The sequence below is a fragment of the Heteronotia binoei genome, chromosome 7, assembly GCF_032191835.1.
Source record: "Heteronotia binoei isolate CCM8104 ecotype False Entrance Well chromosome 7, APGP_CSIRO_Hbin_v1, whole genome shotgun sequence".
In the NCBI taxonomy this organism is placed as follows: domain Eukaryota; kingdom Metazoa; phylum Chordata; class Lepidosauria; order Squamata; family Gekkonidae; genus Heteronotia; species Heteronotia binoei.
In genome coordinates, this window is record NC_083229.1 from 109658596 (window position 1) to 109729199 (window position 70604).

At 43.0% G+C, this 70604-nt stretch overlaps 2 protein-coding genes across 4 annotated transcripts in view; one reads left to right on the forward strand and one right to left on the reverse strand.

Moving 5' to 3' along the window:
• The window catches only part of SSR1 (signal sequence receptor subunit 1), a 22550-nt gene extending 9178 nt beyond the window's left edge, over window positions 1-13372 (reverse strand). For both annotated transcript variants that reach the window (XM_060244194.1, XM_060244193.1), the window contains exons 1-2: window positions 13031-13372; window positions 2642-2769 (exon numbers count right to left, since the gene is read on the reverse strand). In XM_060244194.1, coding sequence (XP_060100177.1) covers window positions 2642-2769; window positions 13031-13118 — 216 coding nt within the window. In that variant the 5' untranslated portion in view covers window positions 13119-13372. The remainder of the gene's footprint in view (window positions 1-2641; window positions 2770-13030) is intronic.
• Window positions 13373-21068: 7696 nt separating this feature from the next.
• On the forward strand, window positions 21069-59410 carry RIOK1 (RIO kinase 1). 2 transcript variants are annotated; one of them, XM_060244196.1, is made up of 18 exons: window positions 21069-21178; window positions 22661-22785; window positions 23953-24145; window positions 26160-26250; window positions 28942-29011; window positions 30204-30246; window positions 32655-32747; window positions 34397-34509; window positions 34653-34733; window positions 37129-37215; window positions 40027-40164; window positions 42376-42479; window positions 43101-43207; window positions 44189-44254; window positions 46599-46718; window positions 47075-47128; window positions 56269-56415; window positions 57529-59410. In XM_060244196.1, the coding sequence occupies exons 1-18, from the start codon at window positions 21134-21136 to the stop codon at window positions 57637-57639; spliced, it is 1788 nt and encodes a 595-aa protein (XP_060100179.1). In that variant the 5' UTR covers window positions 21069-21133; the 3' UTR covers window positions 57640-59410. The 2 variants fall into 2 exon arrangements, with proteins under 2 accessions (XP_060100179.1, XP_060100178.1); XM_060244195.1 differs by having other exon boundaries at window positions 21160-21343.
• The last annotated feature ends 11194 nt before the right edge of the window (window positions 59411-70604 follow it).

Here is a 70604-nt window from a genome sequence, read left to right on the forward strand (position 1 = left end):
ACATGCTTAGGAAGAATGAATCTTTAGGTAGCAGGCAGAAACTGTAAGACAGGTTACAGACAGGCTTCAAGGGCGAAGGCATTTCAGTGACAAGGCACCAAAGAAAAAAGCCTTGTCTCTGGTTGCCACCCACCATCTCTGAAAGCAGAGGCACAGAGGAATCTTAACTGGTAGACTGCACGCAATGGGAAAAGTTGGTCCTTTTAGAAGTCTGGTACAAAGCAATTTAGGGCTTCAAAGTTAAGAACCAGCACTCTGAATTGTGCCCAGAATAGCACGGGGTGATAATGATCCCTGAATAGATAGGATTAAACTTTCCATAGCAGATCAAGTTCTAGAAAAGCTTGGGGGTGCTCCAGAATCTGGCCTTGTTAATGGATGTCAGCGCTGCTGAATACTTTCTTTCAATGACATCCAGCTTGTAAGCTGGTTCCTTATCTAGTCTCTGCTGACCTAGCCTCCAACTGCTCACTGGAATCCACCGGCACCCCCAAGCTACACACCTGCTTCTTCAGGGGGACTACAACAGGTTTAGCCTTGCCTGGACTATGCCCTCAATTTACTGGCCCTCACCATACCATTATCTTCTCCAGACACCTGGTTCAGAACCTTCACAGGCCCACTCAACTCAGCTGTGGAGAAAGAGATGTCAACCAGAAAATTTCCCACCCCACATATGTAAATATAGTAGACAGGCCTGTTGTATTGCAGATTCATCATATTACATGGGCTAAATGTAGGATATGAAGCATGGACAAATCCCACTGCTTGTACATGGTATCTCTGCTTTCATTTGCTATTTAAATTGATTAAATCTAAATTGGAATTTCCCCCCAGAAAACTCACATCATTGTGAGATATCTCCCAGCTGTTTCATGTAGGCGAAAACCAGCAGGGGGTGGGACGCGGCAAGATGGACCTCATAATGTAAGCACCACAGGGCTAAACAATAGTGCTTTTCTCGTTTGCTTTGACTTCTTCTTTCTATGAGACTAGCCTTTAGTAGAAAGTCCTGGAGAAGGGGACTACAGATATCTAGATCCTGCCTCTACGGCAACCAAAGTGGCCCTTTTCGGAGAGATTGGGGTCATCTTGGCAGCTAGACCTGCTGGAACTGAACGGATCAATGGTAGACTAGATCAGGATTCAGTAGTCAGAGCTGGGGGGAGAAGACCCAAGGCAGTCGATTCCGAGGTTGGAACCACTCTGGAAGGAACTGAGGAGGACAAAGCCTTCTCCCACACAGTGCAGCTTTCAATCTAGAGGCCCTGTCTGATTGAGCCTTTGGGGTAAAGTGCTGACATACTGGACAAGCTCCAATATTATGGGCCTCCCCTAAGCGCAAGAGGCAGCACTTGTGCTTGTCATGGTGCATCATTTTTGTTTCATACTTGGAACATTCTTTTGAACAGTGGCTTAGATACCATGACAAGGGACTACAAGCACAACAAGCAGGAGGAGTCCTGTTGGCTATGGGGCTTGCCTCTCACTAAATAGACAAAGACCACAATAACAGTTTCCTGAAGGAGAAAATGAGACTAATCTCTTCATCAAATGACTAAAATCAACAGAGAAAGGCTTCCTATCCTTGTGACGGTGAAAATGAGGAAGCAGGTGCCCACCATCAGAGCAACATTTTGTGGCTGGACATGAATCCCACACATGCGCTGGCTCCAAAAGGGGCAGGGCACCCCTACTTTGGCGTTTCAAAGCTGGATGTAAAATGTCTGTAGCAGGCCTGCATAAGTGCAATCTCAATGTGGAGCTGCACTAGAAGATGGAAGAGGAACATGCTCTTGCCACCACTTTCCTGATGAAGATCATTAGGTTTATCAAAGTAGTGTCTGCCCTAGCCAAGATCAGATTGAAACAGGTCTAAATAATTATTCACAAGCCCTCTGAAGCTGGGTAGCCAGCCACCCTACTGAGCACTCAGCCCAAGAATGGGGTGCTGACTATTGGGAAATAGTAGTTTTTTGTCACTCATTTTATGGATGCCTTTTTCAGGGGAAGTTTCATGTATTTTAAAGCAGAGAGAAACCTTCCAAATCCACTTAACCAACCAACACAGCTTGATACTATTGGCTTCAAAGTTTAGATGTTGTGGTCTAGAAACTTCTAAGCTGCTTTTCTACTACAATCAAGCCTGACAAAGCTATCCACTATAGCTGGGACCAGATTGTGTTCCAACAGCATCCTGAGACTGAACTGAACCAACTACAGCATCTGTCATATAGGGAACTTATTTCATCTGCAAGACACAACACGAAAGTCACCCAGCAGGGATGTAAATGTTCTGGGTCTTCATCATCAGGAGCCTGGAATACGTAGCCTCCCATAACCTAGGAAAGCTTAATCAGACAGCACTGCACAGACACAATGGTGGCAGAGAAGTTGGGCTTGCATAGCACCACAGACATGACAATGAGTTCTCACTTAATATGTAGTTGTACTCACACCAGTCCTTTCTCCACTTATGATTTATTTACTAAGTGAAACAGCCTTGTAAGTTTGTATTTACATCTGTGGTAGTACAAATATTTTGATGTATGGGTGCTAATCATGGCAACTGGAACATTTTGGTAAGAGGCACTTACTTTACACACATTAGTTTCAGAAACATAAATCCTTTGGAACGTACCAGCTCTGTGGGCTCATCCTCCTCAACTTCAGCTTCATCATCTTCATCTTCAACTACTGTATCTTCCATTGTTTCCATTGCTTCCTCATCTTCTGTGGCATCTTGAGCAGCTACTAGCAAGCCAGAGCCTACAGAAAGATTAAATGAAAATTGAACAGATACTTTCTAGTAATATGAATTAATTTACTTGTAAAAGCTTGAATTCAAAGGTACTGTTCTGCTGAAACAATAGGATGGGGGGATTTTGCCCTTATTGTAGAACACCCAAACCACCCACCATGCTGTTCCCAAGAATCCCCCATCAGAGAGTAGCAGCAACATTTCAGGGAGAGAAAGAAAAGGGGAAAAAATGTTCTTTCTCTGGTGGAAATTACTTATTTTGGCAGAAAATGACCTCTGGATTCAAACAAGCTTCCATTGCAATTACTAAGTAGTCAGTTTAGATAAGCATAAGTAACTTTGCAATGGAAAGGCGTAAGTATATGCAACTTAAAAGCATAAACTCAGAGGATCCATTTATTTTATATAAGTTCTTTATTGTGAAGAGCAGAATACAAAGAATCTGCTTTGTCCTTTATAAAAGAAAGTTACTGAGAAGACGTATACAGCACTATTACATGATATATTATATATAAACTGAACAAGAGAATAAGTCCCTGCTGTAGGCTGGCAATCTAAAGGAAGAGGGAGAAAGAAAAAAGATGAAAGGCCTCCCCCCCATCCCCCAATAAAGGATCAGCTGAAGTATCAAATAACCAAGCAGGTTAGCCTAGCTCTCCAGGATCAGGTACCCACAAATCCACTTGCCACTTAAACAGTAAGAAGTGTTCCTGGCCCTCTGGCAACTTACATCCCCTTCCCCAAGCTCTGACCTGTGCAGCTGTATGGAAGAGATATGGAACAACAGAGTACATATTTCTTATCTTCACCCTAAAGGTAAAGGTAGTCCCCTGTGCAAGCACCAGTCGTTTCAGACTCTGGGGTGACACTGCTTTCACAACGTTTTCACGGCAGACTTTTTATGGAGTGGTTTGCCATTGCCTTCCCCAGTCATCTACGCATTCCCTACAGCAAGCTGAGTACTCATTTTACCAATCTTGGAAGGATGGAAGGCTGAGTCAACCTGAGCCAGCTACCTGAAACCAGCTTCTGCCAGGATTGAACTCAGGTTGTGAGCAGAGAACCTCTGACTACAGTATACAGTACTGCAGCTTTACCACTCAGCGCCATGGGGCTCTTTTATCTTTACCCTACATCAGTGCAATAAGAGAAATCCTTGCCTGAATACTGTGCCATGGCAGTGAATGTAAACAGATTTTGGCAAGTATATGAAACTATATTTCTGGATTCCAGAAATAATATGTTTGATACTTAGCCATATTTATGCAGAAATAAGTCCACTGATTTCAGTTGGACTTGACCCTACAAATGCACAAGACTGAAGCCTTAATCTAAGTTGACAACTCTGAAATTGTGATGTAGCCCAATAACACACACCCCAACAGATTGATCAACCAGTTATTTAAGATTACTTCACTCTGTTACCAGATTTACAGTTTAAACATATGAAAGAAAAAAACAGAACATACATAGAAATGTTGTAGTATTTTGGCACAAAATTTCCCACTTAAAAGATACTTCATACCCTTCAGACATTTCAAGGCTCAGCTAGTGGGCATTGTCCCTCCCTGTAATCAATTAATACAAATTAAATATAAAAGGTAATGTAATTGACTGGATTCCCTTGTAATGGACTGGATTCCCTTGGACTGCAAGAAGATCCAGTCAGTCCTAAGAGAAATCAACCCAAACTGTTCCCTGGAAGGTCAGATGCTGAAACTCAAATACTTTGGCCATCAAATGAGAAGGGAGCACTCCCTGGAGAAGATCCTGATGCTGGGAAAGACAGAAGGCAAAAGAAGAAGGGGACGGCAAAAGATGAGATGGCTGGACAGCGTTACTGATGTAACAAACACGAATTTGAGCAGACTTCGGAGGATGGTGGAAGACAGGAGGGCCTGGTGTGACTTTGTCCATGGGGTCACAAAGTTCAGACTTGATTGTGTGACTGAACAACAAAATTGACTGGATACAACAACTACAAATGGCATCTATAATCCTGGAGATGTTATCCTGCAGGCGTGTGCATTCCTTGTCACCTGCCAATCTGCTCATGCCTGTCCTATTGATTTACTTGCAGTGCTATGTGTAAACTATAAGCATGTAGCAACCGGGGAGATGAGGACTTTGCTGCTGAACCTGAGATGATTGCAGTGATGAGCATTAAAAATAGGTTTAATAAAACATTAAATGTTAGGTTGTGAAATGATAGCGTAAAATTTAGAAATAAAACCAAATTTAATGATTGCTGAACTCACAAAGCTAACTTTGTCCTGTAACATTAGATAAAAATAACTGCAATATCAAAATGAGTTTCATCATGCTATGGCTCATTGCAAAGGTAAAAGAATTAGCTAGAGTGTGGCTATCTGGATTAGGTGACATGTCATATGCAACAAACTGAAAAAATGTGTTTTCTGTGTTTATGCCTTGTATTACATAACGGATAGAGAGGCATTACTAGTATTAGGTATTTGAAGGAAAATTTTTAAGCCTTCCAACAGTGTCTTAAAGTTTGAAACTGTTTACTTGGTTCACAAGTTAAAGCCACCCATCAACTTGACGACATTAAATGCTTCCAAATGTAACAGCGATATTACAGTGGGGGTCTGCTACAGACCACCAAGCCAGGCAGGATAAAACACTCCTAGAACAGATGACAAAGTTCTCAAAGAGATGGGGCACTGATTTAAATTACCCTGGTATCTGTTGGAAGTTCAACTCTGCTAAAAAGAAAAGGTGAAAAACAAAACAGAAAATGGAGAGAGAAACGAGGAAATCTGTCATCCTGGATTTGATTCTCACCGACAGGGAAGAACTGGTCAACAAGGTGTAAGTAGTGGGCACCTGGGTAGTAGTGACCATGTGATTTTGGAATTCACTGTCTTGGGGAAGGGACAACTTGTATGTAGCCAGACACAGAAGTTGGACTTCAGGAAAGCAAAGTTTGACAGACTTAAGTTATGCTGGGTAGAACCCCATGGCTGGAAATACTTGAGAAGGGAGTTAAAGAGGGGTGGAAATTTCTTAAAAGCAAAATATTGAAAGTACAATCACAAACACATGATGAGAGAAGGGAGTTGCAGCCTAAGATCGGCATATGGGTAGTACATAAACACCTAGTTTCTTTAAATGAAACTAAGTCCTTGGGGCCTGATGAACTGCATGTGAGATATGCTAGGTTGGACCTGGTACCTTTACAGTCCATGGGGGCTGAAACCCCAGAGTGGCACAGGTATGCCTATTAATTTTGACAGACTCCACAAGCTGGGGAAGGCCATGGGCCCGCTGCTGGCTGACATGGGTGCCAGTGCTTATACAGTCCAAGATAAGCAAGGAGGTGTAAGAAAAAGCACAGCTAACCGGTCACACTGAGCAGAGGGAACAGCAAATCGCAATGAAACACAGCTGACAAATGTAGAGTTCAAGTTGTATAATGACAATTCACTTTGTAAGATAATTGTAAACGGTCAAACAACTAACAAAAGTTTGAGAAAGCAATTGGTGGAATTACACCTATTGCTATTATATATACTTACAACACATTGCACAATCAAAGCACAGTACTGTGGATAGGAGCTATGTGCCAACATTAAATAGGGCAGTACATGAAAAAGTCACAAGAAAAGATCTCAAGACTCTTCCTTGAAACAAAAGGCAAGAACAAACTTTTGTTCCAGTTTGCTTAACCATTTAAGCAGAAAAAATCCAGTCCATTAGAAATTCTAGCACAATTCAGCACAAATTATTTCAGTGGAGCTTATTTAGTTTAAGTAAAAAGCTCCATTGAAACTAGCTGAACTGAACTTAGCACATTTATATCCAAAATAGCTAATTCCAGAGACAACTGACAACAACTATAAGCAATAAATTAAGGATGAGCTTTCTGGACAATAAAAATAACCTGAAAGGTACCTATCAGAATAAAACAAAAAATTAACAGTTGGATCCTGTGAAAATTCCCCACTAATTGCAGGAAGAGATCTATTTTCACTGATTCCTTCATCCCACTGCAGACCTCCAACTCCTCCCTCTCTGTTCCTGGAGGTCTGCTGCTGCCCCAGGAGCAGCATTTGAAGAGGCATTCTGACCTGCAATGGGAAGGTTGAGGTAAAAAAAAAATCCTTCTAACAAAAGGAATTATTCACAAGATCTACGCCAATTCAAAACCTCAGCAAGGATTAGAATCAGAACAAAAAGCAAGGTCAATACATGAATCCAAGCAAAATGCATTTAGTTTCTTGAGAGATTTAGCACCTGGAAGATGACTGTGGGGCAGGCATTTAAATCTAAGGTGCTACTAACAGGAAGACCCTTTCCTCTGTGGCCATCTACTTCTCTTCATAAAGTAGGATCACAGAGCAGGACCTTCACAGACCTCAGCTGATATGTAGGCTCATGTAGTAAACATAGATATCATGTGCCTAGACTATTTAGAACTTCAAAAGCACGTTGAATTGAGCTCAGAAACCACCTGCCAATCACTGCAGTCTTTAAAACTGGTGAAAACTTGCCAGCATGTTTTGTACCAATTGCAGTTTCCACAGGCAATCTCATAAAATACATTACTGTAATGCAACTAGGATATTATCCTTGGGGTCACCTCATCTCTTTCAATTAAAAGTCTGAGGTTGGCTCACCTATCAAAATTGGCTAAAGGTTCTACTAACCTGACAGGAGGCTTCCACACATACACCTGGATCTAATAGCACCTTCAAACTAAAAAGATACTCTTAAGGGGACTGGTAGCCCACCTTACACAGACATCACCTATTATCAGCCAACAGTGCTTCATTCTTATTTGAATTAAACTTCAGTTTACTGGCTCAAAATTTAACTAATTACTACCTCCAGCACCGCCCTTAGGACAGCATAGGGGGCATAGTTGCAGTCGGCAATGGGGGCAACAATTCTGTTCCACAAACAGAAATGCCATTCTGTTAAGAACGGTATGGTTGGTTATATTCTAACATCCAACACCTCATCTGATGCTGAAAAGGAAAAACAATCATGTATCACTAACATGCACATAATGCCACACTAAAGTTCTTGAGATAACCTATCCCTGCAGTTATGAACCAAGGGGAACAAAACAGAATTCTGAAATATTCCCTAGCACATGTGCACGGAGTCAATTACCCCCAGCACTGTTATCCGTATATCGGTTTAATGTGGCTGTTGACTGTGCAAAGACCGTATTAAAGGAGTATTAAGTTAGTATCTAGAATTTAAGCACATAAATGCATGATCAGGAAGAAGTATGTAAAGTCTTTCCTTTCTTAAACTAGTTTTAATAATTTAAATACCTCTGGCATAATAATCTCTCATTATTCCCTTAAAGGCAAATATGCAAATAGTCATAACATTAAAAATTGAATACAGCTGAGTGCCTGAATTCTTCCAAGCACCAGTGTTTTCCAGCTTCCTTAGATCTTCCCTATGTATTTTAAAGGGAGTGATTATGTGGCATCAGGAGGGAGGCTTCTCTTGTGGGACAAGGAATGTACTCAACAGTTAGTTATGTCTCTAAGAATTAAGGAAAGTTGCCTTGAACTAGTATTGCAACGCCAGCTACTATATCATAAACGAGAACTAGCTCAACAGATGAGAGAACCTTTCCTCATCTGTTCTCAATTAGTTGAAATAACCAGAGTTCTGAACATCTTGCTGGCCAAAGCAGCAAGAGAATACAGCACCACAAGTACTGATGGCTGTACATATTCCATAAATTTCAGATTAGGCTTACTTGGAATACATGCACAAATCTCTTCCAACAAACTGAACAGTTGTAGTATTTGCATAAAGAATTTTTCCTTGCTCAAATATATAACCTTGTTCTGGCATTGATCAGAGATAAATGAGGAAAGATAGCCAACAGAACAACATGAAACCTCTAAAAGCACTGCTAGAAGTAGATAACACGTACAAACATACATCCAGCTACATTAAAAGGTATAAATGGAAATACAAAGTCACTATGATTATACTTAACCAAAAAAACACAAATAAAAACAAATACTTAATATTATTTGGAACATCTTTGTAGCCTCTCTGCCCATCCCATCTTAATATTGTGAATATAAATGTTACCACTCTTATAGTACATTGCATGCATCTGATGAAGCAAGCTCACAAACGTGAAAGCTTATGTTGCAATAACAACCTTTGTTCATCTTTAAGATGCCACTAAGACCTGTTAAAACATGCTAGCTGTAATCAAAACAATATAAACCATACCACTGACGGCAAGTGATATTCATGTAGTTACTATAAAAAAGCCAAAACATTCCACTTTCCAAGTTCTTTCATATCATTTAAAATCACAGGTACTGAATGACAGAAATTACCATATTTTTCCGACCAAAAGACGCACTTCCCCCCCAAAAAGTGGGGGGGAAAGTGTGTGCGTCTTATGGAGCGAAGGGACAATAGGACGTACCTTCCTCCGGGGGGGTGGGATCCGCTGCTTCTGCCTCCGATCCTGGCGCTTCCCCTGTGCCTGCCTGCCTGGCTCCAGATCTGCTTCCAGCAAGCGCTGGGATCGCTCCATGCTGCCCCCACCGCAAACCCAGCGCTTCGCGAGCACCGGTTGCGGAGGGGGCAGCGTGCTTCCTCCGTGCCTGTGTGCCTGGCTCCAGCTCTGACGCTTACAGCAAGCGCCAGGATCGCTCCCTCCGCCCTCCGATCCCGGCGCTTGCTTTAAGCATCAGAGCTGGAGCCAGGCACGGAGGAAGCACGCCGCTCCCTCTGCAGCCGGCGCTCGCGAAGCGCTGAGTTTGCAGTGGGGGCAGCGTGGAGCGATCCCAGCGCTTGCTGGAAGCAGAGCTGGAGCCAGGCAGGCAGGTGCAGGGGAAGCGCCGGGATCAGAGTCAGAGGCAGCGGATTGCCCCCCAGGAGGAAGGTGCGTCCTATGGTCCGGAGCGTCTTATGGACCGAAAAATACGGGTATATCAAATATATTGTGCATACTTGATTTCATTTTATACTTTCCACAGAGATCACTGGATGCAGTGTGTGAGTTTTTCCCCTTCAATATTCATCTTGTTATGATGATATATATTCTCTCTGAAGTAATTATAAATAGAGAGTATGCCAAAATAGATAAGAAACATACAGACAATGTAGAAAAATTATTGTTTGGCATTTGTGTCACACAATTTATTACTGTTTATTCAGAATTCTTCCAAAACAAATGCAATGTGTATAGATTTATGTTTCAAGTGGAAACAGCTACCACTTGCCAGAGCATACTACTACACGTAAGTTTTGATTAAAGGAATCAGAACAGAAAACTTGAGTGAAAAGAACATATTCTTATTGCTAAAATGCTAATTTAGACTACCATGTATTACTGCATTGCATATACAAGATTTGCTTAGATCATGAAGTACAGAAGCTGGGAGTGAGCATTTGGCTCCATCCAAGCTGAAAAAACCGTATCAATATTTATCAACTATACTTCTAACCAGTTATAGAGGAAGATGTATATTTGACTACTGAGCATACCCAATCCCTTAGAATCGTGAAAAAAATTGGGATTATCCAGGAAAACAGGACAGCCACAATTAAAAGGCGTTTAAAAGAGTGTGTGCTCCCTTTAAATACTGTCCTAGCAACACCTTTAAATGCATTCAGTTCCATTATAGCCTACAGCAGAGGTCCCCAACCACAGGTCCGCAGATCAGTACCGGTTCTGCACCACCCCTTCACTCGCCCAGGATCAAAGTGGACAAAAGAGGTGGTGCAGCTTTGCTCTGAAGCTGCCTCCCTTTGCAGGGGAGCCAACCAGAGCAGCCCTGCCGCCCACCCCCTTTCACCTGCCTGGGACCTGAGTGGACAAAAGAGGTGTCGTGGCCTCACTTCAAAGCTGCTTCCCCTTGTGGAGCAGACAGCCTTGACCAAGGCCACATTGCCTCTTTTGTTCGGCTGGTCCTGCCCCTACCCCTCATTTAAAACCCCCCGCCTGATCAGCAGGAGTCTTTAAATGGGAGGGGGAGGAAGATCAGCTGCTTCTGCCCCTCACTGCCTAGTGGGGAGGTGGCAGAAGCAGGCCCAGGCTCCCCCCTCATTTACAGACCCTCATGGGAGGCAGGGACAGGGGGTGGCCTGGGGCAGCAAAAACTCCAATGCTGCCCTCCCCCCGCCCCGGTCCCTGGAGCCAAAAAGGTTGGGAACCGCTGGCCTACAGGGGCCATTATAGTCATTGATCACCATAAACTATAATGGGGAATCTATCGAGAATATGCTGGGGGTCTGTTTTTTTGAGGTAGAGGCACCAAATTTTCAACATAGTTCCTGGCATCTCTACTCAAAAGACACCCCCCTCCCCATTTCCAAAAAGACTGGACCACTGGGTTAAATTCTGTGGGGCCCCCCAAAAGGTGCTCCCATCCTTCATTATTTCCAATGGAGGAGAGAAAACAGCAAAATAGCAGGGACTGATGTCAAACCAGAGAGTCTCTGCAGTAGAAATTGAAGGGGAGGCATTTTTGCAAAACCAGTAACACTCTGGCAATGCCAGCTCAACAAATCCAAGCAGGAGGGTGGGGGAAGGGAAGCTGCAAGCCCAGCACAATGCAGGTACAGATTGCCCAGCAGAATCAGTTCATATTTAGTATCCAGCAGAACCAATACCACTGTGGCAATGCCAGCTCAACAAATCCAAGGGGAGATTTCAAGCTCAGCATAGCTGGTGCATGTACAGAGTACTGAGCAGTACCAGTACAATGTACTAGTGCCCAGCAAAACCCTGTGCCTTCCCTTAAATGCTTTCTTTTCCCTGCACTGAAAAAAAATGGAAGATGAGAGCACCTTTTGGGGCACTCTGTACTTGCGTTGGTTCTGCTGGCCACTCTGTATATGCACTGGCTGTATTGGGTTTGCAACCCCCACCTTGCTTGGACTTGTTCAGATGGCATTGCCACAATGGCGCCAGTCATGCTAGGCACTCTGAACACGCACTGATTTTGTGGAGCTTGGAAAAATTCCCCTTACCTTCAGTTTCTACTGCAGAGATTCTCTGGTTTAACATCAATCTTTAACACCTCTGGGAAAGGAGCTTTGCTGTATTATAACAATGCAGTTACTGCATTCACTAGATGCACACTGAAACTTAGACTCTGAGCAGCAAAATACAGGCTACTGTGTCCAATTCATGCACTTCAGAATTTTTTTCCCTACTAGCCTTCACCTTGCTTTCACAGCTGTGCAAAATACATCTGCTTGCTACATATATATATATATATACACACACACACACACACACACACCAGTACCCAGATTTTCAAGTAAAACAGCTAAATTTCGTGCCAACTGAATCCAGCTGCTTTAATTAACCTTCACAATTTTCATGAACGTAAAATCAGTGTTCCCTCTAAGTTGAGTTAGTGTGAGTTAGCTGGCTGTTTTTTAGCCTCCAGCTCACACTGTTTTTTGTCTTCGCTCAGGAAAAGTGGCCCCAGAGCAAACTAGTTTATGCAGTAGATCACAACTTTAATGCAAGTAGAATTTTCGTTCACGAGACCACACAGCTTAGAGGGAGTATTGCCTAAATATATATCCCTCAACGAGCCAACATATCTGAGGAAATGCATCTCACTATGCTGTTTCTAAGACGACCTCACTGCAGCATTGTGAATCCCACAGGTGAGCAGCGGTTAGTTTTTAGAAGAAAAGGGAACTCACTAATTAGGCTGCAGTGAGCGCCAGCACTAACAAAAGTTTCCAAAAACTAACTTTTAAAGCAAAGTAGCTCTTTTTCTCTCTTTTATTCGTAGCTGGGCCTCGCAAGCAAGTCTTCAGAGGGCAACTGTGAGGCAAGCGAGGAGGAGCCGGCCGTGATTTTTGGAGGAAGTGAAAAGGAGGCAAGAGCAGCACCGGTGGCTGCCACATAACCTGTGCTGCACGAACCGCAAGGGAGAGGAAAGGAGAACGAAGAATCAAGGGAAATGAAGTTCAGGCGAGAGGAGCCACCGCGGGGAGGGAGAGGGGCGTAGGAGGCGAAGCGAACGGACACGTCAGCCCCCAGGAGGGAGAAGGCCGGGAGAAGGCCAGCCCCCTTCCCCGAGACAGGCTCTGAGGGAGGGAGGAGAGGTCCTCCCGCTCGTTGGCAACCGGCCCACCGAAGACGGCACGCTTCGGGCATCGCTCCCATTTCAAAATCCCCAACCGTCACCGCTTCTCTCTCTCTCCCTCCCTCCCCCCCATTAACGGCTGCCTCGTGGGTGAGCGCGCGCTCCCTTTTCAGCGCCCCCCACTCGTTTCTCTCACCTGAGCCGCTGCGGGCACCTCCGAGGAAAAGGGCGGCGGGGAAGGCCAGCAGCACGAGCAGCAACAGCCCAGGCAGCGACCTCCTCATGGTTGCGAGCCAACTAGCGCCCTCGGCGGCGGTTACGACTTTCTACTCCCGCTAAGCAAATGGCGAGAGGCTCCCATCCGGCCGATGTCCCGCCTTCCTAACCCTGTGGCTCCCTCGCGTCACCGCTCCGTCGCGCTCGGCCCGTGGACTCCGCCCCTTTTCCTCCCGTACGGAGGACGTGGCTTCCCCTGGAAGGGGAAGAACAATCACGTGATCGTTTCCCGTCTTCCTCCTCAAGGAGCACGCCGCTCGCTGAGAGTTAACTGCGCATGTACTCCTGTTGCCACACGGCGTTCCTTCCTCGACCGGAATGGTGTGTAGGGCGCATGCGCAATGTTAATATTAAAGCTGCGCAGGTGTGTTTTCCAATCTTACATGTCTGTAGTTCCTCGGTGGGATCATAGAGCTGAATTAGAGCAGGAGTATATATATCAAGGGTGGCCAAACTTGCTTAATCTAAGAGCCACATAGAATAAACGTCAGATGTTTGAAAGGCACAAGACATGAACATCTAACGCTTGAGGGAAAGAAGGCAAGTAGATGGGAAAGGAGAGGTGGAAAGAAAGCAACTTTAAATGCATTCTCCAAGCTGCCAACTGCTTTGGTTTTAAAGAGAGAAAGGCCTTCTCCAAGCCAGCCAATGGGTGACAAGAGCTTTGAGTGCCACACGATATGTGTGAAAGTGCCACATGTGGCTCCCGAGCAGCAGTTTGGCCACCCCTGATGTATATATATATATATAAAATATATGGGAGCAACTGATTACAGTTTAAACATAATGCGCAGCAGAACCAGGAACAAACAAAACAGGTGGTTGTTTTTGTAGTGGGTGAATGTTAGCTTGGATGTTAGTACTGCAAAAACTGCAGTACATTCCTGAGGTCTGCACGCTGTTTGTTTATGTTTAATGTCAGCCAGTGGACTTACTCTCCAGTAACAGAACGTAAGGTCAAAGTCTTAGGATGCAATTACGTGGCTGTGATCATGCACATAATGTGTGAACTGGCAAAATCCAGTTGGAAAGTGCATTATTTAGTGTGTGTGATTGCAGCCTATGTTTGCATATTTCGAACTAAATCCCATTTCTCAGTAATCATTCATATACATCTGAGTGCAGAGTTCGAATACTAAGCATGCTTACAGGGAAAGAAATGTCATTGAACAGAGGAACATACTTTTGAATAAACATACATGGATTCATGCTGAATGCTGGCCTGGATAAAGTACAAGCCAGAATTAAGATTGCCAGGAAAAACATTAACAACCTCAGATATGCACATGACACCACTCTAATGGCAGAAAGTGAGGAGGACCTAAAGAACCTCTTGTTGAGGGTGAAAGAGGAGAGCACAAAAGTAGGCTTGAAACTCAACATCAAAAAAACTAAGATCATGGCATTCGGCCCCATCACACCTTGACAAATAGAAGGGGAAGACATGGAAGTAGTGACAGACTTCACATTTCTGGGATCCAAAATCACTGCAGATGGTGACTGTAGCCATGAAATTAAAAGACGTTTGCTCCTTGGGAGGACAGCTATGGTGAACCTGGGCAATATAATAAAAAGTAGAGACATCACCTTGCCAACAAAAGTCCATATAGTTAAAGAGATGGTATTCCCAGTAGTAATGTATGGCTGTGAGAGCTGGATCATAAGGAAGGCTGAGCGCAGAAGAATAGATGGTTTTGAGATGTGGTGCTGGAGAAGACTCTTGAGAGTCCCTTGGTCTGCAAGAAGATCAAATCAGTCAGTCCTAAGGGAAATCAACTCAGACTGTTCCCTGGAAGGTCAGATGCTGAAGCTGAAGCTCAAATACTTTGGCCACCAAATGAGAAGGGAGCACTCACTGGAGAAGATCCTGATGCTAGGAAAGACAGAAGGCAAAAGAAGAAGGGGACAGCAAAAGATGAGATGGCTGGACAGTGTTACTGATGTAACAAACACGAATTTGAGCAGCCTTTGGAAGATGGTGGAAGACAGGAGGGCCTAGCATGACGTTGTCCATGGGGTCGCAAAAAGTGGGACTCGACTGTGCGACTGAACAAACAACAACATGGATTCAAGCTGTAATAGGTACCATATCCATGCTTTAGGTGTATTTGCATGTATAGCAGCATGGTTTGTTTGAATAGCATGACACTTTACCTTGGAAAGTTCCTTAATGGAAAGGGAAAGCCCTGTGAGAACAGAAGCACCCAACTCCTGTAAGGCATTGTTACATTAGCACACTTGCCAAGAAACCAGTAAGGAGCCAAGTACCACTTCTTTGTGTGCTAACTGGAGAAAAGAATGTACATCAAATAAATACTTAGTTACTGCTTTTATTTATTGAACAATCACTCTGCAGCCCTGACCTGGATAGCCCAGGCAAGTCCAATCTTGTCAGATCTCGGAAGCTAAACAAGGTCGATTGTGGTTAGTACTTAGATGGGAGACTTCCCTGAAATACCCAGTCGAGAGGACAGGGGCAGTCTGTATTCAGCTACCTCTCTGAATATCCTCCAGACTCCCAGTAGGGGTCAGTCATCAGAGATCGACATGACTTTCAAGTGCAAACACATATGCACGCACACACACACAATATGAAAAACAAAAAAAGGAAGAAAAATTCAGTTTCTATAGTAGTTCCTTGGGAATTAAAGCAGCAATTGTTCCAGTGAATTGCAAGTAACATTTGGTTATTTGATCACATTTGATATGGTTCTCAGATTTAAGGAAACTTCTGCTGAGTTGGAGCTGTATTACCATGGAACAACTGTAATGAAAGTGCCCTTGGTGTAACAAGATTCTCAGATCTGTTGCACAGATTACCTGTCTGAAGAAGATGGTTTATCCATACTGTTTGCTAATAAATCAGTCCGGGATCCACCATCATCTTACTAGTTTACTGACCAGGAAATTGAATGGATGATAAATCCAGGAGTCATCCCAGGAGTGTAATGATACCGACTGCTAGTTAGTGTCTGCATCGCTTAGTGTTTGCAGACTAGTAATAAACCATATGTATCTGAGTACATTCTGATTTTTGCATTACTGTTCAAAGCTATTAACTTGTCAGAGGCATAACCCTGGGATAGATAGTCTGAGCCACTTAGCTTCTAGTAATAGCCAACTGGCTTCTGTTTTATTTTTTTGGGGGGGGAGGCTGGCGCCTCTCATGCCTGGCCTACCATGAGCTCCTTGGAGAGGTTTGCCAGTGGGGTGAGGTTGCAAAGCAAAATTCAGCATAAATATGATACGGCGTCCCTCCACCCCCCCCCCCCCCAAAAAAAAGATATAGGTATAATCAGGAGGGAAGCCAAAGGGAGGCGGAGAATGAAAAAAGAGGGGGAAGGAGGAATAAGAAAATATATTTCTTGAAACAATAAATGTCATCACGCTTTCAACCCATAAGTGGTAAAGAGAGTCAGTTTGGTGTAATGGTTAAATGTGTGGAGTCTTATCTTCCTGAGCGCTAGAGTGGTTTCTCAGTAGAACAGGCTTCCTCAGGAGGTGGTGGGCTCTCCTTCCTTAGAGGTTTTTCAACAGAGGCTAGAGGCCCATCTGACAGCAATGAGGATCCTGTGAATTTAGGGGGAGGTGTTTGTGAGTTTCCTGCATTGTGCAGGGGGCTGGACTAGATGACCCTAGAGGTCCCTTCCAACTCTAGGATTCTATGATCTGGGAGAACTGGGTTTGATTCCCCACTCCTGCACTTGCAGCTGCTAGAATGGCCTTGGGTCAGCCAGAGCTCTGGCAGAGATTGTCCTTGAAAGGGCAGCTTCTGGGAGAGAGCTCTCAGTCTCACTCACGTCACAGGATGTCTGTTGTGAGGGAGGAAGGAAAAGGAGATTGTGACCGCTCTGAGATTCAGAGTATTGGACAGGATATAAGTCCAATATCTTCTGAAGAGAGCCAGTTTGGTGTAGTGGTTAAGTGTGCATACTCTTATCTGGGAGAATTGGGTTTGATTCCCCACTCCTCGACTTGCAGCTGCTGGAATGGCCTTGGGTCAGCCATAGCTCTCACAGAGCTGTCCTTGAAAGGGCAGCTTCTCTTATCAGAGCTCTCTCAGCCCCACCCACCTCGCAGGGTGTCTGTTGTGGGGGAAGAAGATATAGGAGATTGTAAGCCACTCTGAGTCTCTGATTCAGAGAGAAGGGCGGGGTATAAATCTGCAATTCTTCTTCTAAACTTCCAGATTAGATAAGGCGTGTTTTGAGCAGCAAAGGCAGCCGGTCTTTGCAAACCATGATTCAGCTTATTCATGGTGTATTATGTAGGGGTATCCTGCCCCCTCAGGGAAAGTGTATGCGCAATACATTGCCTCTCCTTTCCCGGTGTAGTGAACGCTGCGTGGTCACTGTCTGGCTATGCCTGGCAGATGGTCACTGCAATGGCCTCTCCTACATTACTGCACTGAAGGATCTAGGATTGTAGCTTCATATGCATAATTACATTACAAAGTGAAAAAACAGTCCAGTAGCACCCTTAAGACCAACAAAGTTTCATTCAGAATGTAAGCTTTCATATGCATACTTCTTCAGATAGTATCTCATTCCTTGTCTGAAGAAGTATGCATGCAAGAAGAGATAAATGAGGAAAGAGATCAAGAAGGAGGGTCATTGAGAGAATAACAAATCGAACAACAACAACAAAAAATCTTCACCCACTGGCAGAAGATGGCAACAGAAGGGAACAGACGAATCTCCTGAGGGAGAGTTCCAGAGCCATGACTGAGAAGGCTCTCTTCCAGGTGCGCTACTTCACTAATCTCAGAAGGCAGGGCACCCAAAGCATGGCCTCCAAAGGGACTATATGGATCTCATGTTAAAAAGTAAATTCGGTGGACAGGATCACCTCTGGGAAAGACACATTCTCAGTTTAACCCAGATTTGCAAGGAATAGAGCAATTAGACTCCATTTATTGCCTTATGACACTCTCACCATCATTTTTCCATTCTGACATGTTACTGTTTTATTGGTTTCCCATGCAAACCTTTCAATTCGTTAATTTCAGACCAAATATTCTTTCAATTTGTTAATTTCACTATTTTGCCATTGGATTCTAACTTTGTACCACTTTGTATTCTTAACCACTGCCCACCAGCCATATGTAGCTCTGCTTACTGTACTCCATCCCATTGTCTGATGAAGTATTTTGTTTGTTTGTTCAGTCGCACAGACGAGTCCCACTCTTTGGGACCCCATGGACAAAGTCACGCCAGGCCCTCCTGATTTCCACCATCCTCCAAAGTCTGCTCAAATTCATGTTTGTTACATCAGTAACACCATCCATCTCATCTTTTGCCGTCCCCTTCTTCTTTTGCCTTCCTTGTGGTTCAGTTCTCACAGCCATACATTACTACTGGGAATACCATCGCTTTGACTATACAGACTTTTGTTGGCATGGTGATGTCTCTACTTTTTATTATACTATCAAAGTTCACCATAGCTGTCCTCCCAAGGAGCAAACGTCTTTTAATTTCATGGCTATAGTCACCATCTGCAGTGATCTTGGATCCCAGAAATGTGAAGACTGTCACTACTTCCATGACTTCCCCTTCTATTTGCCCAGGTGTGATGGGGCCAGATGCCAGGGTCTCAGTTTTTTTGATGTTGAGTTTCAAGCCTACTTTTGTGTTCTCCTCTTTCACCCTCAACAAGAGGTTCTTTGGGTCCTTCTCACTTTCTGCCATTAGAATAGTGTCATCTGCATATCTGAGGTTGTTGATGTTTTCCCCGGCAATCTTAATTCTGGTTTGTGCTTCATCCAGGCCAGCATACCGCATGACGTACTCTGCATATAAATTAAATAAGCAGGTTGACAATATACATCCTTGTCGAACTCCTTTTTTAATTCTAAACCAATCAGTTGTTCCGTATCCCGTTCTGACTGCTGCTTCTTAACCCTTATACAGGTTTCTCAGGAGACATGTGAGGTAGTCTGGTACTCCCATCTCCTTAAGGACTTGCCACAGTTTGTTGTGATCCACACAATCAAAGGCTTTAGCATAGTATGCATGCATACAAAAGCTTACATTCTCAATAAAACTTTGTTGGTCTTAAAGGCACTACTGGACTCCTACTTTGTTCTGTTGCTTTAGACCAACACGACTACCTTCTTGGATCTATCTACATTACAAAGTGTTTGCTTTGGTTCTGTCATTCAGCTTTAGCCTGGTTTAGGCCAACAACCCTTTTCCTGATTCTGCATGGAAGTGTTTCTGAATCAAAATGGACTTATCCCCAAGTAAGCATGCCTGGGACTGCAGATGTATAACACGTTCACATTTATTTAAAAGGAAGGGCCTGTGAATGGAGAAGTGACACCTAAGCAAATCTGCAAAGAAATCAGTCTTAACGAGGGGTCATTTTGTAGAAAAATAGGTGGTGGAGCTCATCCAGGGATTGTTATGCAGCTGCACATACTATTCAATGGACAAGAAGGTGGAACTCTCAGAAAGATTCAGGAGCTGTGTTCCTGTGAGCTCTCACTGAATCCGAAGCCTGGTCTTAACTATATAGTTATCATCACTATGTTATCTTACCCCACCCACTACAAAACCTTTCTTTAGTTTTTAATTGGGACAGACCCACTGAAAACTGCCCTGCCACCAATCCAGTGCATGATCATAGCCATTTCTTGTTCAGTATCAAAATTTAATTGGGTCAAATTGAAGGGGGGGATTATTCAACCAGAATGTAAGCAGTATGTATTCAGGGGAAAATCTAATGTTTATCTCTAGTTCATTTAACAGCACCACTTGATGAATATGCAACTGTATGTGCTCACAGATCACAATTTCATAGTCTTTTAAAGAGCTAATCAGAAAAAAAAGTGAAAACGTTTATGGTCCTTTGAAGCACACAATTTCAGAGCACATTTAATTGTCTTCTAGTGGCTAAAATGTTTGGACAAACAAATAGTGGTTTTCTACATTTTTTTCTCTTTTTTCTGTGTATGTTGAGAACAAAGATGAGTAATCACACTGAAAATCACAATGTGATAGTACAGCGAGCATAAAGATCCCATGAGACTTAAAATGGTTTAGTTTTGGCTAATCTCATTAACAGAAATTTAAGCAATTTTTTCCCACAGTAGTCCGTGGAGCTTGAAAGTGATTGACTGGAGTGCATCAACATTTGTTGGAGAATTAATATGCCAACTTTACTTTAAAATACATATATATTTTTTAAAGGTTTGCCTGCCACGTTTTCTGTGGTGGAGTAGTAAACTGCGCGCAGTGGAAAACTAAATCATCCCTCCCACCCCCCCCCCACCCCCGTCCCTGCCTGGGTAAAAATCGGATTACGGATCTGGCTGTAGATCCGACTAAATTTCCCTCACGTATTTGCAAGCCGGGCGAAGCAATTCTTGTTCCTTCGTGCTGCCTTTCGTCTCCGAGCCTCTGCTTTTGGAGTTCGGAATGCCCACCTGCCGCTGTTGCCAGAAAGGACAGCATCTTCTGCGAACCTATCGCATCCATTGTACCCTATCCCCTCGTCTGAAGAAGTATGTATGCATAAGAAAGCTTACATTCTGAATAAAATTTTGTTGGTCTTAAAAGTGCAGCTTGACTCCTAAAAGGACATGCGTCTCCTAGTGATCTTTGTGTTTTTAACTAGACTTTATGTATTTTACCTAGATTTGCAGCAACAGCAATTAACAGGCAACTTTTATTACCTTTTATTGTTATCCAGACAAATGGTCTTCCAATTTATTACACTGTTTCTCCATTTGATCCTAACTTTGTATCAGTTTACTCTTAATCCACCAACTACATATATTTCAGCGCACTGTACCCAGGTCTGAAGTATGCATGCATACGAAAGCTTCTAAATAAAATTTTGTTGGTCTTAAAGGTGCACTTGACTCCCACTTTGTTCTATCGCCTCTTCCGCAGCGAGCCCTCCTGAAGAAAGTACGTTCTCGCACTACTTGGTATGACCCTTCCGGGGAGCCGTATGACGTCATTATCTGACGCTTCTCCGGGAAGCTGCTTGATTTGTACCTCGTGCGTCGGCGCCGTGGATGCTTCCGTTCGTTACCTGGGGGCTCCCGTCGTTTTTGCAGGAGGTGGGTAAAATGAATGGCGGGATAGGGGAGCCAGAAGTCACTTTCCAAGGGCAGGGTCTGGAACGCACAGAGCAAATCCGTACAGTACCTGGGAGGCGTCTACGGTTGCAAAGAGATGTAGTTCCCAGCACTCTACAAATGCAGGGTTGTAAACGCTGCTTTAGGGTATATTTATAGTAATTTAACCAGATATGTGATTTCTCGATGGCATGTTTCTCCTATCCTTCCTCCAGGGAATTCACCCCAGTTTACCTGAGTTCTTTCCCCAGGGCTTTTTTTGTAGCAGGAACTTCTTTGCATATTAGGCCTCCTTGATGTAGCCAATCCTCCAAGAGCTTACAGTAGGCTCTGTAAAAAGAGCCCTGTAAGCTCTTGGAGGATTGGCTACATCAGGGGTGTGTGGCCTAATATGCAAAGGAGTTCCTGCTACAAAGAAAAAGATCTGCCCTTTCCCCCATTTTATCCTCATGAGGTAGGGTGCCCCAAGGTCACCTGGCAAGCTTTATGGCTGAATGGGGGTATGAATCTTGTGCAGTTCTCAGGGTGATTGTGGGTGGCTGTTCCTTGGCTTTGATAATAATGGTTTATAATGCCCTGCTGGTGGACTTCTTGTCTTGATGGTGCCTGGTTTTTGGCTGGTGTGTGACACAGAGTGTTGGGACTGGATGGCCTGATCCAACAAGGCTTCTGTTAGGTTCTTAAAGTGCTTGGTGTAAAGTAGGTAAGTATTGTTATCCTTGAATTGCGGACGGGAAAAGGTGGTGTGCCCAAGGCAACATATGGGGGGGGGTGTTCTTTGTTTGCTGGTGCCATTTCCTCATAGCTATTCTGCTATAGTTGCTCTTGTGGTGTTATAAATGCAATTCTCGCAGCTGCAGCTTTGTACTTTTTTGGTTAATCTGTAATAGCTGCTGTATCCTGGTTGCGAATCACAGGATTGAAATAAAACCTCCATAGCTCCCAAAATTGTGATGAACAAACATATGAACGTATGAAGCTGCCTCATTCTGAATCAGACCCTGGGTCCATCAAAGTCAGTATTGTCTACTCAGACTGGCAGCAGCTCTTCAGGGTCTCAAGCTGAGGTTTTTCACACCTATTTGCCTGGACCTTTTTTAGTTGGAGATGCCAGGGATTGAACCTGGGACCTTCTGCTTACCAAGGAGATGCTCTATCACTGAACCACCATCCCTCCCTTTAGAGCTAGTTGATTAATGAGTGATCTTAAGTAATAATGATGTCAGCCTTTTGATCAAATGGAATACATTACATGTTCCAAGGTCTATTATTGTAGCAAGGCACCTGTCTCTATATATCAGATTGTTTTAAACACCAACATAGTATTGCACAGCATGTAACCCCTAGAAAGCACTATTTAAGCACATTGTGACATTACCAAGTACAGTTATATTTTTCTCACACAGTATGTTGATAGAAAACATGATGCCACCTTATTATTTTGTCTGTAAATACGTCACATAGGAAACAGAGACAACGGTACAGGCTGTGTGCATTGGAGACCACCTACCAGCAACAATGAATTTCAGGGATGAAATTATGAGCCGCATAGTTCCAGGACAATTTGATGATGCAGAGTCTTCTGACAGGTAACAGAAAATCAACTTGCAGGATTATTTTGACAATATCTAAATGCAAAGCAGTGTTCTTCCTCTATTAGCACCCTGCTCTTCCATATTTTTATTTTGTGAATTTTAATTAGCTTTCTGGCCTGGCTTTTTTGGGAAGTGGAGAGAATTAGTGCATTGTCTGCATTAAAAAACAATTATCTTTATCCCAGTTTCCTCTCTTGTTCTGCGAATCATGGATTCGTTTGGTTTTGCCAAAAGTTTCTGCCAAACGTATCAAGTATATGTACATATAGTTTCATTTATGTATAGGTTCATTTATCTGTGTGCATTCTCACATGCTTGGTAGTTAAACATTTTTAATTCTTCCTAGATTTTTTGTACACTCTTTGTGGGGAAGAGGAGAATGTCTCTGGTCCAGTGTTCCCTCTAAGCTGAGTTAGTGTGAGCTAGCTCCCAATTTTTTAAGCCTCCGGCTCACACATTTTTATCTTAGCTCACGGAAAATGGCTCCAGAGCATACTAATTTATGGATTAGCACGCAACTTTAATGCTGGTAAGCAAATGAAGTAGAATTTTTGTTCACAAGACTCCACAGCTCAGAGGGAGCATTGCTCTGGTCCAGTAGATTGGTTAAAAGTATTATAAACAGCCTTGTCGTTTAGAAAAAAAACAGAGGACCCCAGTGTGGGCTGCATGGGCACCATGGTGTCCCCTGGCACCTTTCCTGGTATCCACCAAATGTTTTTAGAAACTGGGTGGGGCCAAATGGGGCTTTTGCTCAGCAGGGCTTTGATTGGCCATTGGAGCTCTGATTGACTGTGCAGAAGTTTTAAAAGTTGCTTTGGTATCTGCTGCCATCCCAGCTGAAGGATCTTAATATTTTCATTTTAAAAGGCACCATCTTTTGCAGAGCTGCTGCCTGAAATGTTGAGGAGTCACTTTATGCAGTTTTACTCAATGACATTTTGTGGTTTGTCCCCACCACCCTGTGTCAGAACTCCATAGGTGCCCACAGGCTTAAAAAAAGCTGGAATAGAAGAACATCAGTTATCTGATGCTTTTTCGTCAATGCAGGACAAATGAAGTACTGAGAGAGAAGAATGCAGAATGTTGCTGACTTGAAGATGCATTGCTTGATGCGCTAATTAAAACTTTCTTATATGTGCTCTTTTATTTAAAAAAAAGTGAGCAAGAACAGATTGAAGTCATTCAGAAGGAGAAAGAAATAATTCAAATGCAGCCTTCGCATTTGTATGTGGAAGCATACGTGGATGAATTTGACGACAGTGGTGAAGACAGTGAAGATGATTGGGACTGGGATGATAGGATGGGGAAAGTCACAAAGGGAAATCTAGTTTCTGGAGGAAGAAACACACAGGTAACAGTGTGGAAAGAATTGGTGCCTTAGATCTTAAGTGTTTTGCTCAGTCTCTGGTCATCGGTTTAAATCTCAGCTTCATCATCAGATATCTGAGTATGAGCCTTAAAAATAATTTGGTGGGAATCATCTGTTGTGCAGTGGGAGAGCGCATAATTGAATAAAGGATCCAGGAGAGTGCTGTGACAACTGCTTTAGTAGAGCATGAGGTTTCATAGCAATAATTTGTATTTATTACTTCAGATATTTATATATTGTATCTATGCTTTGTCATTTAAAATTTAGGAGTGCTTCCACCTCCCCGTCAGCTGGCTTGGAGAAGGCATTTAAAGTTGCTTTCCTTCCACCTTCCTCCCCATCTATTTGCTCCCCTCCCTTCCCCCCCCCCCAATGTTCATGTCCTGCAGCTTTCAAACATCTGACATTTCTTCTATATGACTCTTATGTTAAGCAAGTATGGCCACCCCGCCATAGCCTCTTGTGCCATTGGTCTAACACAGGTAGAAGCTTGTCAGACCATTTTGCTGTTATTGTAAGCCTAGCAGTGGCTAATAAATAGAAATAAACGCTGCTGAGTTTTTACTAATTTTTGGATCTTTCTAATTGTTTCATAACAATATATCTGGTTCTAGTGGGAGATTGTAGCCAGTGATGCTTTTCATTTGTTGGCTCTCATGCTGCCAAAAGGTGTAGGTATGTTTAGAACACCACCAGTGGGGAAAAAATGTCAAAATTGTTATGCATTTTGTTCAAAGCAGTAGGATGTTCAAAGTACCATCTGATTAAAATTTTAATGAATTGAAACTTCTGCTACCTTTCAAATGATTATCTTTGATTCAATCCACCTTTTGCAGTCACTAATTCCATCTGGTAAAGACTAGGATGGGTAGTAATGCTTCCAGAGCATGACAGAGATCTGGCCTGGATCTTTCCCTGTGCCCATGTGCAGATCTTCCCCGCTTACTGGAACTCCCCCGTTCTTGGAACGTAGCGACCTGGCAACTGTGATCCATGCAACGGTCACCTCAAGGCTGGACTACTGTAATGCCCTCTACATGGGGCTGCCCTTGTACCGAACGCGGAAACTACAGCTAGTGTAGAATGCAGCAGCCAGGCTGTTAGTGGGACTACCACGGTGGGAACATGTACAGCCTAGGCTGCGGGAGCTGCACTGGCTGCCAGTTGTGTACCGAGTTCATTACAAGGTGCTGGTTATTACCTTTAAAGCCCTATATGGCCGAGGACCTGCCTACCTTAGGGACCTCCTCTCTTCATATGTTCCCCAGAGAGCACTGAGATCTAGTTTCCAAAATCTTCTACGAATCCCTGGACCAAGGGAGGCCAGGCGGAAAACGAGGGAGCAGGCCTTCTCTACAATGGCTCCCCAATGGTGGAATGAACTACCAGAGGAGGTGCGAGCCCTGCGAGCCCTAAATTAGTTTCGCAGGGCTTGCAAAACCATCCTCTGCCAACTTGCGTTCAAGATGGAACCCGGGTAATGACAGCTAGCCATCCTATACATATATTGAACTGTAGCACTTTAATCTGTAGCCTATAATATTTTAATTGTTTATTTAACTTAATTTGAATGTAATTTAACTATGTTTTAATTGTCTTTTATAGTAATGATTGTATTTTATTGTAATCATGGTATATTCCATGTCCTGTGAGCCGCCCTGAGCCCACCTTGGCGGGGGAGGGCGGGATATAAGAATAAATTTATTATTATTATTATTATTATTATTATTATTATTATTATTATTATTATTATTATTAAACTGTGATTAATGCTTACCTAGGTATATGTACACTTTAACAAGGTTCAGTGCTAGCCATGGGTTTTAAACTTGGGGGGGATTTGAACCAGAAAAAGGAAAGAATGGGGAACTGGAAGCATGGAGTTGAGGCTGTTTAACCATGAGTAGAGCACTGGCAGCATGATGTGCTGAAACTAATATGTGTGCTTTGAATGCCTTGGGTGGAAGTTCAAGTGATATCTCAAAAATCATTTCAGGCAAACAGACAAATACCCAGCAGCAATGCATCCAAAATGTCCACTCCTACAGACAAGGCACTAAGAAAATTTGACAATAAAATTAATTTAGGTAAGTAGAATCGTGTTTATCTTCTTTTGCAAAGGTTGGAGTTGGATAGAATTCAATAAGAACCCTGTGCATTTTTAATTAGTGGGTATCTCTGTTGAATTGTTCTGGGCAGTGTACAGATAGTGGTATTCCACGTTTTTGAAAATTTGTTGGAAATTAGTTGAATCAGGACCAACTGAGTTACTGTTTGGGTGTGTGCTGAAAAAGTGTTGGCTTCAAAATAATGGCAGTGTGGATTATTTTTGAGCTGAGCATTTTCTCTGTTCATTTCCTTTGCAATAATGTTTTTGTGTTACTTTTCTTAGTCTCTTACAATACAGTTACATCTACAATAAGACACTATTTTCGCAACAATGCACAACTGAAATATTTCTGTTTTTATTAAGACAAGAGCACCACATTACTAAATTAAACACACTACACAGAGAAATTTTTTTCTACACTCAGTGTTTTCTCCATAACTTGTTCTTAGTTAATCTCCTTTTTCTGTTAGAACCCCATGACATACTATTTTGTCTCTTTCCCCACAACGCAGGTCTCTTTGAACATCTCTGTTAGTTCTCCATACCAAACCACGTTTAGTTGCATCTCACAGTGCTTCTCTGTTCTTTCTGGGATCCCCCTTTTTGCACTCCCACTACTTTCTCTGTTCTGTTTCCCCAGTCACAGATCTCTGTGTAGCCCCATTTCTCAGCTGCCTCGTTAACTTTCTACATCCCACAGCACTCACAGTTCTTTCTATGTTATCTTTTGCTCATCTCTCCCCCTCTCTGGTTCTTCTGTAACCCCCTCTCATTAGCCTTGTTTTTTCAGAGCCAGTTTGGTGTAGTGGTTAAGTGTGCAGACTCTTATCTGGGAGAACCGGGTTTGATTCCCCACTCCTCCACTTGCACCTGCTAGCATGGCCTTGGGTCAGCCATAGCTCTGGCAGAGGTTGTCCTTGAAAGGGCAGCTGCTGTGAGAGCTCTCTCCAGCCCCACCCACCTCACAGAGTGTCTGTTGTGGGGGAGGAAGGTAACGGAGATTGTGAGCCGCTCTGAGACTCTTTGGAGTGGAGGGTGGGATATAAATCCAATATCTTCTTCTTCTTCAACTTTTAATCTTTTTTTCTCCCTCTCTGGTTTTTATCCCACCAACATCCCTTAACTGCTCCTCACTGTTTTCAGCAGCAGTATACATGAAGCTTTTTACACTCTCAGCAATTCACAGCGAGAAAGTCTCAGGTATAAGAGGATCACTCAGGGTGATTGGCTGCAGCAGGTTAGAAAGCTGGAGTTAATGCGGTCTACTTTGGACCTCTGAATCCAGGGGAAGGGAGAACAGCAATGCAAAAACAGAGATGTGGCTATTCTCCCAAACTACCCCCAAGCTACCCCCGTGTTCAATGGATTTGATGGAGCCTTTGATATTAGGGCACAAAGAGTGGGGTATTTGGGACTGATTTGGGGAGATTGCAAATTAAGTTGCCAACAATTGAACTGGCCTTTATTTAGAAAACATACATGCTGCCTCTACCGAGATTAGGTGCGGCTCACTAAATAAAAATTATGCCAGAAAAATAGAACAGTGTAAGAATTACCACCAATAAAACAAGCCAGGAAAACTAGCAATCCTTTAACAGTGGTTCGGAGGTGTTAACAGGTGATAACTGCTAAAAGTTTCGCCAGCTGGCTTATGCATACATAGGTGGCCTCTGTTAAATGCACTGGAGAATCTGAACGTAGTATAAGCTTGCATAGTTCCAGATTGGAAGCCCTTTTAGCTCCATCAGCAAAATAAAACAGATGCCCCAGAGTCACTTTGAAGACTAATGCAGCTTATTCCAGTGTGAGCTTTTATGAGTCAGAGCTCTCTTCATCATTTCACTTATATGAGGCAGACTGTTTTCTTTTTATTTCTTGCCATCAAGTCACAGCTGACTTAGGGCGCCCTCATATGATTTTCAAGAAAAGAGACTAACAGAGATGCTTGCTTCCATGGTCTCCCATCCAAATACCAAACCTAGCCTGGGCTATCCAGGTCAGAGTGATTTTTATTTTACAGATGCTTCACCCCCACTCCCCAGACTGTATCTATTAAAGCAGGGGTCCCCAACTCCCGGTCCGTGGATCAGTACTGGTTCGTGGCCTGTTAGCAACCGGGCCATGAGTTGTATAATTATTTAATTCTATATTACAATGTAGTAGTGAAAATAATAATAAGACGCTGGATTTATATCCTGCCCTCCACTCCAAATGTCAGAGCGGTTCACAAGCTTCTTTATCTTCCTCCCCTACAAAGACACCCTGTGAAGTAGGTGGGGCTGAGAGAGCTCTTACAGCAGCTGCCCTTTCAAGGACAACCTCTGTGAGAGCTATGGCTGACCCAAGGCCATTCCAGCAACTGCAAGTGGAGGAGTGGGGAAGCAAACCCGTTTTTTTCAGATAAGAGTCCACACACTTAACCACCAGAGAAAAATAAAGTGCACAATTGTATCATCCCGAAACCACTGCCCTCCCCACCCACCCCCAGTCCATGGATAAATTGTCTTCCACAAAACCGGTCCCTGGTGCCAAAAAGGTTGGGGACCACTGTATTAAAGAACAGTTCATGTGTTTTCAGACAGCATAGTTGAAGCTGGTCTTAAATTGCAACGTGAGGTTGCTGGGGTTGTTTTGACTATCAGTCCCTTTTATGTTTGTTTTTCTTTAGACAAGCTACATTTTGCAGATTCGGTTATAAACAAAGTTACAGAGAAATCAAGGCAAAGAGAAGCAGAAATGTAAGCGATATGACTTTGTAAAAGATTTTTTTTCAGAACTCCTGAGAATTGATTGGCCTTATTAGAGTCTACAATATCACACTTGAAATTTGAATATATTATTTTAAAAATACTAAATATAGTTATTTTATGTTTTTAGACAATTGAGACCTTTATATAATGTACCGGTATATTTAGAGGAAAGACAGAACACTTTGCTTCTCAATGAGCACATTAAAAAACCCAGAAGTCATGTTCCCCTGTGAGCTTTTCTGTGAATTTCCAAACTTTCTCCACACACCCTGATGAACACCACTGCGTATTATTGCACCTTGAATTTGGTAGCCACTATAGATGAAACCATAGAGCCCCGTGGCACAGAGTGGTAAAGCTGCAGTACTGCAATCCAAACTCTCTGTTCATGACCTGAGTTCAATCCCGGGGGAAGCTGGGTTCAGGTAGCCGGCTCAAGGTTGACTCAGCCTTCCATCCTTCCGAGGTCAGTAAAATGAGTACCCAGTTTGCTGGGGAGAAAGTATAGATGGCTGGGGAAGGCAATGGCAAACCACCCCATAAAAATTCTGCCGTGAAAACATCATGACGCCACGTCACCCCAGAGTCAGAAACGACTGGTGCTTGCACAGGGGACTACCTTTACCTTTTTTTAAATAGATGAAACGTGACCAGATTGATATGGTCCCTATGACCCATTCCGGTCAGCATTCTGTACCAACTGTAGCTTCCAGACAGTCTTCAAGGGCAGCCCCATGTTGAGTGCATTGCTCTTGTTAATAAGGAATGCATCACATTGTCAAGGTCTTTCCTGCCCAGGAACAGCCACAGCTGGCATTTAACTAGTCTAAGCTGGTGAAAGGTACAGCTGCCACCTCTTTAAAGGAGAGAATGTCTCAGTCCCTCCCTAGACAAATCTTGTTTCATTTTTCTTAGATTTGTATGAGCATCCCTATCTTTACAGAAAACGTCTTTCCCAGTGAATCAAGATGGAAAAATTCTTGAAAGAATGAAGCACAGCTTACATGAATAAGGATATTACTGACATCTGTGTTAATCACAGCATTGAGATGTATTGCTTTAAATGTGGGCTTCTGACCAAATTACGTGCATGTTGCTGACAGGATCAACTCTTTCTTATTAAGCCCCGATGTATTTGTATTGCAGTACCACCCTAATTGTTGTATAATGATTCCCTTAGGTACCGGGTGAAAGACAAATCGGACAGAGCAACTGTAGAACAAGTGAGTTGTGCAGATTATTAAAGATCAATGTCGGTAGTCCTTATCCTTAAAAAGGAGATTTACAGCATGAGACTAGCAATGTGATTATAACCATATTAAATTGCTGTAATTTACTTCTTAGTTCCGTAAGATTTATTCCCTCGGAGGTTTGTTTAGGGTTAGAACCTTAATAAATGGCTGAGAAGCTGAATGCCTTTTTTGCCTCCGTCTTCACTGTGGAAGATGAGAAGTGTTTGCCTGCTCCAGAACCACTTATTTTGGAAGGGGTATTGAAAGACCTGCGTCAGATTGAGGTGATAAGAGAGGAGGTCCTACAACTGATAGACAAATTAAAAACTAATAAGTCACCAGGTTCGGGTGGCATACATCCAAGAGTTCTGAAAGAACTCAAAAGTGAACTTGTGGATCTCCTGACAAAAATATGTAATCTTTCATTTAAATCTGCCTCCGTTCCTGAGGACTGGAAGGTAGCAAATGTCCCCCCATCTTTAAAAAGGGTTCCAGAGGAGATCCGGGAAATTACAGGCCGGTCAGTCTGACTTCAATACTGGGAAAGTTGTTAGAAACCATTATCAAGGACAGAATGAGTAGGCACATTGATGAACACGAGTTATTGAGGAAGACTCAGCATGGGTTCTGTAAGGGAAGATCTTGCCTCACTAACCTGTTACATTTCTTTGAGGGGGTGAACAAACATGTGGACAAAGGAGACCCAATAGATGTTGTTTACCTTGATTTCCAGAAAGCTTTTGATAAAGTTCCTCATCAAAGGCTCCTTAGTAAGCTCGAGAGTCATGGGGTAAAAGGACAGGTCCTCTTGTGGATCAAAAACTGGCTAATTAATAGGAAGCAGAGAGTGAGTATAAATGGGCAGTCTTCGCAATGGAGGACGGTAAGCAGTGGGGTGCCTCAGGGCTCAGTGCTAGGTCCCATGCTCTTTAACTTGTTCATAAATGATTTGGAGTTGGGAGTAAGCAGTGAAGTGGCCAAGTTTGCAGATGACACTAAATTGTTCAGGGTGGTGAGAACCAGAGAGGATTGTGAGGCACTCCAAAGGGATCTGTTGAGGCTGGGTGAGTGGGCGTCAACGTAGCAGATGAGGTTCAATGTGGCCAAGTGCAAAGTAATGCACATTGGGGCCAAGAATCCCAGCTACAAATACAAGTTGATGGGGTGTGAACTGGCAGAGACTGACCAAGAGAGAGATCTTGGGGTCGTGGTAGATAGCTCACTGAAAATGTTAAGACAGTGTGCGATTGCAATAAAAAAGGCCAATGCCATGCTGGGAATTATTAGGAAGGGAACTGAAAACAAATCAGCCAGTATCATAATGCCCCTGTATAAATCGATGGTGTGGTCTCATTTGGAATACTGTGTACAATTCTGATCACCGCAATCAAAAAGGATATTATAGCATTGGAAAAAGTGTGGAAAAGGGCAACTAGAATGATTAAAGGGTTGGAACACTTTCCCTATGAAGAAAGGTTGCAACGCTTGGGGCTCTTTAGCTTGGAGAATCATCGACTGCAGGGTGACATGATAGAGGTTTACAAAATTATGCATGGGATGGAGAAAGTAGAGAAAGAAGTACTTTTCTCCCTTTCTCACAATACAAGAACTCGTGGGCATTCGATGAAATTGCTGAGCAGTCGGGTTAAAACGGATAAAAGGAAGTACTTCTTCACCCAAAGGGTGATTAACATGTGGAATTCACTGCCACAGGAGGTGGTGACGGCTACAAGCATAGCCAGCTTCAAGAGGGGGGGTTAGATAAAAATATGGAGCAGAGGTCCATCAGTAGCTATTAGCCACAGTTATTATATATATATATATTAAATTATCATCAATTGTAATAATTAATTATATAATTAATTATTAAGTATATTAATTATTATATTATAATTTTTATATATATATATATATATATATATATATATATATATATATATATATATATATATATATATATATATATATATATATATATATATATATATATAAAAATTTTTGGCGACATACAGAGTGTTGGGCTGGATGGGCCATTGGCCTGATCCAACATGGCTTCTCTTGTTTTCTTACTGTGGGTTTTACTGTGGCTTGTAAAAGCTTGTTCTATTGTTTCTGTGTTAGACTTTACTTTTATATGGAAGGTTGGTCAGACTTCAGTGAAGCCCTGTGTAAATTCAGCCCCAGGGTTGAGAGGCACGTTAGAATTGTTCGCTGGCAGACAGAGTATTAGCTAAAGTTAGTGGTTTGGAGAGGACCTGATGGATGAATTCGTTTTGATTTTTCCAACACAACTGGTTATAGGCCTTTCCATTGAGTTTTAAGCTTGGAGGTGATTTCTTTTATCATATTTCCAGAAACTTCTTGTAACATAATTTTTGCCTTTGTTTCCCCCTCTCAAGGTTTTGGACCCAAGAACCAGAATGATTCTATTCAAGATGCTAACGAGAGGTGTGATATCCGAGATCTATGGCTGCATCAGTACAGGGAAGGAGGTCAGTGTCGCTGTCAATAGGACTGCATCCCTTATTGTAAATGCTAAATTGCTCTTCTCTGGGGCTGGAGCACCTCAGAAGGGGGGGCGGGAAATGAAAATTGAATTTTATTATGCAAAATTGAATTTTATTAACAATTATATGCATTTGCTCGGACATGTAGCAGAATTATGGGGGAGGACTGTGGCTCAGTGGTAGATTATCTGCTTGGCAGGCAGGAGGTCTTAGGTTCAATCCCTGGCAGCTCCAGTTAAGGATTTGGCACAGGTGTGGTAAGCTGCAGTATTGCAGTCCTATGCTCTGCTCATGACCTGAGTTCGATCCCAGCGGAAGCTGGGTTCAGGTAGCCGGCTTGAGGCTGACTCAGCCTTCCATCTTTCTGAGGTCAGTAAAATGAGTACCCAGCTTGCTGAGGGGAAAGCGTAGATGACTGGGGAAGGCAATGGCAAACCACTCTGTAAAATTCTGCTGTGAAAATGACATGATACAACGTCACCCCAGGTCAGAAACAACTTGGTGCTTGCACCTTTTTTTATGTGAAAGACCACTGCCCGAAATCCTGGAGAGATGCTGCGAGTCTCAGAAGACAGTGCTGCCTCTCATGGACCCAGTGGTCTGATTAATACAAGGCAGCTTCCTGTGATTGGATAGCTCTGACTAGCCATAGTTTCTTAAGTTGTAAAATTGTTGTTTTTTGTTATTTAGTAAATTTCTATTTCACCCTACCCCGTGAACAGGATCAGGGCGGATTACAACATAATTAAAACAATAACATTAAAACCAATAAAAACAATCCATTAAAGCATTTAAACCTCCTGGTTTACTTTGACAGAGGGGAAAACCTTTCGTCATATCGCAGTTTACATTTAGTAGAGCTGTTGTGGGCTGAATAAAACTGCTTTTGGGCCAGATCCCACTGCTGAGCTACCAGTTGTCTGTCTCTGTGCTTAGACCATTGGTAGACATTTACTCATTTGGTCTGAACAGTGTTCAGTATAAAGAGTAGCTTATAGATGTAAGGTTATGATGGCATGAGCTATGTGCAGGTGTGTCGTGCACATGGCCAGTAGCCTTGCACTAAACCAAGGTCAGAATCTAAAGACCTTTGTTTGTACAGAAACAGGCTTCCAGATACAGAGCAGTTTCCCCCCCCCCCCACACACACACTTTGGACAGGAACTTTCCTTTCATGAAGTCCAACAAACATACCTTCAGAAAAATGGATTCTGTGTGTAGAAGCATGTTTCCCACAATTAACTGCATGCATAGTTTGTATAATGTTTTGTATGGATTTCCAGACAGAAACAGTGGCTGAGCATAGGTGAACGTAAGCATTTGCAACTTAAGACAAGTCAAGCCAGACAGCCCACCAGCCATGTTTTGTGACATACTTGGCATTTAGCTACCTTGTCCTTTTTGCAGTTAAGGCAGATAGCAAAACCAAGATAGATTACTTGGAGGTCCGCTGTAGGTAACTGATAGTATGCATCTGTTTCACTGGGTTTCACATGGTGCCAGTCTGGTGTGTGTAGCAGAGCTTCACTGGATCTTATGGTTTCAGAAATTCTTTTCTCTCTCTTTCTCTTATACAAAAGGAGTCTTGTAGTTGCATTGATCTTCCTCTGTTTTTCTTTCTTGCAATTTACTAGGCTAATGTGTATCATGCCAGTACAGCAAATGGAGAGAACAGGGCAATAAAGATATATAAAACTTCTATTCTGATGTTTAAAGACCGGGATAAATACGTGAGCGGAGAATTCAGGTGAGATGGAGGATTCTTTTTCCTGTTTTGAATCTCGAGTTGTACACTTGTGGTGTTGTACTCATCCAATCGTCTTTAAATTTTACTTAAAAAAAAACCCACTGAGTTTTAATAATTTAATGTTATCTCCTGTGCTTTTCTAGGTTTCGCCGTGGATACTGTAAAGGAAATCCTAGAAAAATGGTCAAGACGTGGGCAGAAAAAGAAATGAGGAATTTAACAAGGTGCCCGTTTTCTTTTGTCACAGACTTCGTCCCCACACTCCATATTGTAGGAAACGCTTTAATCGCTTGCTTTTTGGAAGTTTTTTATCTTCAAATTGTAGGGTCTGAAGAGATCAGGTGTTCATTGTCTAACTATTACCAACATCCTGGAGAAAAAAGCGGTTTGCCCCTTAAACAGAGGCTTAATGGAATGTTATTTACCAGGTGGCACTGTTTACTTCTGTGTCATGGAAGGTTTTATCTGTCTGTTTCTTATACATTAAACCTCTACTAAAAGGACAAGACTTTCTTCCAGGTTGTGAGCAAATGGTATTGCAAATCCCCAAGCCAGGATCTTGTGTATTGTGAATCCACTGCAGTTGTTATAGGTAACAGATATGTACAGTTCCGGTCGCTGTATCTCAAAAAGGACATTGCAGAGCTGGAAAAGTGCAAAAGAGGGCAGCCAAGAGGGTTAGGGGGTTGAAGTACCTTCTCTATGAGAAAAGGCTGAAGAGACCAGGACTTTTCAGTTTAGAAAAGAGAACTAAGGGGGGCATGATAGAGGTTTATAAAATTATGCATTAGATGGAAAGAGTTGACAAAGAGACATTTCTCCCTCTCCCAAAATACTAGAATTCAAGGGCATCCAATGAAGTAGATTCAGGCTGGACAAAAGGAAATACTTCGATACATAGCAGCTGATTAAAATATGGAATTTGCTGCCAGAGGATGTTGTGGCCACAGCAGTAGTCACCTTTAAAAGGGGATCAGATGGATTCATGGAGGATAAATCTGTCAGTGGCTACTAGCCATGGTGACTGAAGGGAATCTCCACGGTCTAAATCCCAGTGTCAGGAGGCAACACTGGGGAAGATCTCAGCCTCTGTCCCTTGTTATTGGCCTTCCAGAGGAACTGGTTGGCCGCTGTGTGAGGCAGAGTGCTAGATTAGATGGACCATTGGTCTGATCCAGCAGGACTCTCCTTATGTTCTTATCCATGGACTGAATTTTGCCTATAGCTTGCTACCAGTTGGATACATTTCTCACCCTCCTAAGCAGATAAATAATGAACAGTTTTTGGAATAATTAAGTTTTTCCTGTTTACACTTTTATAAACTTTTACATCTTTGTTAAAATCACTCTGGATTCTTTTTTCACTATTTACCTGGAACACACAGAAATAATCCATGTTCATTAAACCCTTATTCCCAGAAGATTTTTCACATTGTGTTTTGTTTTGCCTTTTGTATATAGAGCCCTGAAGTAAATTTCTTGCTGAGATTTAAAGGGTATCAATTTTTCTCCTGTGATGGAGAAACAAGTTTGTGAACATATGAACATATAAAGCTGCCTTATACTAAATCAGACCTTGGTCCATCAAAGTCAGTATTGTCTACTCAGACTGGCAGCGGCTCTCCAGGGTCTCAAGCTGAGGTTTTTCACACCTATTTGCCTGGACCCTTTTTTGGAGATGCCAGGGATTGAACCTGGGACCTTCTGCTTACCAAGCAGATGCTCTACCGCTGAGCCACCGTCCCTCCCCAAGAAAGTTTCTTTCTTTCTTATTCAGATCAGTATGTTTTGTATTGACTGGCGCAATATATCTTGGCAGCCAAGAAAATGCAACCTAGTGTCTAAACACTGAACTATTTTAATTGTATCTAGCAAAGATGTTTACATATTTTGAACATTATTCTTCTTCTGCCATAACTGTTGATGTCCCTTTGTTCATCCTGATAGTAATTGCCTTTGGCCTTATATAACAGTATGCATTAAACCCTTATTCCTGTTATCACATCAAAGTTAATTAAAACATCAGTGGTGATTTATCAACTTATTTCATGGTTTTCCAGAAAAAAGGGGGAATGATTGTGCTGCCCCATCCAAGTGTATTCTTCAGTCTTCCTTCTCTTCCAGGACAGGCAATACTCTGGCCTGACACTTTTTACCTCAGGCTATGGAGAAGGTGGAAGAAATCAAAGGAAGGAACTGGATTCCTCACACTTCTTCCTCACTTTAGATAGTTCTGGTCTAACTAAACTAATTGTCAACAATTGCTTTGTTGTTGAAGCCACCCAGTCCCTCCTATGTATCGTCTCTAGTTGTAACAGTTTAAAAAGAAGGGAGGTTCCTCTTCTGTTAGGTATTTTTGAGGAATTAAAAACCTTGTGTTTACTTTGAGATTGTTTTAGAGGTTTTTCTAAATGCTCAGTTTAAGCATTTTTATAATGCTTAACCTAGGTCAATATTGTCACGCTAAAGGCATTCCTTAAGAAGAAGGAGGAGGGGGAGGGAAACTGCAAACAAATGAGTTGTTATTTCTAAGGCAGTTGTTGCCAATTCTGTTTAATGTGTAACTTTTTTCTTGGCATTATCTTGCTGGATAACAGCAGTTTTTGGCTTTTTCTTTCAGGTTACATGTAGCACAAATTCCATGCCCCGAACCTATTATGCTAAGAAGTCATGTTCTTGTTATGGGCTTTATTGGGAAAAATGACATGTAAGTATCCTCAGAAACTGTGTATATAGATATTCTTAAAGACCTTAAAAAAGGAGAAGAGACTGTGGGGTTCCATGGTTGCCCTTGATAAGTGTTTGGAAATTTCGGTTGGTAACAGAATATTGCAACCAGGATGTTGACTGGAATGGGTTCTAAGGACCATACCTCTCCATTATAGCACCATCTACACTGGCTCCCGTTTGGTTTCTGGGCACAATTCAAGGTGCTGGTCTTGAGCCTCAAAGCCATATGGTTTGGGGCCAGGATACTAAAAGGATCTCCAACTCCCTTATCAACCTGCCTGAGATCCATATAGATAGATCCAGGTAGGCAGCCGTGTTGGTCTGAAGCAATAGAACAAAGTAGGAGTCCAGTAGCACCTTTAAGACTTACAAAGTTTTATTCAGAATGGAAGCTTTCGTATGCATGAATACTTCATCAGACCATGGAATGAGGTACAGTGAGCAGAGGTACTTAGAGCTGGTGGGCAGTGGTTAAGAGTGCAAAGTGGTACAAAGTTAGAATCCAACGGCAAAATAGTGAAATTAACAAACTGAAAGAACGCTTGGTCTGGATAGCATTTGCGTGGGAAACCAGTAAAACAGTACCATGTCAGAATGGGAGAATGATGGTAAGAGTGTCATAAGGCAATAAATGGAGTCTGTTAATTGCTCTATTCTTGCAAGTCTGGATTAAACTGAGAACATGTCTTTCCCAGAGGTGTTCGTGTCCACCTGATTTACTTTTTAACATGAGATCCATATAGTCCCCTTTGGAGGCCCTGCTTTGGGTGCTCCACCTTCTGAGGTTAGGCAGGTAGCTCACCTGGGAGAGAGCCTTCTCTCTCCCAGGCTTTGGCTTTGGAACTCTCCCTCAGGAGATTCGTCTGCCCTTCTGTTGCCATCTTCTGCCAGTGGGTGAAGATTTTTTTGTTCCATTTGACATTCCCTCAATGACCCTCCTTCTTGACCTGTGTTTTGGGGAGTTTTTAACATCTTTGTATGCATTTTAACCCTGTTTTTAATTTGTTTTAATGATATGTGTTTGGGGAAGATTTAATGTTTTAAAAATGTGGGTTTTACCATGTGTACATTAAAATCATTAGCCACCTTGGTGGTCTTTTTGAGGACCACTACTTTGTGATTTTTATGGTATGCAAAATTAGTTCCAGAGTCCCTCCAAAGCGTAACCAATGCCCCCTGCCATGCTCTGTGTTTCCAAGTTGTCTTGTAATGCTGAACACGCTCTTGGAAGTTTTAGCTAGATCGGTACAAAAGTGTCCTGGCTTGATGTGCAAAGAGAACTTACCTGTTGGGCGTGGTGCATCTTAAGAAGGGCAATTTGAACAGCTGTCAGGAGCAGGTTTGAATTCTTGCTTGATTCCTCCCTAGTAGGAGGTATGACTATTCTAGGAGGTAGGCCAAAGGATCTTTGTAGCAACCTTTTAAAAAATGCTTAGGTTCCTTGCGGTTCTTTGCAGCCTGCTCATGCTCTTTACCACCGATCACTTTGTGGGTAGGGGCCAAAGGGCATGTAATGCTGGGAATCCTCAGATGCAAGAAGCACTTATGGGGAAGGTTGTTCTTACTTCCCATAACCCAGGAAATTCTATTTCCCAAATTGGAAATGGCTCTTCTCCAGGTGGCTTTAAGTCCCCAAAAGAATGGGGAAAAAAGACATACTCCTGTCCCAATCAAGCCTCGAAGAAGATATTGGATTTATATTCTGCCTTATAGTCTGAATCTCAGTCTCAGAGCGGTTACAATCTCCTTTATCTCCCCCCCCCCACATAGACACTCTGTGAGGTCAGTGGGGCTGAGAGGGCTCTCACAGCAGCAGCCCTTTCAAGGACAACTCCTGCGAGAGCTATGGATAACCCAAGGCCATTCTAGCAGGTGGAAGTAGAGGAGTGGGGAATCAAACCCGGTTCTCCCAGATAAGAGTCTGCACACTTAAGCACTACACCAAACTGGCTACATTGCAAAACTGACCTCCATTGTTTGAGTGTGTTTGATTTTTTTTTATAGCATAATCATTATTTTCCTGAAATCACTGAGATGGTGTTCACTCCCAAGCTAAATCACATTTCAAGCGACTAAGCTCCCAATCACCCACTGTGTAAAACCCCTGGCCTAAACACCACAATTGACTTGCTTAGCTAGATTAGCAATATAGGCAGGAGTCTTTTTTTGTAGACAGACGCTGACTTGTGTTGGGTGGGGATATTGTTCTAACCAGCTCTGGACTGAATCATACGTTGTGCAACACACTGTAAGATAGTCAGTGCTTTATTTCTGGAAAAGGAGGTGCCAGAACTCTCAAGAGGGAGATGAAGGAGAAACACAGGGGTTGCTCCTCATGAAGTTTTAAAGACTTTTTTGAGGATTTTTGTGGTTCTGCTAGTTTTCTTGCGGTGCAGTTGAATTTAGGAATGAGATCTGTTGAGCAAACCTCTTTTGACCAGCCTGAGATTATGAGAAATACACGTTGAGAAAGGAAAATATTATATGATCTGCCTGAATAGATGAAGTAGCACCATTACAATTTTATTTGATTGTTTTACTCTTTTAATAATGCTTATTGTTTATTGTGTATTTTATGTTGTTAGCCTCCTTGAGTCTACATAGAATGGGCAGGATATAAATATAGCATAAATAAATAAAATGTTGTTTCCATGAAGACGTTCCGGAACTCTGTTTCACTGCGTTCTCCCAGAGAAAAAAGCCCTGATTGGTGATCTAGGCAAAAAAAAAAAAAAATTATTAATTTTGTTTCTCTCCCCCACCCCCTTTCTTTGTCTTTTGTCCCAAGGCCTGCTCCTTTGTTGAAAAATGCCCAGTTATCAGACACGAAAGCTCGAGAGTTGTACCTGCAAGTCATACAGTACATGAGAAGAATGTATCAGGACGCGAGACTTGTTCATGCAGATCTCAGTGAATTTAATATGCTGTATGTTTTTGAACCTTCACGTCGATGCCTCTTTGAATAATGGATTAAAGTTGCATTGTACCGCTCTGCCCGCAGGCTTGGGTGTTGTCCTCCTGGCGCTTCGAGCTTGTGAATGTGGGCTGTCGCTAAAGACATCGTGCAAGTGTGCAGTGCAGTCCTCAGAAACAGTAAAAGCTTATTAGGGTTTGTAGAATCTTTCAGGCTCAAGTGCCGTGTTCTGCTGGAGAAAGTTTTCCTTCCAGACGTTTCGTTCTCAGCTGCGGAGAACATCCTCAGTGGCGTTGCAGCCGGAGCAGGCGCTCTGACCTTCTTGGCTGCTGTGCATTGAGTGAGGCCAGGGCTGCTGGAGAGCTGCTATTTCTATTGCCTATTTCTATTGCCCTTTCACCACACCCCCTCCAGCCTAGAAATAGCAGCTCTCCAGCAGCCCTGGCCTCACTCAATGCACAGCAGCCAAGAAGGTCAGAGCACCTGCTCCGGCTGCAACGCCACTGAGGATGTTCTCCGCAGCTGAGAACGAAACGTCTGGAAGGAAAACTTTCTCCAGTAGAACACGGCACTTGAGCCTGAAAGATTCTACAAACCCTAATGATGTTACCAGCCGTGAAAACCTGAAATCTTTGATAGTAAAAGCTTAACTTATCATAGGAAATGACATAGGAAAGATGGAATGAGCTCCCATTGTCCATTTCTGGAAAATCACTTTTGGGGTTTTCCTTGTTTTCTTGCAGTGCAGTTGAATTTAGGAATGAGATCTATTGAGCAAACCACTTTTTACCAGTCTGAGATTATGAGAAATATGCTTGTAGCACTTCAACAGCATATTTCAAGTGTTCATAGTGCTTCTCGTATATCGTTTCAGTAATCTTTAAAACCAGTGCTGCTTAAATTACTGGAGAAGGGCCAGGCTAGAATGATTCATTCAGGACTTCCCTTTTTTCCTCCCATCATTTAAGAATAGTTTAAAGCAGCCCTGTAAGGCAGGCCAGAGGGTGGCAGCCTAGGCTGGAGTATGTCGAGGGCTGCTGGTTATGTGCAGATTTGAACCAAGGATTTCACAGCCCTCACTATGTGGCAGTAGCTCTCAGAGGAAGCAGTGTAGTTGCAGCGAACACATACAGAGCTGTCTTTCAAATGACTGGTCCAAAAGGCTGGCAAGTATGACCGATTGTACCGCAAATTTCCACTGTTTTCTTAAAGTCCTTTATCTGGGTTCCAGTTATTTGTGGATTCCAAAGTCAGCTGTTGAACTAGGCCAAGGGTAGCCAGACTTGCGTAACATGAGAGCAACATGCAATAAACCTCAGATGTTTGAGAGGCACAGGACACGAACGTCAGATGTTTGAGAGCCAGAAGGAAGGCAAATAGATGGGGGAGGGAAAGGTGAAAAGAAAGCAACTTTAAATGTGTTCTCCAAGCTGCCAGCTGTCTTGGCTTGGAAAAGCGATTTAAAGAGAGAAATGCCTTCTCCAAGCTGGCCGACTGGTTGGTGGGAGCTTCGAGGGACACACAAGTATGTGTGAAAGAGCCGAAGCTCCTGAGCCGCAGGTTGGCCACTCCCATCTAGGCTGTGTCTTCGTCACCATCTCTTATAGCACTAGAGGAACTAGGAAATAAGAGATGAAGGCAGTGCTTAAAGTGCATCCACTGGGTGTTTCACCATTGAAATTCTTCTCCCTTAACCTGCCCCCACGCTCTAGTACACTTGAAACCTGCATCATAAAGGGAATTTGTGACTTTTCGTTTTGCAGTCGCTTCAGGTTTCAAGCACTTGGCCCTCCAGACTCTCCCCCCCCCCTCTATCAAATGGTAGGAAGTTCTTTTAAAAGCATCTAGTACGGGGGTGGCCAAACTTGCTTAACGTAAGAGCCACATAGAATAAATGTCAGATGTCAAAGAGCCACAAGACATGAATGTCAGATGTTTGAGAGCCACAAGGAAGGAAGGAAGGAAAATAGATGGGGAGGGAGAGGTGGAAAGAAAGCAACTTTAGCTTGAAATGCATTCTCCAAGCTGCTGGCTTTAAAGAGAGAAATGCCTTCTCCAAGCCAGCACACCGGGTGGTGGGGGCTTCGAGAGCCACACAATATGTGTAAAAGAGCCACGTGGCTCCCGAGCCGCGGTTTGGCCACCCCTGATCTAGTAGATTTAAGGTGCTTTAGAAATGATGCTAATAACAAGATTTTGCCTCCTTACCCCTGTCTTACTCAGGTATCACAGTGGGGAGGTCTATATCATAGATGTGTCCCAGTCTGTGGAGCATGACCACCCACACGCTTTGGAGTTCCTGAGGAAAGACTGTGCCAATGTTAACGGTGAGTGGAAGGTTAATCTGCCTTCGTTTTGTTATGATCTGTATGAATAAGTTTGGAGCTCTGCGAGGAGGCTTCTGCTTTGGAGGATGACAAAGGTGTTTATTGGCAGATGGGTTGGAACAGCCACCAGTGGGCAAGGGCCTGAGGTAGAGCAAGGAAGGACATCTAAAGGTGCAGTTGACAAGCTTGTGCGCCCTGAACGTTCATTAGGATAAGTGATTCTCCCACAAAATGTGACAATTCAGCCTTTTATTAAAAATAGGGGAGTGTTAGAGGAAACCGGGTTTTAGTTTGCTTTGAAATCTGGCAAATACAGACCGGGCCTTTTCAGAACTGAAATATAGAACTGGAAATTGCAGAACTAAAAAGCAGGCTATTTCGAATGCTGTTTTGATTCAAGTTGCATTTGGACGACCTTCTGTTGCACTGTGGCTGATCCAGGAGAACGCTCAATAATGCTGCCCTGAGTTTTGCCAGACCATAATATTCCACCAGCCACATGGTAGCCACTTTGAGTGTTCTGTACCTGCAGTCTAGGGATGTTGCCAGCAGGGTTTATGGAGCTGGCGACAGTAATTTAACACTGCAGTTTTTTACTACCACTTCTGTTCTTCCCATCAGACTTTTTCCGGAAATACAGCGTTGCAGTGATGACTGTAAGAGAGCTCTTTGAGTTTGTCACAGACCCCTCTATTACAAGTGAAAACATGGACGCTTATCTTGAAAAAGTGAGTTTGGGAAATTTTGATTCCTTAGTGAAAACAAAAGTATGTATAGAAGAAGATATTGGATTTATGTCCCGGTTTTGACTCTGAATCTCAGAGTCTCAGGGCGGCTCACAATCTCCCCCACATAGACAACTTGTGAGATAGGTGGGGCTGAGAGAGCTCTCACAGCAGCTGCCCTTTCAAGGACAACTCTGTGAGAGCTATGGCTGACCCAAGACCCTTCCAGCTGCTGCAAGTGGAGGAGTGGGGAATCAAACCCAGTTATCCCAGATAAGAGTCTGCACTTAACCACTACACCAAACTGTAGATAGAGGTCAGTTGGGCATTTGTGAGAAGGGACCTGGAGAAACTTCCAGTGTTTCCTTGTATAAATTGGTAAAAAACCCAGTTCTCCGAGATAAGAGTCCATGCACCAAACCAAATTGGCATTTATTGTGAGATTTTCTGTGCCTGGTGTGATTGTGTGTGTAGAGAGCTGTCAAGTCCCAGCTGATTTATGGCGACCTCAGCAAGGGACTTCCAGGGCAAGTGAGAAGCAGTCATTGCCTTCCACTGCAGAGTCTTCCTTGGTGGTCTCCCTTCTGAGTACCAACCCTGCTCGGCTTCTGAGATCTCAGAAGACTGTGCTAATACTGTATTGCCTCCCCAACCCACTGATTGTGGCCTGCTGTATTTCCTTATGAATAGTTCACCTTCTAGAGTTAGAACAGTGGTAAGGAAGTGGCAGCAATGATGGGAATGTACCCTTTCTGAGGGCTGAGTAGGGAAGTGTGGCAGGCCTCGGATGGCTTTGAAATCGGCAGTGGAGAATTAAAGAACTATACAGAAATGCTGAGTGACACGAAGTGTTGGACTGGATGGGCCACTGGCCTGATCCAACATGGCTTCTCTTATGTTCTTATGTAAAATGCAAGGCATAGTGATGGTGACTGCTGTTTCTGATACTGTTGGTTTATTGCCACTTGCAATTATGTCCTGTAGGCAATGGAAATAGCATCCCAGAGAACAGAGGAAGAAAGGTCTAATCAAGATAATGTGGATGAAGAGGTAAGCCATCAATGGTGGGCTGGTTTCCCTATGAACATACAATGTCTCTTTCAAAAGTACAACATTGTTTCACGTGAAATTGCCTTATACTGAATCAGACCCTAGCCCCATCAAAGTATCGTCTACTTAACTGGCAGCAGCTCTCCAGGGTCTCAGGCTGAGGTCCTTCGTATCACCTTCTGCCAGATCTTTTAACTGGAGGTGCCGGGGATTCATCTCGGGACCTTCAGCATTCCAAGATGCTCTGCCACTGAGCCACAGCCTCTGAATGTCCCTGTCAAATGTTGTTACAGTTGTCCAACACCCCTGGTATGATATTCTTTGCAGTCATTACATCATGAACTCGAGCAGCCTGAGGGATCCCCATTTTAATTTTAAAATGTTTTGTAGCCCTCCAAACTGTGCAGTCCTCCCTTGCTGGAATAACCTCCCCCCCCCCCTTTGCAAGCAGCAAGCCATCTATGCCTCATGGAGGCTTCTATCCTCAAGACGGCACAGTGAGGCTCTTATAAGCTACTCTTAAAAAGCAGGTTCAAGATAAAGAGTTTAATCATCTGTACATGGCCTCACAGAGCAGGTCTCAGAGGCTAACTGATTCTGTAATGCACAGTTCAAAAGTCCCTGACTTGAGTTCCGATCATTGCCTTTCTTCTTGATGGAGACCCAAGGGGGCTTACATAATTCTCCTCTCCTCCATTCTGTATTCACAACAATCCTGTGAGGTAGGTTAGGCCAATAGAGTGTCAGGTTAACTGGTGAGCTTCCGTGGCGTGAGTGGGGATGCAAGCCTGGTTCTCCCAGATACTGGTCTGACCCTCTTAATTACCATACCACAGTGACTCTCTTTTTTGCACCCCTTAATTGACTGAGACTTTGGCCTCGAGACAGCAAGAAGCTGTTTTGTTTTTGGATAATACTTTTTTTGAAGAAGATGATATTGGATTTATATCCTGCCCTATACTCTGAATCTCAGCGTCTCAGAGCAGTTACGATCAACTTTACCTCCCCCCCCCCAAAGAGGCACCCTGTGAGGTAGGTGGGCCTGAGAGAGCTCTTACAGCAGCTGCCCTTTCAAGGACAACTCCTGCAAGAGCAATGGCTGACCCAAGGCCATTCCCACAGCTGCAAGTGGAGGAGTGGTGAATCAAACACAGTTCTCCCAGATAAGAGTCTGCACTTAACCACTACACCAAACTGTAGATAGAGGTCAGTTGAGCATTTGTGAGAAGGGGCCTGGAGAAACTTCCAGTGTTTCCTTGTATAAATTGGTAAAAAACGCAACAACAAACATGCAACATGGCTTCTCTTATGTTCTTATCTTCACACACAACTTTGGTATTCAGTTAAAAGTCATCATTGTGTATGGACACAGAATGGGATAAAATCTTTTGCATTGGAAAATAAAGTGAAAACCTGCTCAGCTTAATACTGGAAATACAACCCTAACTGTACCTCTTTGGTGCCACTCAGCTAATTAGAGTTGTATGGCTGAGCTATCAATACCCAGCAACTAATCAAGGTGTTTTCTGGTGGTGCCTGTGAGTTAGTCCGGAAGGTTGGCGGTGCTGGTTCTGTGAGCTCCACCCTTTGAAGAAAGAGAGCTCGGTTCCCTTCTCCTGATATAAGGAGTCCCTGCCCCATTTCCTGGAAGACTCCGAGGGCTCTGTTTGCATTGTGCTTGTATGTGTGACCTGGCTCTTTGAGGCACTGTGTCCCTGAACGCAGAAGACCATGCCATCATGGTGGGTTTGTGACTAATATCTGTTGATAGACCTATTTTTTCATGAATTTGTTTAGATCCTTTTAAAAGCCATTTAAGCTACTGGTGATCACTCTCCTTGTGGCATCGAATTCTATGAGTTAATACTTTGTTGAGTGACAAAGTAGTCTTTGCCTATGAAAACATAAGAAATACAGCTCCTGTCAAGCTTAGAAGAAGAACAACACGCCATCATGTTGCAGCTGACTCATGCCAACTCCATCCATGATACATTCTGGGGGAGAGATGAGTCTTCCTCCACATAGCAACTTCAATCTTCCTTGGTCTCCTATCCAAGTACTGATTACGGCCAACCTCTGCTTATCTTCTAAGTTCTAATAGATTTCCAAATTCTTGCAGGAGAAGCTGCGCTACTCAGGCTGCTGTGCCAGACTTTGTCACAAACATTTACCAAATGCTTGTTTTTAAAACAGACAGTGGTTCGTGGATTATCTATCTTAACTTTGTATCAGCTGCGGTGTTCAAGTTAAAGAATAAATTTACAAATGCTGTAGTAAAAAAAGAAAAGAAAAACTGAAACAATTGCAAATTGATTGAAAGCTTGCGGTAATTTCATCTTGTTAGGTGTTCAAGAAAGCCTATATCCCTAGGACGCTTACTGATGTTAAAAACTATGAGAGGGATGTGGACATCATGATGAAATTGAAAGAGGAAGACGTGGCCTTAAGTGCGCAGCAAGATAATGTAAGTAATCTGGAATGATTGGGCATATAAAATAGGGAGATTAATTTGAGATTTGTTGTGCTGTGTTTATATTTATCCTTTTATACTGAGGATGTTGGTGAAAGCAGTAAGTCTGTTTGCTTTGTGGATGATTCATTGCTATTGGTCTCCTCAACAGTACTCTGAAGTAACTGTTGTGTTTATTTTATTGCTTTTTTGTTGCCTTAAGCCTAGGAAGGGCAGCATAGAAAAATCTTTAAAACAAGTACACAAATTATTCGTCTTAATAGGGTTGTTTGAGGATTACTTTGAATGTTTAAAAATATGCAACGTACACATTAATTTTTTATTTTTTTCTACTTTTTTTTTTTGCACAGATTCTCTACCAGACAGTTACAGGGTTAAAGAAGGATTTATCAGGTGTTCAGAAGGTGAGATAATGATGGGTTAGATCTGTGGTATTCAACCCAATGTCTCTGGAAGTGCATTCTTCAATAATATCTATAAAATCTTAACATTTAGAGAGAAATTGTTTTAAAATGTACAGCCTGCTTCTTCAAGGCATGAAGCAGCTAGCAATTAAATTAATTTTTTTAAACCCTCATTGTATCTTAACCCCACACACATTGCAACACAGCTGTGTCTGATCAATTTACATCTGAATCCTGAACCTTATGCCAAATAAAGATCCTCTGCTTCAGAACCACATACAGAGCAACCCTCAGCTTTTATCAGTTATCAGGCAGCTCACCCAGTTCAGTACCCAAAGACCATACAGGTATAAAAACAGCCGTACATAACTTCCAGAATTTTGCCAGAGAAGGTGCTCTATGCATCTTCTCTGGGAGAACATTCCACAGGGTGGAGGAAAACAGTTGTGGATCTTAAGGAGGCTAAACAAACCTAACAAAAAGATGTGGAATGATCAGCAGATAAGGTTGCCATCTCTGGGTTGGGAAATACCTGGAGATTTTGGGAGGTGGGGGGTGGGGTTTGGGGAGGGAAGAGACGTCAGTAGTATATCATTTCATAGAATTTTGCCTTCCAAAGTGGCCTTTTTTCCAGGTGAATTGATCTTTGTAACCTGGAGATCACTTGTAATCAGTGTTCCCTCTAAGCTGTGGAGTCTTGTGAGCAAAAATTCTACTCTGTGAGCTACTGGCTTTAAAGTTGTGAGATACTGCATAAATTAGTGTGCTCTGGGGTAATCCTTCCTGAGCTAAGACAAAAATGTGTGAGCTGAAGGCTAAAAATCTGTGAGCTAGCTCACACTAACTCATTTTAGAGGGAACACTGCTTGTAATCCCAGGAGATTTCCAGTTACCACCTGGAAATTGGAAGCTCTGCCAGTAGATGACCTAGGCTGAACTCAGCAGCCTCTTACATACGTGTTCAAGATTACCTGGCTGGAATCTTTCTTACAAAAGAAATTGCATACATTCAGTTTCATCATTTTGATTGCCCTGAATCATATTCTTTAATTCGGACATTATGGAAAATCGCTTTCACTTTATTCAGGGTTAACAGATCATAAGCATATTCCAAGAAAACATTTAAGAATTAAAAACAGCAGCAAAGAAGCCATGTCAACCATACAAGGGTTACAAAAAAAATATCTTAATTTATGGGTATCGGAAGTGGCTGAATATTAACAGATGTTTTGGAAGAAAGTTTCCCCTGGCAACAGTGTATTTGGGACAATGAAAGAAAACATGCAATTATGAACCAACCATTGACAAGGAGCAGTCACAAAAATGTTCTGAGGGAATTCCAGCAAATCTTGTTTTATGTCAGTCACAGGCAAATTGCTGGTCCTTGCTCATTTTCCCCCTCAGCATTGTAAATTCTCTCCCATCTGTTGTAGTTCAGTATTTCTAGTGGCAAAGTGAAGGCGGTACCTATGATTTGTCAGATTAAACATAAAAAGTTGCATCCTTCTAAGCTCATTGATTTCAGTGAATTTACAGTGGTGTAACTCTCCTTAGGCCTACATTTGCATCATTTCCACAGTTAATTGATGGGCAAGAAAAAAAAAAACATAGGGCTTAACAATGAAGGTAAAAAGTTAGACTGAGGTTCATGGGATGTGAGACCCTCAAAAATTCCAGTAAGCCTTCTTCCTCTTTTCAGAATAGCCTTTTCCGTATTGGACAGTTTCTGACCTTCACCTCTTGTTATCGTTAGACTGAAATGTGTGGTTTTTCTGATTCTTCTCATAAGAGTTTGAAGCACATGACGCTGCAAAAATAGAAGGCTGGCTTGCACATGCATGCTCATTGCTTGATGTATCATAGCCGAATCTATTAATTGGCTTTACAGAAGAGCATCGGGTTGGGCCCAGCCAACTCCCTTCTACTAAGTTGTGTCAATTTACTTCATTGTGCATGGTCCTGCTCTGTCAGAGAGAAGCAGAAGGGAGTCGCTGGATCCAGTCTCTCATGCTGAAGCAATATAACAATTTTAGCCGTGTTGGTTCTCTGATGGTTCATTCCCATATTCATGGCATCTCTAGATGCTCTCGTGATCAGGTAAAAGGATATATGTGTGTGTTGGATGAGCCCTTAGGAATCAGTTTAGGGGAAAGTAGCAAAAATTGTGGAGAAAGGATAACAGTCCTAGATGTTGCAAGTTGGGGATCTGTGAGGACTCATGAGGGAGGGCAAATATTGCAATCCCTGCCCTTAGCCCCTGCTTTGAAACTCTTGCTCCGCTCTTTATTTATTTATTTTATTGGATTTATATCCCGCCCTCCCCGCCGAAGCAGGCTCAGGGTGGCTCACAACTTCTGGCTTTGCTCTCCCACTTGGCTTTTTTCTCCAGTCATCCAGCTTCCCAGTAGGTTTTCTTTCTTATTCCCTCCTTCAGTGATCTTTCTGGTTTCCCCCTGCCATTTGCTCACATAACACACTTGTTATTTTGTTTTCTCACAGCTTTATTTCCCAATTCCACCCCTCTCAAATTCACAACTCACTATTTATCTGTGTATGATGTGCATGCCATGCTTTTTACTGTTGTGCGTTGACTTGAAAAGCTACCTGGAGCTTTTTAGTGACATCTGCTTACATACATACTACTAATATACAGACATTAGTATTAGGGGGTATTTAGCTCCACAGCATTTCATATGTCTCTGAAAACCTGAGTACTTTTCCTAGGTTTGCAGAGAAATATACTTTACTAGGAATAAGGCACATTGTGGGAGGAAATACAGTGGACTAGAAGGAGGCTCTGGACAAGTGCCCCCTCCATCCTTGCTGTATTCCCACCCACTCACCCAAGTGAAGGCGTTCATTCCCCCCAACCTTGGCATCTTCCCACCCACCCAAAGCATCCATTTTTTGTAGGGGAACTGATCTGACTTCAGCTTTCCATCTCCTTCCCACTCTCTGCAGCCTCTTCCTAGGAAAAAGTCTGTCTCCACAGTAGGGACCAAGTACATTCTTTCTCCACAGTGTGGTACTCCTCTCTCCAAACCCTGCCTTCCTCTACCACAAAATCTCCAGGAATTTCCCATCAACCTGGAACTGGCAGCCGTAGGACTGGGTCCAGTGTGTTCTCCCTCAAAGGCCAAAAAAGGCTTGCCTTTTACTGAGAGAACCAAGCTTGCTTGTGTTTTATTGACAGCGGTTGCCTAGCAACAGCTACTGCCTAGTAGCTTTCCCAGTGGGCCAATCCTCGTCTGTCCTGGGTCCAGCAGTGGGTGGAGAAGAGGAGCATGGCCAGTGAATGGCATGGGAGAGTGACTGACTGTTGGTTCATTGGCCAGTCACTGTTGGTGGGCAACCACAGCCAGTGGTAGTGCCAGATTTGGCTAGTTCCATAAGGGAATTATTATTGATACCTGAGCCCTGTATCCCCCCCATGGATTTTTTTTGTTTAAAACTATTTTATTTAGTAACATATGGTAACAATATCTATTTCTTGCATCATTAATAACTTCTTTTTATTTATCCCATATATTACTTTCTAACCACCCCTCCCCCCGTTACTTGACCCCCGCCGGTGTTGTTTACTTAAAATACTAATATTTAAAGGTACCCTTAACTAATAAAAACAAAGATTAATATCCTTCTTCCTTCTAATACTTAATCATTATCAAAAATTGTCCAATATCCTTTTATTTTCCACTCTTTTTCTACATATCTTCTAAACTTTTTCCACTCCATCTTAAAAACTTCTAAATCATAGTCTCTTAAAATTCTTGTTAATTTGTCCATTTCACTCCATGTCATAACTTTTTACAAGCCAATCCCATTTCTCTGGTATTTTTTCTTGTTTCCACAACTGCGCATACAATGTCCTAGCAGCTGAAAGCAAGTACCAAATTATAGTTCTATCTTCTTTTGAAAATTTTTCCATTTGTAATCCCAACAGAAAAGTGTCTGCAACTTTCTTAAATTCATATCCCAAGATCCTGGAAATTTCTTGTTGAATCATCTGTCAATACTTTTTTTGCTCTTTCACAAGTCCACCACATATGGTAGAAAGAACCTTGTTTTTACATTTCCAACATCTATCTGGCATCTTATTGTTCATCTTTGCCAACTTTTTAGGAGTCATATACCATCTATACATCATTTTAAAATAGTTCTCTTTAATACTGTGACATGTCGAAAGCTTAATAGAATTCTTCCACAAATATTCCCAAGTTTCCATCTGTATTTCTTTATTTACATTAATCGCCCACTTAATTATTTGAGATTTCACTACTTCATCTTCTGTAGACCATTTTAAAAGTAATTTATATAGTTTTGAAATTAATTTTTCATTATCTCCAAGCAGAACTTTTTCCATTTCTGTTTGCTCTTTTCTTATTTCTTCAGTTTTAATATCCTTTTCCACCAAGCTCTTTATTTGTTGCATTTGAAACCAATCATATTTATTATTCAGCTCTTCAACAGTTTTCAATTCTATTTTGCCACTTCGTATTTTTAATAGTTGATTATATGACAACCACTTTTCTTCACCTGTCTCAGCTGTTATTTTTATTACTTCTGCTGGCACTATCCATAACGGCTTTCTAAACAAATCAATATTCTTCATTGTTATCTCCACACCCAAATATTTTACCTTAGAAGTAACTTCACAGCCCGTTAGCTTCTGCAGTTCCTTTTGTTTATTTACTTGCATATTTTTACATAGAAGTTTTGATTTTTCTTTATTAATATAAAGTCCTGCCAGTTCTCCATATTCTTGTATTTTAGCTAACAACAAAGGTGTTACTTGTGTGGGATTTTCATTTATAAACATTATATCATCTGCAAATACTCTATATTTATAAGTAAATCCTTTTACTTTTAATCCTTCTATTTCTTTGTCTTCTTGGATTTGCATTAGTAAGATTTCAGGAGTCATTATAAACAACTGGGGAAAGCAGACAGCCTTATCTTGTACCTTTGCTAATTATCATATCTTCTGTAAGATCTGCATTTATACATAGCCTTGCACGTTGTTCAGTATATATTGCTTTTATCATCCTTATAAAGTTTTCCCCCAACTCCATTTTCTCCATTACTGCAAACATAAAGTTCCAATTTAAATTATCAAATGCTTTCTCTGCATCCGCAAAGAATAATGCTAATTCCTTTTCTGGATGTCTTTCATAATATTCTACAATATTTACAACAGTTCTAATATTGTCCCTTTTTTTGCCTTTTGGGGAGAAACCCCGCTTGATCCTCCTTTATAAAATTTATCAGATGTTGTTTAAGCCGTTCTGCCAATATTCTTGTATATATTTTGTAATCATTATTTAATAGTGAAATTGGTCTATAATTTTTTACATTCGTGACGTCTCTATCTTCTTTTGGAATCAACGAAATAACAGCTTTCTTCCATATATTTGGTATTTTCCCTTTTATTCTTATCATGTTCATCAACTTCTGAAGTTTCGGTATTAATTCCTCTTTGAAGGTTTAAAAAAATTTAGCTGTATATCCATCTGGCCCAGGTGCCTTTCCTTTTTTCATTGCATTAATCGCTGCTTCAATTTCTATTTTTTCAATTGGATCATTCAAAACTTTTTTCATATTTTCTGTTAAGGATGCTATTTTAATATTTTGTAAATACGCTTCCATCTTTTCTTTCTTTATTTTAACACCCTTAAATAATTTGGCATAGTACTTAAAGAATTCTCTTTTTATTCCTTCTTGATCTGCCACATCTCTTCCATCAGCCACAGTTTTATTAATAATTTTGCTTTCTCTCTTTTTTTTTCAATTGCCAGGCCAAATATTTTCCAGGTTTATTTGCTCCCTCGAAAGATTTCTGCTGTAATCTTTTCAGATTCCATTCCAGTTCTTTATTAACAAATGTCTCATTTGTGTTTGTAATACTGTAATCTCCTCATAATTTTCTTTTCCCCTGGCCTTTTTCTCAGTTCCCCTTCTTTTTTCTTAATTTCATTTTGAATGTCCAGCATCTGTTTTTCTTTTGCTCTCTTGTCTTTATTATTCAATGTAATCAATATTCCTCTCATTACTGCTTTATAAGCATCCCACACCGTCTGAAATTCTATATCTTCTTTATTGTTTATTTGGAAGAAAGCTTTAGTTTCATTTTCTAGAGATGTCGCTATTTCTTCTGTAGTAAATCTTCATTTAATCTCCATCTTCTCGACTTTTTAGACAATTTTGTAATCCACATTATTGGGTTATGATCAGCCCCTATTTTAGGTAAAATCTCTATTTTCTTTGTTATAAGGCCTAAATCCTTAGTGCCCCACAACATGTCAATTCTGGAAAAAGTATTATGTCTTGCTGAAAAAATGGTATAGTCCCTCACTTCAGGGTTAAATTTTCTCCATATATCTTCCAGGTTTTCTTGTTTGACCAATTCAAAAAAAGACTTTGGCAATTTTCCTTCCTTATTATTTCCCCCCCCCCCAGACCTATCCATTGTATTCTTTATTGTTCCATTAAAGTCCCCCATTATCAAAACTTGATCATATGTCACTTCATCAAATTGTTGTATAATGTCTTTGAAAAAAGCATCCTTTGCTCCATTTGGTGCATACAATCCCAATAACAACGGGGTTTTTTGCATTTAATATTATTTCTACCGCTACAAATCTTCCAGTTTTATCTTTAAACACTAATTTCGGATCCAATTCTTGTTTAATATAAAAAAAAGCACTCCCCTTTTCTTCTGTTCAGCCAATGAATGAAATTCTAGTCCCAATTGCTTATTCCATAAAAATTTGTAATCCTTTTGTTTAATATGTACTTCTTGTAAACAAACTATATTACAATTTAATCCAATGAAACATTGCCTTTCTTTTTTGTGGTGAATTTAATCCATTTACATTCCAAGATAATAATTTGTAATCCATTATGGTGCAAATTCTTTATGTTCTTCACAAAATCTACGCAATTCTTATGTGTTTGTAATTGTAATCCTTTTTCCTTGACATTCAAAGCTCAAACCTTCAGGTAGTATCCATCTATACCTCATCTCATTGTCCCGTAATTTTTCTGTCAGTTTCTTATATGCTCTTCTGTCATTTATCACTTGTCTTGGCAACTCCTTCATAATTCTTACTCTGCTGCCTCCCACTATCAATGTCTTTTCAAAGTTTTTATTCATAATCTTTCCCACCATTTCTTTTGTCATATATCTTATAACCACATCTCTTGGTAGATTATTTTTTTTAGCATAAAGTGCATTCACTCTATACATATAGTCATACATGTTTCTAGTCCCTTCAGGATCTTCCTCCAGAAATTCTGCAATTATTTTTATTATATATTCTTTCAAGTCAGTTTCTTCATCCTCAGGTACTCCTCTGAGACGTATCTGGGTCTCCATCAATTTGCAGTCATGAATTGCCATTTTTTCTTGTATTTTTAGCAAGGTGGAATCATATACTTTTACTCTCCCTTCCACCTCTTGCACTTTCTTTAATGTTACCACAGTCTCATTTCTGAGATCCTCTATATCTTTTTTTAGCTCTTCAATATCTTTTCTAATATCTTTTTTGGAAGCAGTTATCATCTCCTTCATTCCTTTCATTATCCTGGCTTCCATTGCATTCAATTGGTCCTGCATTTTCTCCAGTGAAGCAGCCCTTGCACGGGTTTGCTTGTGGTCTGACATTTGAAAAATTTGACCTCACTAAATTAAATTTCAGCTATCAGGTTTAAAAGAGTGAAGCTTGCTTTCTTCAATAAGCCTAATTTCGCCGTCCTCAGAGCCTCCTGGGCTCAGGTATTAATTTTTAAAGTTTTTATTTTTTCCAAAATGGCGGTCGTGACTTTCTGCCTCACTTTAAATTTTTTTCCCCTTTTTCCTCTAGAGGCTTCTAAAATAGTAATTAGCAATAATGCCCAAAAGCATTTACCTTATAATCGTCACCTCTTTTGGCTCCACCAATTTTTAATGTCCCGAACACTTTAAAAGTTTTATTTAAACTTTGGCCTCCTTGCAATGGCCGCCAATGTTTTTCTATGATATTATAGTCCTAGAGTAGGCTGGCAGCTTCGATGATTTCCCTTTTCCATCCAATACTTCCTGCTTTATTTGCCACCAAATCCTATTTTTGCTGGTAAAGAGATCTCACGATACTTAACGTATTTCCTGTGTTGACTGTGGGAGCTGCAATTCTATGACGATGGGGCTTTTTCTCAAAAAACGCAAGTAGACCAAACAATAAATTCCTTTTCACTTTTTAACACTGTCCTTTAAATTTACAACGTCCAAATTTCGTCCCTTCTCCCCTTCTTCTTCCAAGCTTGCTAGATTTCGATTTCCCACCTTCTGATTTTATTTTGTTTAATTTTAATTAGTCCCGGAATGAAAGATAGCGATCTGTATCTTTTCTGTAGTCATCCAGATGAACACCGGTCTTATATAGCTTTAGATGTTTAGTAGTATCAAAGAAGATTAGGATCCTGTCGAGCTTAAGTCAAATAAATGACTCTGGAAACTTCTGCACATGATGAAAATGCAACTCGTCTCCGGAGACCCCTCAAAGGAGCCCCCTCCCTGGGACTCCCTTTTAGCCAAGGTAAATCTCCTCAAAGTTTCCTGTGCATATCTTGGACTGATCTCTGACTGAGAAAAGTAGGCAGTAGCCATTAAATTGCCTTCCACTACCCCGAACAGAAGTTCCAGCCTGCTCCCCTTCTGAGAAGCAGTTCAGCTCGGCATTTTCCAACCCCAGAAGTCCCCCCCCCCCAATAGATTTTTGATCCTCTGGAGGTGAGCTCCAATAGCTGTTAGATATGTGATATCAAGGAAGCTCTGCTTTATAGGCTGATTCAAGTGGAAGCAGGGAAGGATGCTCTTGGAGCTCTGCAGAAAGACAGATGGTAAAGACCAGAACATACATGAAGCTAGCTGCCTTCTTCTGAGTTGGACCAGTGGTCTATTAAGGCCACTACTTTCTACTCTGACTGGCAGTGGTTACCTGAGGTCTCAGGTCATTCATGTCACCTGCTGTCCAGTCCTTTTAACTGGAGATGCCAGAGATTGGACCTGGGACCTTATGCATCCACTGAGTCACAGCAGAACTCTCCATTCTTGCAGCCTTAAAGTTCAGGAGCAGAATAACAAGATGCTGTTGTCCTCTTAGGTGCCTGCTCTGCTTGACAATAAAGAAGAAACAGAATCTGATTCAGAGGATGACGGTAGTTCTGACAACTGCAAATCGGCCTGTAAGGAACAAGAGGAGTCTGTGCATCCTAAAGATCAGCCAGCTGAAACAGGCATGGATAAAAAGGTTAGTCAGCCACCTTTCCTCAGCCAAGGGCTTCCTTGCCTTGAAGGCTGTGACATTTCTGAGGGAAATATGATGCTATTTCCCCTCTCCCCCTCCAGAGCCGTGATGTGGATAGCCCAGGCTAGTCCAGTCTCACTACCTGAAGGAGTCTCAAAGTGGCTTACAATCACCTCCCTACAACAGGAACCTTGTGAGGCAGGTGGGGCTGAGAGACTTCTAAGAGAACTGTGACTGGCCCAAGGTCACCCAGCAGGCTTCATGTGGAGGAGGAGTGGGGATTAGAGTCTGCCACTCTTAACCACTGTACCACACTGGCTGTCCATATACACACGAAATATAAACTTCAGTTGTCTGCAGCAGCGGTCCCCAACCTTTTTGGCACCAGGGCCCGGTTTTGTGGAAGACAATTTTTTCCATGGACTGGGGCGGGGGGCAGGGGCAGTCAATGGTTTCGAAATGATACAATTGTGTACTTTATTTCTATTAGTTTGGTGGTTAAGTGTGCGGACTCTTATCAGAGAGAACCGGGTTTGATTTTCCACTCCTCCACTTGCAGCTGCTGGAATAGTCTTGGGTCAGCCATAGCTCACAGTCGTCCTTGAAAGGGCAGCTTCTGTCAGAGCTCTCTCAGCCCCACCCACCTCACAGAATGTCTGTTGTGGGGGAGGAAGGCAAAGGAGACTGTGAGCCACCCTTAGACTCTGAAATTTGGAGTGGAGGGCAGGATATAAGTCTAATGTCTTCTTCTTTTACTTCTTCTTATTGTAATATATAATGTAATATATAATGAAATAATTACACAACTCATGACCCGGTTGCTAACAGGCCACGGACCGGTACTGGTCCATGACACAGGGGTTGGGGACCCCTGGTCTACAGTAAGGAAGTCGTGTAGAACTGGAGGAACCAGCAGTTTCTTAAAGTGGACCTGATGAAAATGTGGGGTTGAATTATTTATGGTTCTTTGAGGGAGGGATCTGACCCTGAGGACAATCAGTGTTTCCCTACTCATCCTCACTCTTCCATGATGTGTCTCAGATGATGTAGATCAGTCCTTCTTGCTACTGAGGCTGTTTTCACTGGGTTCCCCCCTCCCTCTTTCTCCTTGTCCAGGAAAGAAAGAAGGTGACTAAAGAGGCGCAGCGAGAGAAGAGGAAACACAAGATCCCCAAACACGTAAAGAAGCGAAAAGAGAAGACTGCAAAAATGAAGAAGGGCAAATAAATCCCAGTTGGCCTTTTAGGGCAGTGTTAGCCACTCGTGACTTTACAAGATCTTGGTGGCAGAATATACTTTCTGCACCCCATTCACCCACGTGAATCACAAATGACTACTATGGCAGGGGAGATGGGCCTCGGTAGCCAGTAGCGTTCTATAGTAGTCAGTAGTTTTCACTGACCATGGGTTGGACCCCGTGGCAAACTCCTGCTAATGAAAACTGGAGGAGTGATGATCTTTAACCGCTACCCCTTTCCTGCTGCAGACCCCCAAATTTCCCCGTGTTTTTCCTTAGTGTCCCCTCCCCCCTGCAGCATTTCAGAGAGCATTATGGGCTGCAGTGCAAGGCGGGGGGGAGATAATATATAGTTCCGTTCTGCTAACAGAATTTCCTTCTGTCTGCGGAAAGCAGTCCTGGATCCAACCCCAGTGTATTCTTGGGGGGTGGGGGGTTAAATGGGAACTTTCAGCCAGTCCAGAGGAATCTATGTAGTTATGTAGTGTTGTGAAGATCTTTAGCGGTGCTCTGTGGTGCACCAAAGCCCTTTATTTTCTATGCTCAAAAGATATGCACAATCGGGTGGAATTCTAGAAGGAGCTCCTTTGCATGTTAGGCCACACACCTTTGATGTAGCCAGTCCTCCAAGAGCTTACAAGGGTCTTTTTTTTGTAAGCTCTTGGAGGATTGGCTATATCAGGAATGTGTGGCCTAATATGCAAAGGAACTCCTACTAGAATTCCACCCCTACGCATAATTATCTACATATATGTATGTAAATACATACAGAGAGGTTATTTAATCTCATGCATTGAATTATCAACTACGTTGATGAACTGTGTTTTTTATTTATATTTTCTCACTGGCTGCTCACAGTCCCTCACCGTCTGCAGCGCTGCCACCCATTGCTTTCCTCAGCACTGATGGGATGCAGTTCTTGGGTGGTGGGAGGGAACAGGCTTGGAAAGATGATGCTCTCAGCTGTGCTGGCCTAAATTCCGGGACAGCCAGTAGAGAAGAGCCCCAGGACAGCTGACACTACCCACTGCTGCTGTTTGGTGGCTGCCGAAGGGCTGAGGATGAGATCCGACCTGCAGCTGGCGAGACTCAACCTCTGGCTCCCAGGTGGGAGGGAAGCAACAGTGCCCTCTCGGTCAGCTAACGCCATCCTTTCTTCTCTCTCATAACATTTGACCTTTCTTTCCTTATACCCATGATTACTGACAGCATTCCTTGCTTCCAGGGCTCTTTTTCTAGCAGGAGCTCCTCTGCATATTAGGTTACGCACCCCTGATGTAGCCAATCCTCCTGGAGCTTACAGTAGGCCTTGTACTAAGAGCCCTCTAAGCTCTTGGAGGATTGGCTATATCAGGGGGGCGTGGCCTAATACACAGAGAATCTCCCGCTAGAAAAAGAGCCCTGTGTTGCTTCAGTGACAAACAGAACGCACATTTTTGCTTTTGCCGCCTTCTTCATTGTCTGAGCCACTTCATTAAATTAAAAACTTCTAAGAATAGTGTGTCTGTTTGTAGACAGGAAAGGACGTTTGAAGGCTGAAATCAGGTTCAGAGACTCAAAGGCTGTCTTTTTTGGGGCACTTCTTTCTTTCAGATTCTTTTAAACGGTGCTTGGTCTAAGCAAAAGAAGTGCAAAAGAATAACTATGGTGCATTTTTTAAAGCAGCAGTGGTGTCCTAACAGCTGTTCAGATGACCGTTTTATACCCATTACTGAAAGGTTCTCTTTTGTTTTGAAATAAAACTGAACACATTCTACATTGTCCTTTGTGTGGATACTGAATATTTCATTAGGAGGGGTTTTTAAGATTACGTATTGTGCCTTATGTTAGGTGTGCTTTATACTTATTGCAGGCTACGGCCCTTCAGGAGTTTTGGAAACAACACAAGAAATAGCTGGGCTGTTTTAGCAGGTTGAATAGAATCCCTACACTACAAGATTATCCATGGGATAGAGAAAGTAGAGAAAGAAGTACTTTTCTCCCTCTCTCACAATATGAGAACTCTTGGACATTCAATGAAATTGCTGAGCAGTCAGTTTAGAACGAATAAAAGGAAATACTTCTTCACCCAAAAGGTGATTAACACATGGAATTCACTGCCACAGGAGGTGGTGGTGGCGGCTGCAAGCATGGCCAGCTTCAAGAGGAGATTGGATAAACATCTGGAGCAGAGGTCCATCAGTGGCTATTAGCCACAGTGTATTGTTGGAACTCTGGGGCAGCGATGCTCTGTATTCTTGGTGCTTGCGGGGGGGCAACAGTGGTAGGGCTTCTGTTGTCCTGTTCCCACTGATGGACCTCCTGATGGCTCCTGGGGGTTTTGTTTTGGCCCCTGTGTGACACAGAGTGTTGGACTGAATGGGCCATTGGCCTGATCCAACATGTCTTTTTATATTATGTTCTCTTATGAGTTTCATTTTTAAAGTCACAAATTCCTAGCCATTTTTCATTTTTACACGTAAATCAGAATTATAAAGTGTTGGCTTGGAGCACATATTTTGTTTCCACTTGTGCTCCTTATGTCCATTATGGGGGGAAGTCTTTTGCGAAATAAATATACCGTATATATTTTAGTAACCTGGTGGAATCAGTTCCCCAAGGAGATTCGGGCCCTACCAGAACTATTACCATTCCAGAGGGCCTGCAAAATGGAGCTGTAGAAAGAGGAGGAGGAGAAGTAGGAAGAGGAGGAGGAGGAGAAGAGGAGATGGAGGCAAAGGAGCAAGGAGAGGAGGAGGAGGAGAAGAGCTGGAGGCGAAGGAGCAAGGGGAGGAGAAGGAGGAGGAGGAGGAGGACAAGGAAAGGAGATTGGATTTATACCCCGCCCTTCACACCCCGAATGAGTCTCCAAGTGGCTGACCATCTCCTCCTCCTCCCCACATCAGACACCCTGTAAGGTAGGTGGAGCTGAGAGAGTTCTAACAGGAACTGCTGTAGAGAGGAACAGCTCTGCAAGAACTTGTGACTGACTCAAGGTCATATCAGCAGGTGCATGTGCAAGAGTGGGGAATCTAACCCGGATTTCCCAGATAAGTGTCCACGCACCCAACCGCTACACCAAACTGGCTCTCGGACTCAAAGTACTTTTCATGCCGTGCCTTCTGGTCCCTGCTGAACCTGAAGGGCAGGGAGCCTCTGAGTTTCATTAAACCCCTGCTTTCTGCTCTAAAGATGAACCACTACAGACTCTGGAAAGTTCCTGCAAGCTGGTGACAGCAGGCTGCCACCAACTTCAGTTCGCAAAGCAGGAATCCGCTAAAGTTAGCCATGAAGCCGAGTCTGTGAGCCACTTCGTGCCCACCCCTACACACACACGGTCCATTGGTGGGAATGGAATGGGCAGCCCAGCCCTGTCCCCTGAAGGGATGGGCATCTGAGCACCTGCCCTGTCCCTCTGAAGGGATGGGTAACCTCGCTCCACGGACCTAATGGACCTTAATGCACCCGGGGCTCTCGCCTTCTCAAGCAACGGGCCTTCGGGATTCTGTTAGCTGACACTTTCACTCCTCTCCCCCTAGCTGCTCGCTACACAACTCCCTCCCGCTAGCCGACTGCTGCCAGCTTCTGCCAGTGGATCTCATCAGGAGGTTCGGGGCCTGGCATTCTGTCAGACTTCATGAAGCTAGACTTCATGCTTACACTGTAAGCCCTCCTGCTTTCACAGAAGAACTTGCCTGCTGGAGGCTCTCCCGTCTTTCCGCACGCCTTCGGATCAGCTCTCCTCTCTCCTGGGCCTTTTTCGGCCACCTTGCCTCAGTCTGGTGGAGAAACAAAAAGGAGGACTTCAAGGCCACTCTAAGAACTCAGGCCCCTTTCTCTCTCAGTCCACTAGGGGACTCTTCTGCTCCCATTCCCATGCCCTGAAAGAGTAGAACTTAGGGAAAGGGCGAGATCTCCTAAAGCCACAGAAAACTTCCTAGTCCAGTGGATTGGAGCTCTCTCCTCTCCCTTTTTTGCAAAATACATCAAGAATTTTCTTGTTTTATGAACGGAAGACTCCTTCAAAAAGCAGAATCAAGCTTGATCACCTTATTAAAAAAAACCCCTCGTTTTGCAAAAAGAAACCCACCCCTCAGAAGGAGGTAAAGGAGGAGGAGGAAAAGTGGGCTTGCAGTTAGGGTTGCCAATGAATAAGAAGCCAAATTAGTCAAACACACTCAAGAAAACCTTTTCCAGCTACCTCTTAAAAGTTGAAAGCGAGGGGGCAAGACACACCTTCGTGGAGAGGACATTCCCTAACCTTGGGGGCTGCCACCAAAAAGGTCCTCTCTAGTGTGCTTTCTTTCTTACCCTCCTGCCCATTAATTGCTTTTGGGCTCCATCATTCAACCCCTTTGTGAGAATTTTGCTGAGCTTTAAGATTTGAAAACTTTCTAATGTTCCCCCCCCCCCCCACAAAAAATGGGAAAATAGCCAAAACATATAAAACAGACAGATGGAAATCTTCATCGTGCCACTGTGGCCACATAAGAGAAAGTAATTTTTAAAGTATGATGGGAGTCAGGTTTGAAGATGACAATTCTAATCCAAGAAGTATTTGAAGGTAGATGCTACACTGATATAATTTAGCAACACCTTCCGGTAATGTCAGGGGTGTGTGGCATAAGCAAATGAGTTATGCAAATGAGCTGGGATGATGATGATATTGGATTTATATCCTGCCCTATACTCTGAATCTCAAAGTCTCAGTGTGGCTTACAATCTCCTATATCTTCTCCTGCCACAACAGACACCCTGTGAGGTGAGTGGGGCTGAGAGGGCTCTCACAGCAGCTGCCCTTTCAAGGACAGCTCATAGGAGAGCTACAGCTGACCCAAGGCCATTCTAGCAGGTGCAAGTGGAGGAGTGGGGAATCCAATCCAGTTCTCCCAGATAAGAGTCTGCGCACTTAACCACTACACCAAACTGGTTGAGCTCCAGCATTTTTTTCCACCTACAAAATGACCCCTGTATAAATTTAATTATAAAAACTGGAAGCTGCTAGGAGGAGGGGTGTGTGTGTGTGAATAAAACTTTCTTGGTCTGAAATCTGACCCTCCGCTACAACTTTGCTTATTTCTTTCCTTCAGGCAGCACGATTGTCCTAATCACTGGATCTCAGTCTGCCGGCCAGACTGCCTTCCAACAAACACGGGATTGATCCACCACGGGGACAAAATGCGCAGCCTTCGAAGAACCTGCGGGCATTATCCCGCAGGTTAGCAAACGCCGAGAGAAACCCTCCCCCCACCGGGATCTACATTGGTAGACTTGGATCCTGGCACGATGAACGGTGTCCCCGACCGGGGGGAACCTCTGGCAGCCCGACCAGGACCAAGGAACACGCTGCGCTTCTATTTTTTGCCTAAGCCTACCTTTCCCCACTGAGACTCTCGCTTATCTTTGGCCATCAGTCCCCGTTTTTCAGCCTGCAGCCTCGGGCTGCCTCTCCTCCTCTCGCCCGCCAGGCGACCCTTCCAGCGGGGGCGGCGCGTAACAGTCAGCGGCCCAGAACGCCCCAGGCCCGGCGCCCTGGGCAGGAGGAGGGGAAGCGGCCGCTTGGGGGCGCCTTCGGGAGTTTTGCTGCTGGGCAGTTGCAAACTTCTCTCCCCCGGGGAGAAACGTCGACGAGGCGTCTGCAGACCTCGCAGGCAGAATTGCATCGCTGGCAAATTTCTATTAAAAATCAGTGCGCTCTAATGCGATGGATGGAGGCTGGTGCTTGCACCAGAAAGTGGGAGTTCTGACGGAGAATGCTGGGGTGACTGGCAGCTGTCAATCTTACCTCTCTGCTGGCTGGGGCCTTTGGAAAGCTTTGCATGGGATGAGGGAAGCTGCTGCAGCGGATGGTGTCCAAAGAGGCCGTCCTGTGGATGCGGCAGCCCCCCGAGGGGTGAACCTGACTGGTCCAGGACTCACACATCTACAGGAGGGTCTCTTCGGGGTGAAAGCGAAGGGGCTCGTTCTTCACAAGTTCCCGATCAGATGGGAGCCTTTGCCGTCACCTCTGGCGGAGTCTCACCGGTTTGGGACTCGTTCGTGTCCGATTCCTTCCTCGGAGAGAGGGGTTCAGGCAGTCACAAGCTTCTAGTTGCATTCTCACGTTTCGAAACGTTATTCATTCTCGCCAGCGCTTTCTACAATGGAGGGAGCGTCCTGGAGGCACACACACGAAATAATAATGCACTTTCAATCCACTTTCAATGCACTTTCCAACGGGATTTGTACTGTGTGACCTTGCAAAATCCGGTTGGAAAGTGCTTTGAAAGTGCATTATTCGGGGTGTGTGAGACCACAGTCAAGGAGTCCACTCTGATTTGGAACTTTCGAAGACCAAGCACCTCTGCTTTCATGAACTGTTGACGGTGTGGTTGTCTGCAAGGAGCACCTTGAAGTATATGGGAAAAGAGACTTTTGCATACTGAATTTGAACAATTACTGGCATAAGCCTATAGGAGGTGGGCATTGATACAGATTTTTGTTGTTGTTCAGTAGCACAGTCGAGTCCGACTCTTTGCGACCCCATGGACAAAGTCACGCCAGGCCCTCCTGTCTTCCACCATCCTCCGAAGTCTGCTCAAATTCGTGTTTGTTACATCAGTAACGCTGTCCAGCCATCTCATCTTTTGCCGTCCCCTTCTTTTGCTTTCTGTCTTTCCCAGCATCAGGATCTTCTCCAGTGAGTGCTTCTCATTTGGTGGGCAAGTGTTTGAGCTTCAGCTTCAGCATCTGACCATCCAGTGAACATTCTGGGTTAATTTCCCTTAGGACTGACTGATTTGATCTTCTTGCAGTGCAAGGGACTCTCAAGATTCTTCTCCAGCACCTCATCTCAAAAGCATCTATTCTTCTGCACTCGGCCTTCCTTATGGTCCAGCTCTCACACCCATACATTACTACTGGGAATACCATCGCTTTGATTTTTGTTGGCAGGGTGATGTCTCTCCTTTTTATTATACTGCCCAGGTTCGCCATAGCTGTCCTCCCAAGGAGCAAACGTCTTTTAATTTCATGGCTACAGTCATCATCTGCAGTGATCTTGGATCCCAGAAATGTGAAGTCTGTCATTACTTCCATGTCTTCCCCTTCTATTTGTCATGGTGTGATGGGGCTGGATGCCATGATCTTAGTTTTTTTGATGTTGAGTTTCAAGCCTACTTTTGTGCCCTCCTCTTTCACCCTCAACAAGAGGTTGTTTAGGTCCTCCTCACTTTCTGCCATTAGAGTGGTGTCATCTGCATATCTGAGGTTGTTGATGTTTTCCTCGGCAATCTTAATTCCTGCTTCTGCTTCATCCAGGCCAGCATTCCGCATGATGTACTCTGCATATAAATTAAATAAGTAGGTTGACAATATACATCCTTGTCGAACTCCTTTTCCTATTCTAAACCAATCAGTTGTTCCATATCCCGTTCTGACTATTGCTTCTTGACCCTTATATAGGTTTCTCAGGAGTCATGTGAGGTAGTCTGGTACTCCCATCATACAGATTATTGAAGTGCAATTAGGACCAGGTTATATTCTCGAAATTATGAAATTAACAGTTGGAATGTACTGTAACTTCATGGGTTTCAGGTTTTCATCATATTTGGAATTAATCAAATACTAAAGGTAATTTATTGTTGTATATATAAGGACCATGTAGTTAATTATCCCACAATTGTTGTTTGGTTGCTGTCAGGGGTGGCCAAACTGTGGTTCAGGAGCCACATGTGGCTCTTTCACATATATTGTGAGGCTCTTGAAGCTAGCTGCTGGCTGGCTTGGAGAAGACATTTAAATCTCTTTAAATCACTTCTCCAAGCTAAGCCAGCTGGTAGCTTGGAGAATGCATTTAAAGTTAAATTTGCTTTCTTTCCATCTCTCCCTCCTTCCCCCATCTATTTCCTTTCCCTCCCTCCCTCCCTCCCTCCCTTCTTTCCTTCCCTTGAAGCTCTCAAACATCTGATGTCCATGCCTTGTGGCTCTCAAACATCTGATGTTTATTCTATGTGGCTCTTATGTTAAGCAAGTCTGGCCACCCCTGGTTGCTATACTCTCCTTCCGTGGATTTGCTGCTCTTAGCCTGCAGGTGGGACCTGGAGATCAATTGTAATTTTGGGAGATCTCCAGTCTACAGAGATCAGTTTCCTTGAAGAAAATATTTTGGAGAGGGGACTCTAGGGTTGGCAGGTCTGAGTTGGAAAATACCAGGAGACTTTGGAGGTGGATCCAGGAGAGGGTGGGGTTTGGGGAGGGGAGAGGCCTCAGCATGGTCCAATGCCACAGAGTTCACCCTTCCAAGCAGCCATTTTCTCCAGGGGAGCTGATCTCTGCCAGCTGGAGATCAGTTGTCAAAGCGAGAGATCTCCAGTCCCCACCTGGAGGCTAAAGACAATAAATGAGATTACAGTGTGAATATTACACTGAATTTTTTTTTTAAAAAAACCCCTCTTATATATGGGCTACTATATCTTTTTAATAAAACTACTTAATAAATCTTTTAATAAAACTATTGAATAAATATTTTAAATAAAACTACTAATACCTGGTGGATATAAGATGGAAAGAGCCAAAAGCAAAGGGTATTATTTGCTCAGACCTCATGCAATGCCTGTTGGTGAGCTAACTGACAAAAACTTGTAATTTGTATTCAGGTTTCCAGAAACTAAAATGTATTGTAGTGTGCGTGCTGCAGTATCACTTCAGCAGAAGAGTCAGAAGAACTCTCTATGCTTCTGCATTGTTGTCAGGTCTTGTTTTCAAATGGCCATTCGTGTCTGGAAGAGGCTTCATGTTAACAGCGATGGTTGAGGGCTATTGGCTAGTGAGCATGTCCTTCCTGCCCAGGAAGGGGCTGGGAGAAATTGGCTGTCCTTTAAAATGCAGCTCAAAAGGGAATTTGAATTTTGCAGCTACCTGCGAAGAAAGGGGTATGACGCTAATGTATGATGTTCTAGCATGTGGAGCTGATAGGGTGGCCAGCTCTGGGTTGAGAAAGATCTGGAGATTTGGGGTGGAGCCTGAGGAGGTGGGGTTTGGGGAGAGGAAGGACTTCAGTGGGATATAATGCCATAGAATCTGCCATTTAAAGAGGCCATTTTCTCCAGGTGAACTGATATCTAGTTGTATTCCTGGGAGATCTTCTGCTACCCCCTGGAGGCCGAAAAGAATAAAGCAAACGACAAGTCTCTAGCAAGACTAAAAAAGTCATGGTTGCTTTATAATAACAAATAACAAAATGATTTCATCAAGTGTATACCAAAGCTCATATGTCCAAAAATGTCCCAAAGGGAGCAAACATTAATACGATATGGAGAAACAGAGAAACCAACCCAATATAATAATAAAGTCTTTCCAATAAGCCCAAAGGCTCAAACCCTCCAAGGTTGGAAAATCTTCCATTCCAGATAGCAAGTACAAATCTAACTGTGTGGTAGTTCAAAGTTACAGAAATAGTCCAACTTGAGTCCAGCTAGCAGCCGATAAGGCTCCATTTTGATGATAACTGGCACTGTAGTGGCAGTCCTTGGAAATTCCCACAGTTCCCTGGGAATTCCCTTTTCCCTCAAGTAGACCACTTGGATCATTTAGACCAGGGGTGTCAAACTCATTTGTTATGAGGGCTGGATCTGACATAAATGAGACCTTATCCAGCCGGGCCATGTCACGCCGGGCCGTGTGTGTTCCTATTTACGATTAGGTATCAGAGATATAAAGGACACAGACAAACACAAAGTTTTTCTTAAAAGAAACTTTAAAAATAAAATGTGCTTAAAACATTAGTACTCATTGGTCTTAAAGGTGCTTTCTTTGAATCTCTCCCATGGGATCCAGGGAACTGGGCAAGGGAAGCTCTAGCTCTTTCCTTCCTTCCCCAGGGGATCAGGAGGGAGAAGAGCTTCAGCCAATAGAAGGAAGAGAGGCTTGGCTCAGTAGCTCTGCTGGATGATAGAGAGAGCCCGGCAAAGCAAGCTTTGCCTCCTCCCCTTCCTCTCCAAAGGAGGAGCCTCAGCAAATGAAGAAAACAGAGGTTTTGCTCTGTAGCTCCTGCGCAATTGAGCTCCTGGCAAAGCAACCTGTGATGCAGAAGGAATCAAGAGAGAGGGAGAAGGAAGCAGATGACAGCCAGCGGCCTGATTGGAGCCCTCCAGGGGCCTGATTCGGCCCCAGGCCACATGTTTGACACCCCTGATTTAGACAGAGATCAAGAATGACCTGCCTTCAGCATAAGATTCATTCCAGCAGGAACAGAGGAGCTCTCGTGGAACTGCAAATGATCTCCCAACTATGAAGGTCAGTTCCGCTGGAGGGAATGGCAGCCTGAGACAGTGGACTCTGTCTGTGACATTATACTCCACTGAGTTCCTTCCCCTTCCCAAGCTCTACCCAAACCAAACTGAATTCCACTTGTTTGCACCTACATAGTACATGTATATAGATCCAAGCGGTCAGCTGTGTTGGTCTGAGGCAGCAGAGCAAAGTTTGAGTCCAGTAGCACCTCTTATACCAACCAAGTTTTATTCTGGGTATAAGTTTTTGTGTGCAAGCACACGTCTTCAGGTAAGTTTGGGAGGGTAGCCATGCTGCTCTGGCAGGGAGGGCGGGATATAAATCGAACAAAATAAATAAGAATAAATTGATCTGAAGCAACAGAACAAAGTTTGAGTCCAGTGGCACCTTTAAGACCAACAAAGTTTTATTCTGGATATAAGCTTTTGTGTGCAGGCACACTTCTTTGGATACATTCATTGTTGTTGCTGCTGCTGCTGTTAAAAGCATAAGAGAAGCCATGTTGGATCAGGCCAATGGCCCATCCTGTCCAAAATTCTATGTCACACAGTGACAAAACCCAGGTGCCATCAGGAGGTCCATCAGTGGGGCCAGGACACTAGAAGCCCTCCCACTGTTGCCCCTCCCAAGCACCAAGAATACAGAGCATCACTTGCCCCAGACAGAGTTCCAATAATATGCTGTGCTGAGAGCCACTGATGGACCTCTGCTCCATATGTTCATCCAATCCCCTCTTGAAGCTTGCTATGTTCCAGCTTTAAAGAGTGGACTTTATGGCATTGTGCCCTGCTGAGGCCCCTCCCCTCCCCAAACCGCACCCTCTCCCAGATCCACCCCCAAAGTCTCCAGGTATTTTCCAACTCAAACCTGGAGAATGTTGTTGTTCTTCTTCTGTAAAAGAGAAGCTTGTCAACTATCCACCAAAACCCAATCTGTACTCGCCTCCCCAGCTTCCTATTTTTGCTCCTTACTTCTAAGTTTATATAACTCCTCATGGAGTTGCCAACTCTGGGTCAGGAAATTCCTGGAGATTTTGGGGTGGTGCCTAGAGAGGATGTGTCTTGGAGAGGAGAGGGACCTCCAGGGGAAATGATCTCTTGTAATTCCAGGAGATCTACAGATCCCACCTGGAGTTTACAAACAAGCTAGAACCATGACTGAAACCACATGCCACAATTTATACATAAAATAAATTGGGACACAATCCCCATCAAGGCTTTTTTGTAGAAAAAGCCCAGCAGAAATTTATTTGCATATTAGGCCACACCCCCTGATGTCACCATTGTTTCACATAAGGCTTTTTTTGTGTGTAGAAAAGGCCCAGCAGGAACTCATGTGCATATTAGGCCACACACCTCTGATGCCAAGCCAGCCAGAACTACATTCCTGTGCATTCTTGCTAAAAAAAATTAGCCCTGACCCCCATGCCCAATTTGTTGTTGTATCTTTCTCTGTCCAGCAGTTTTTATCCTGTAACCATGTCTGCAGCAGATGTTCTCTCCCATTTAGCTACAACTTTTGTCTCTGGTTTAGCTACTTTCATTTGTGGTTTCTGGTTGCTGTTGAGTACCATCAATGAGCACAGCCTGTTCCCTGCCTTGGCAGCTCAGCAGAATGGCCAAGTGAAGCAGTAATATTTCTCTTCTATAGGTGGGCAGCATAGAATCTAGGTCTCAATCAATATTCCCTCTAACTGCAGAGTCTTGTGAGCAAAAACTCTACTTTGTGAGCTACTAGCATTAAAGTTGTGAGCTACTGCATAAATTATTATGCTCTGGGGCATTTTCCCTGAGCTAAGGCAAAAATGTGTGAGCTGGAGGCTGAAAATCTGTGGGCTAGCTCACACTAACTCAGCCTAGAGGGAACAATGGTCTCAATTATTGTTAAGAGTTGCCAACCAAACCATTTGTTTGGTTTCACCATCTGCCTGGTCAGTAACGTCAAAGCTCTGACCATAAATGGGCCAGAAAGTGCTGGGGTCCATGCCCATACCTGCCAAAAATTGTTGGGGTTCCTCTGTCCCCTGCTCCAGAATATGCATAAAATAGTTTTATTAATGTTATCTTCAATAATTCACTTCGAAGACAAGAGGGCAAAGTATGGAAAAGCCTTCTGTAATGCCTTGGAACCAGCATTTAAATAACAGGAAATTATATAAGTAAATATAAACTTGCGTCTTCCCTTTTATTTCTCCCACCGTTTTTGTTTGGCTTGTAGGAGAGCTCCTCCAGTGGGTGGCTAATACTTTCCAGGTCGCTGGATGGAACTGCAGAGACTGAGAAAGCTGAAAGAAGTATGCTGATCAAAGGATAGGTTATTTGTTGGCATAAACACGTAACTGTTGCCTCAGGGCAGTGATAAGCTGTGCTCTGAACATGTTTGTGTCAGTCCTTGCATTAATCATATTTTTACTGTCCTATTTCCATTGTTTTATGGAGAACATTGGCATTAAAAGTCCCCAAAGTTTGCAGTTTAAGTTAAACGAAAATAAATGCATCTATATTAATTTCAGGCTGGCTTCAGCTTTGTTGGGCTCAGTGCCCCATGCTCTCTCTGGGAAGAAATGAATGAAAGAGACAAATGCGCTTCCAACATTAAAGATGTTGAGGCAGCTCCACAAAACCTGCATATGTTACAAGTTGGGAACTCCATTCCGAAATCTCTGATGTATAAGTTAGGATTGATAACCTTTTTTTTTTTTTTA

Coding starts and splice junctions, on each gene's coding strand:
- RIOK1 (XM_060244195.1), top strand. CDS start 21,188: ATGAATGGCGGGATAGGGGAGCCAGAAGTCACTTTCCAAGGGCAGGGT. Junction 22,786..23,952: donor GATGCAGAGTCTTCTGACAG/GTAACAGAAAAT, acceptor TTTAAAAAAAAG/TGAGCAAGAACAGATTGAAG. Junction 56,416..57,528: donor AAACAGGCATGGATAAAAAG/GTTAGTCAGCCA, acceptor CTCCTTGTCCAG/GAAAGAAAGAAGGTGACTAA.